Source organism: Uloborus diversus, chromosome 6, assembly GCF_026930045.1.
Source record: "Uloborus diversus isolate 005 chromosome 6, Udiv.v.3.1, whole genome shotgun sequence".
In the NCBI taxonomy this organism is placed as follows: domain Eukaryota; kingdom Metazoa; phylum Arthropoda; class Arachnida; order Araneae; family Uloboridae; genus Uloborus; species Uloborus diversus.
The window spans coordinates 138,441,825-138,497,539 of record NC_072736.1 but is presented as its reverse complement, the minus strand read 5'-3'; the positions used below and the strand labels follow the sequence as shown (position 1 = coordinate 138,497,539).

The 55,715-nt window shown below is 35.2% G+C and overlaps 1 protein-coding gene across 1 annotated transcript; it reads right to left on the bottom strand.

Moving 5' to 3' along the window:
- Nucleotides 1-18,480: 18,480 nt before the first annotated feature.
- On the bottom strand, nucleotides 18,481-38,042 carry LOC129224215 (KN motif and ankyrin repeat domain-containing protein 3-like). Its single transcript, XM_054858637.1, has 4 exons — nucleotides 37,938-38,042; nucleotides 35,298-35,498; nucleotides 22,562-22,660; nucleotides 18,481-18,570 (listed from the first exon to the last, which is right to left on the bottom strand). Exons 1-4 carry the CDS (start codon nucleotides 38,031-38,033, stop codon nucleotides 18,499-18,501), a joined length of 468 nt encoding a protein of 155 aa, XP_054714612.1. The 5' UTR covers nucleotides 38,034-38,042; the 3' UTR covers nucleotides 18,481-18,498.
- Nucleotides 38,043-55,715: the final 17,673 nt, after the last annotated feature.

Sequence of the window (55,715 nt, the reverse complement as noted above, 5' to 3'; positions counted from 1 at the left end):
GCAGAAATATCCAACCATTCTATTGACGTAATGGAACGAAAGTGTTAATATTCTTTGTAAAATGATTTCAACGTAAGAGTTCCTGAAGAAATTTTAGATCAGTAAAAACATGTATAAAAGTTTTCATGAGATTAAAAAAAAAATCTATGGGTATATATATATATATATATATATATATATGTGAATTATTGCCTTCATTTCTTTTTGTTTTAGGACCTCCCCATTTCTCACCTTTCTACAATTTATCTACATTCATTGCCTAATATAACTCAGTTTAGCTTGTTTAAATGATATTTGCATAATTTATTAAAGTGCAGTTATTTTCTGTACAAATAACTTACATTTTTTTTTTATTTAAAAGATTTGAAGAAAAATGTTTGGATCATGGTTCTTAAAATTTTAAATAGTTTCTTTTTCAATTTGTCATTCTCCAGAAAGATGCTCACAACTTAATTTATTCCTAGAAGATCCTTCGATTAAGTATTGATCATTCTTAACAAATACAAAGCGGCATATGTTGGGTATTTTAAGAATTTGATCATTTTCACGGGTTATATTTATAAAATTCTAGTCGAAAGGGTTTTTTTTCCTTCCTTTGTTGTGTTGAGATTTCTGTTAGAATTTTTCTGCTCTTTTTGAAGCTGAAAAAAAAGATTTACAATATGCATATATGAGTGGTGATGTTTCAAATCTCGCTATATCCATATTTAGCCAAGTTTAACTTAAGCAATGTTCTTTAAAGTTTTTAGCACGTTCTTTTAAAATGGCTCCCGTTCCTTTCAAAATTGGATATAAATTTTTGAAAATATAAATTGAAAACTGATTCCCGGTACAAAACTGTCCATAGAAATATAATATTCAGACGCTGAAATAAACTCGTCATACGCAAATTTGTTAAAATGGATATAGCTAGTTTTGAAACGTCATACCGAAATAATTGTTAACTTGATTTTTTGAACCAATATGAATTTCGCCATTTTTGGATTCTGAGGAGATGTCGATTCTAATATTGTCTATGACGTCCCAGGTGCTTTTTGTATAACCAAAACAATTTTGCATTATTTTATGCTTTCCCAAGTTTCCTTTTTTTAGAAGAAAGTATTTTTAAGCAATTGTATTATGAAAGTCAAATGTATTTTTTGTATTTGTAGTGAAGTAGTGCCATTTCTGTTTTCCTCATTTTTCTCTATTATTATTATTTTGAAGACTTTGCGCACAGTGTCAACGTAGTTCTTTGTTGAATTGTTATTTTTGATAATTTACCTCAATCGCAAGTAGTTTGCTAGTTAGATGCGCAGTTTGCTTTTACAGTTGGGTGTCTGCTATGAAATTGTAACGTTTCAATCCGTCATGCCGTGGGACATTTTCCAGTTTCCTGTTTTTTAAGAAATGTAACATGAAGAAAATGTTTTTAATCGACCTCAACATTTTTGTTTTGTCATCCTCATAAGGTTATTTTATGTTTATCATTTAATGAGTTTGTGTAGTGTTTACTTCCAATGTGTTATGTAGTTTGTACATTGTTATGTCTTTTTCATGTATTGTTGAAGTCCTGTTTTTTGAATCTTCACCTGGATGATTTTGTTAATAGAAATCGTTATAGTTGTCATAGCAGAACATTGTTTTAGCTAGCATATTAGATTGTATACGAAACTTGTTATATATATATATATAAGAAAACTAGCAGATTAGAGCATGGAGAACTGATTGTTCTCAGCTTGAAATCTATGCGCAGTTGCAAACCAATCTCAGGGCTTTGTGATCACGTTTTTGCAGTGTACCTTTAAGTGTTCAACTTGTAAGGGACCATCCTTCGAAGAAAAAAAAAAAAACATGAATGAAGATTGAAACCAAAACCGAGCCATGTGTACTAATATAAATGGCGAGACGATATGTGTAAACAAAAATCAAACTAGGTTTTTTGTAAGCAGCCTTCTAGAGCATAACGGGTATTATCCATGTTAAGACGTGTACAGATTTTTGTATTTCATATCAGGTACTGGATACTGCATGCCTCAGAAGTACATTATTTTCTGTGTTGAGTACTACTAATTATGAGTATTTCAGTTATATAGAATCTTGTATACTATACACTAATGTTTAATGAATCATCGTATTTCAAATAAAGTCCACTTCGATTTTTCGTATGCTTGTATTTCTTTTTGAAAGAAGTAGTCAATGCTATCTTTGTCCCAAAACAATTTCTTACTATCATTAATTGTACTATCCGCGATTTATTTATTTTTCAATTTAAGTTTAAAAAAAACATCCTGCTATTGAACATTTGCATTTAAATCGTGGGTTCAGTTGTCGCTAATCTTTCATTCCCCAACCGTAGAATAGAACGAGTATAGAATCCCACATTTATTGTGGCATGTAATTTCATCTTTCAGTGCAAGTAAGGACAACATTACCTAAAGATATCCATTATAATGAAGACAAGAGATCCCAAAAATTCTCATGGAAATAAGGTAAGAAGGAATTTAATTAGTAGACAGTGAAACAGGGCCGGATTAGCCATAGAGCAAAAGTAGCAAATGCTACGGGCCCCGCGCTTCTAGGGGCCCCGCGCCATGAGAAAAAAATTCCAGAAAAAAAAAAAAACTACTTTCCGTACTTTAACCCCTTTAAATTTCTATATTTCTCTTTTTATTTAGATCTAGCTTTTCTAGCTCAGGTAAATTAAAAATCTTATTTTTTCGATGGATTGCTTTCCAGAAATTTCACTCAATTGAAGTCTTAAAAACGTAATTTTAGTTGATCTTTCTTAGTGGAAGGAGAAAAAGCTCCGTGGGTCAGAAAAGTTTCAAAACTGACCTAAAAATTACAATTTTAGGCAATGTTTGGAGAATGGAGAATTGGGTTTTCTCTAGATTCTTTTCTTCTCGACTTTTTTAAATTAAGTCAATTTTAAGGTATCTTAGGAAATTTAAGGGAGTTAGGGCACTAAAACTCAGCTATTCAAGCCTGAAAAGAGAAAATTTAGGTTGTTTGATAACAATAGAGGAAAGGGGAAGGGGTTCTTTCCTGAAATTGTGTTGAAAACTGAAGTCAATTTCAGGCTATCTTTGGGAGGAAAGGATATGAGGAATCTATGGTATAGCTGAAAACAAAATTTCAAGCTATGTGGGAAGATTAGAGAAAGGGATGAGGGTCTGAACTCCCCCAGAAACAGTTCTGACTTCAAGTTTCAAATTGCGGTTTTAGATTATCACTGGAGACGTTATCGGGGCGGGGGGGGGGGATACGGGTTTGCTTCGCAAAATGATAGATACTGAAATCTTCAAAACTCCAAAACTCATGCTATCTTTAATTCTAACTTTAGGTAAAGAGTGGTGGTTTGGAGCCTCCCCCTCCCCCGAATGTTGAGAAGCTAGGGGAGTAGGTGGGTCCTTTGGAATGTTTTCGAAATCGAGATGGTTCAAGGACTTTCTTCGGAATTTAGGGTCTAAAAACTCAAATTTAAGCAATTTTTGTTGATAGCAGGAGACGGAGGATGCTAAAACTCCTAGAGCACAAATCCTAAAACCACATTTTAAAGTCTTCTTTAGCGATGTTAGACAAGAGAGGGGAAAGGGTTATTATCCAGAAATTGTTTGAAAGTGGCTTTCTTCTTAAAACTTTCGAAATTGGTGTCCTGAAAAGGTAATTATTAGTCATCCTAAACTTTCTTTGGTCAATTTGTCACCCTCAAAATTTTCCGCCCGCGACACGAGCCCGTAGATCCGCCACCGTAAACAACAATGAGCAAAATTAAGAGATCAGGATAGAAGAAAAGAAAAACTGAGACTTCACACTTATGCTGAGCGAAATAAATAAATTGTTAAGAGACTATTATTTTTTGATGAACTAAAATAATTATGTGTAGAAGAACGAATTTAAATATCGTTTTTATTTTATTTTTCTGAGTGGGAGGGAACTAAAAAGCTGCCGCCCATTCCCCGAACCTAACCCATTTCTTTTGCATCATCAAAGGTAGCCGAAAACTTTTTTATTCGAACTTGAAATTCAGGAAGAAAATTGTTTAACATAATCGAAAACCAGCTAAAACTGCTTTCTGGAACTTCAGTTTCGAAAAATTTCCATAGGTGTAATCCCGAGCCCCATCCCTTCCTATAACGTCGTCTAATAAGGTAGCCAACAAGTGCGTATTTTGAACTATAATTTCGAAAATTTTCTATGGGAGTGTACCCCTCCTCCTCCAACATTGTTAACGATGGTCTAAAATGTACTTTTAAGACTTCAACTTCGAAAATTTTCCGGGTTGCCTTGGAGAGTGCCTGAACCCCATCCCATATCGAAACGTAACCCGCGATGGCCTACAATCTATCACGTTTTCACAACTTCACTTTCGAGAAATTTCCAGGAGATGGCTTTCGTGAACTCCGCCAAAATCACCAAAGAACATAAAAAAATACCCTTTCAGAGTACAGTGAAACCTGTGTATAACGATATTTTCCTTGGTCCCAGAAAAATGTTAGCACGAATAATCAAACTATCTATAACGATAACTTATCTATAGCAATATTTTTTTAGGTCCCAACTGTATCGTTGTAGACAGGTTTTACTGTATATAATTTCGAGAATTTTTGCTTAAAAATTGTATTTTTAGATTAATATTAGATAATAAATTTGAAAATTTCCCAATGGGACCTCCTTGAACACCCCTCTTCGGCGGATTTACGACCGTCCAATGAGCATGCCGCTCGACTATTCCCATCACTGAAGGTGGAAATTGCTTGTTTCAGCTGAAGTTCCATTTCAAATCTTTGCGAATTTTCATATGAATAATTATTGTCACTCTTTCCCTCCCTTGCCGCTTAATAATAATTGTATTATTGATTGAAGTATTCTTTATAGACGTGGGCCTAACCTGCGATCTTCAAGAAAAGTGTGGTAGGCAACTATCTAATTTATTAGATCTAGCTTACTGTATTGTTTAACTCTTAAGTTTTCTAACTGAGACTGATCAAAAGAACCATTAAGCTCTACCATCAATGACGCCATCCGAATGAAGTCTCTCTACAATATCATTAAAGATAATCTACAGTTTTATTTAAGACTTCAATTTTAAAAAACTGCCTGGAGAGAGTCGCTATGAACCCAATTTTTTTCCTTTGATCTTACCTAAGATAGGATGAAATCGCGTTCTTTGACTTCAGTTTCTCCAAATAATGGCCTCTGAATCTTCTCTTCCTAATATCATCAGGGATCGTTAGAATTGAGTTTTTAGAATTGAAATATCGAAAATTTTCCGGGGGGAACCCCCGGACCCCCCCTCCCTTTATATCGTCCAAAAATTGCGTTTTTTGAAAATAAAAGTTAAAAACGTGTAGCAACGGGAAGACGAGGGGCAATATAAGGGGATCATAACCTTCGTAAAGCTCTAAAATTATATAAACATTTATGTATTCATGCGTGTTATAAGTGCAACTCCCTTCTCCATGAAGAAGTGCTCTATTGTTTACTATATCATGCAAAAATGAGGGCCCCATTGGAAACATTTGCTACGGGCCCCGCGCTGGCTTAATCCGGCCCTGCAGTGAAAGAAAATTCCTTTTAAGTTAACAGCCTTAAAACCTAAAAAGTGATGTAATAAATAAAAATTAAAAAAAAAAAAATCAAAAAGTAGTAAAATCGCCCCCTGTATTTTTTTTTTGGGGGGGGGGGGTTACATTTTCTTATGTTTTGTACTACTGGCGACCAACTGGTTTTTACCTGCAATTGTTAAAAAATTTCCATTATTTATTCCATCTGCTGTATAGAAACTATTAAAAACTGAAAAATATAACATGGATGCATTGAAAAATTGAGATTGAAATGAGATCTTGCTCAGTAGTGCCCAACCTCATATTAAGATAAATCTCGCGGGCCGAAAACAAACACAATAAAATTTGAACATACTAAAATTTTCCTAAATGGCATAGAAAAGGAGAGAAAAGTACTAAGAACTGTTGTTTTGTCAAGTACTGATGAGCATCACTACATTACAAATGCAGAAGTTTGCAAATACAGTAACCCTCGCGCTTTTCAGGGGGCAAAGAAAAAGCGCGATATATCCGAAAGCGCGATGTAACCGAGGTCATTAAAAATAGTTATCCATCCAACACATACAAGTAAATTAGCATCCAATCTTTTTGACATGATATTCAAATGGTTTCGATATAGTTCACGAATTTACTATCACACGTATTGAAACTTATACAAGATTTAAATTTACGTAAGTTTTCAGCGCCAATATGAAATGGCGAATAAAGATGATCATCATTAGCTACAGCGTGATAAGAGTGAGCATTCCAATAACCCTCTTATTCCCAGTATACTTTGTAATCCCTTTGATTTTCAGTAGAAAGGATGTGAAAGGTAAAAGTAACCAGATTGTATAGAGAAAACTCTTTCGCCCGTCCATAGCATTCTTCCTTTCTTTGATGCAAATCCTGATTTGTGCAACTACGCACAAATCTTTTCTGTGCCAACAGGTAGCCGAAGAGGGCATATATGTCCTCTTCTACTTGGACCAGTATGATACCTGCCTGCTGTCTCTCACTCATTGTAAAGGTCTTAGTATTAATACAAAAGAAACGTCAAGTAGTTTCCAAACTATATCTTAAAATTAAGTACTGCATGTATGCACATTTAGATGGCTGGAGTTGCCGCTGCTGTTCCAGCGAATTCAGAAGAATAGGAGCATCTTCATTTCGTTCATTGACAAAATAAAGAAGATAAAAACCTTTTCTGATTAATACCATGTGTTTTCATGAATGGTTTCAAGCTTAAAGCAAGTTTTTTTTTTTTTTTTTTTTAGGTTTTAATATTTTGGGAGACAGAAGAGAGGAGCGATATAACGAGGGGTTACTGTATTTCTCAGAAACCAATTTCTGAGTATTCGGCTCCTTGTATCATTTGAGACTTTTTGACCGCAAAAACTAAAGCAGAAGATAGGTAAGAAAAAGAAAGTTCAGCAGCAGTGAAGTGGAGAAAGGAGTTGATTGGCTGCGTACCGGTGTGTTATTAGGTTTCTTGTTTGTTTTGAATGGTTCCAGAACAGTGGTTACCAACGCGTTTTCCCTCGGTGGATTTTTTTTTTTCGCAAAAATTTTTGCTGGTGGGTGGTCACATCACTTTTCACGGCTCTAACCAGACTTTTGTTTCGGGGAGGGTTTTGCCGGAGCCGATGCGAAAATAGACGGCAGCCGGATTTAGTCTCGGCGGCAGGGGGGGAGTGACACCTGTTGGTCTGAGCCTGAAGTGGCCCAATATTTTTAAAATAAGGGATGAAATTTTGGGGTTAACAATGCATGGGGGTCCGTAGAAGTCATTTGAGCCAGTGAGAAGCAAAGGGGTGAAAGTGGACATTTTCAAGTTTGAAGTAAAACGCGGTCCTAGGTAGGCTTTCATTAAAATATTTTTCTAAATCATGCTGTATAGCAGCCCCTACCAGAGCTACTAGTACCATCTCTTGCCTCAAGATATAGGTGAGGTTCACCAACCATTTGTGTACTGGTTATCTCCAAATATTTAATTTTGCCTCATTTATGCCTCGGTTTTACAAAGTTCATCATTTCTCGGGAAATCAGTATGATCAATAAAATTTTATTTCATTCATATTCATTTTTGTTACACTAGGACTAGGTTATTAAAAAAAATTTAGAAATAGTTTTGAAACATTTCGGATGGGCTTAATCATTGTAATGACTTCGTTAATGATTTTTCACAAAGATTTAAGATGTTTGGGCGAGAATAATCTGTTGTTTCGAAAAGAACAAATGCTTCTGAAGATTCGAGCCTGTTTCACGGAATTGAGGATGGGTTTCATTTGGTAAAATAAAATACCTCTTTAGCTAACTTCTGTTTACAAGATAATAAAAGAAAGATTCGTGAAAATTTTTTGTTTTAATATTCGGCGGACTTTTAATCATTTTAAGGGAATTCGTAGTTCCGTTTTCTTCATAAGACAGGTGGAAATTTGTTACTTAAAATACATTGTTATAATTTTAAAAGCAAAACCAATGTGTATATTAAAATTTGAAAAATTTTAAGTAAAAAATGGTTTTAATTGTGGTCATTCATTAAAAGCTTATGTTCAAATGTTTTGTTATTTATGCTAGAACTTTTTTTTTCACAAATGGACAGTAAATATTAATGTCCAGAAGGGGGGGGGGGGCGTTCAAGAGCTGACTATGGGCACCCATGGGGCGTCTGCCAGGCACAAACTTTTTTAGTCGGAACATTTAACGTGAATCGCAACATCTTGGAATATAAGCTTTTCATCTTACAAGCTAAATGTCAGGGGTGTCTACTCCGCCCCCCCCCCCAGAGCAAGGGTGCACCTAACCCTTAAATATCGCAAAGGATTCCCCCCCCCCCTCCAAGTGAAAAATACTTTTCTAAACAACTCTCCTAAAAATTTCAATGACACAGTCTGCGAACTGACCCCTCCTAGGTGGGCACCATTGTAAATGTCATTCTAAATTCCACATAGAAACTTGATTTGAGAAATCAAACAAACTAAAAATATTGTAAATCCAACAAACACGGAAAAGTAGACCCATTCAATATGGGGTCATTCCATGTCAAGTGATCCAAAATTTGGGAAATTTTTTCCCTCACCCTTTTGTATTTCTTTGAAATTTGGCTCATCGATTGTACCCTTTGAGGTAATCAAAAGTCCAAATTTTAAGATTTTTATCTCTATTATTTTTTTATTTATGACACTTTGATTTTTCGAGAAACCCGCTTTTTTTCATGGATACTTGAACATAAAATGGACGATAACTCAGCACCAAATATAGATAGAAAGATTTGGTAAAAAGCATTTTAAAGTACATTAGTTGCTGTTTAATGGGATATGCAACATGACTAATTTCAAAAAAAAATTAATTTTTAAAAAATGAAATTTAAGTTTCTCAAAAAAGGTATGATGAATTCTTTTTTTTTAAATTTCCCCAAATTTTTTTGTGTATTTTATCTTTATTTGTGCAAAGTTTCAAGTTGGGATCTCAAATGGGATCATATTTTTATGAATTTTTAAATAAAATTTGACTTATGAAATAATGACATTTTTCAGATTCTAACTAGTTAAAAATGGGTTTCTCTCACTGGGGATGGTCTAGTAAGTAGTAATTGATCATAACTATGCTTGAAATGAGCTGACGTAAATTTGTAAATTGGCAAGCACCCCCCCCCCCCCCGCACCACCACTTTTATTATTATTTTTTTCAAAACTATTTTCAAAATGTAAAAAATAAATAAAAGAATAAAAAACCAAAATGAATAGTAAACTTATTAAAAATTGGTAAATGTTCTTCTTTAAAGTAAGAAAAAGACCCCCCCCGGGCCACCACTATTATTATTTTTTTCCAAAACTATTTTCAAAATTAAAAAAAAAAAAAAAAAACGAATAAAATAAAACAAAATGAATAGAAAACATATTAAAAGCTGGTAAATGATCTTTAAAGCAAGACAAAGTACATCCCCCCCCCCCCCCACTCACTTACACATACGATTAACACTAACTAGTATCACGCTTCACCTGATGCTTTTTTTTTTCAGACCAAGTGTTTCTTTTTCAATCCGAGCTTCACAAAGTGTACTTGATTATTTCACTATCTCATAAGGAAAGTTATGATTCATTTCGTCCCTTACCCCAGCACCAACTTTCAATTTTGGATGGAGGAAAGAAATAGTTTGCCCCAAGATCACAGCAAAATATGAGTGTTTCCCCCCGTGTTGTTTCATTCTTTTTACACGAAACTAAAAATAAATCCAAGTATCAGGTCATATGTCTGTCCGCATAAAACTGTCTTTCTACAACATTTGGAGTGCAGCTGTTTTTTCTTTTCTTTAATGCTAGTTTTCTTTTAATTTCACTTGTAAACGAGAGCAATGCAGCGAGATCTATTTATACATATATTAAAAGCAGTTATAGATCAAACAAATTTTGCTAATTTGAGCATAACCTTCCATGTTGTTATGTTTAATTCCAGATTGCCCCCCCCCCCTCCCCCTACCGTCCCACTTTCCGAAAGAAAAAAAAAGCTGCAAATGAGTGGTTCTCTTCAGTTTTCTGACTTTTAGTTTTTATGACACCCCCCCCCCCCCCCCCACTTATAAGCTTTAGTCACTACTGATGCTTAGCAGCGTGCGTCCCAGTTTATTATGGTTATAACTCTTACGTGCCGGCTTTTTTTTTTTTTTTAAATACAGTTTTGAAAATAAATAAATAAATAAATAAATAAAAAGTGGTTGTGTGGCGGAGGGGGGGGGGGGGGGGTACTAATCTACAAAGTCATGTCAGTTCATTTCAAGCATAGTCATGATCAATTACTACTTATTAGACCATCCCCAGTAAAAGAACCCCATATTTAACTAGTTAGAATCTGAAAAATGTCATTATTTCATAAGTCAAATTTTATTTAAAAATTCATAAAAATATGATCTTATTGAGATCCCAACTTGAAACTTTGCACAAATGAAGATAAAATACACATAAATTTTTGAGAATTTTTTAAGAAAAATTCATTATACCTTTTCTGAGAAATATAAATTTAAAATTTAAATTTTATTTTTTAAAAATTAAAATTTTTTTGAAATTAGTCATGTTGCATATCCCATTAAACAGCAACTAATGTACTTTAAAATGCTTTTTACCAAATCTTTCTATCTATATTTGGTGCTGAGTTATCGTCCATTTTATGTTCAAGCATCCATGAAAAAAAGCGAGTTTTTCGAAAAATCAAAGTGTCATAAATAAAAAAATAATAGAGATAAAAATCTAAAAATTTGGAATTTTGATTACCTTAAAGGGTACAATCGATGAGCCAAGTTTCAAAGAAATACAAAAAGGTGAGGGAAAAAACTTTGGATCACTTGACATGGAACGACCCTATGGTTCCTTTGGGAAGTCTTGTGAAGGCCACTCAAATGCGCTTGATTAGATCTGAATTTCTTTACTTCAGGGGCCGGCCTAGATGGGCTCTTCGTCAGTTTGGTCGCCGGGTCGCCATTCCCCTTAAAAATGTGAAAAATTGATACTATACTGCGATTTGGAGCCGGACCCCTAGTTTCCGATTAGTACTTGCCTCTCGTCGGCTCTGAAGCGTAAAAAGTGAAATACTGGTGAAAAGTAATTTTCAAGGAATACTAATAACATTTTGCATCATCAAAAGTAGTCATATCAATGCAGGGGAACACGGTAACTATCAAATCTTCAAAACATATTTATATATATATATATATATATATATATATATATATATATATATATATATATATATATATATATATATATATATATATATATATATATATGTTTTTTTTTTCCTCCAGGGTTCTCGATTTTCATTAAAATTCTAAGGAAGGAACCAGGAATTTTGGGGGCTTTTTACATCTCTACACTTAGGTGATCAGTCCCTGCTAGTAATTAGCGGTCTTAATTATTCTAATACTTAATTCATCTATATACATAAATGGCTACTTCTGTATGTAAGGATTTCCGGGGTAAGCTTCAAAACCACTGGACCGATTTTAACCGTTTTTTCACCATACGAGTAGATAGCTACATTATCAAGAAGCGACTCAGGCTATACTTTATTCCTAAAAAATTTAGTTTAAAAAAGTTATGATGGAAAACACTAAATTTCATGTAATTTCCCCATCTAATGATTAAATATAAAACCCCTTGTTACAAAAATTCGTTGCCTTACAACAGCAATATTGATAGTAATCATTAGAGACGTACCGAGTAGCACTTTGGCCGAGTACCGATTACTCGGCCTTTCACTACTCGACCGAGTACCGAGTTCCAATTACTGTGTTTTAAGAATCCCCGACACACACACAGACCCCGAAGAGTTCCTATTTTTCCTACTTTTTTGAGCTTTCTCCTTATTTTCCTACTTTTTCCCTTTTTTTCCTACTTTTTCTTTCTTTAGCACTTCTAATTGTGCAGTGATTTAACACATTGTGCACTTATTTTTACAATGCCGCACCGATAATTTTCTGCATGTTTCAATTTTGAAAAGCAAAAGAAGCAAGCAGATCCTGAGCTTTTCATTGACTGACTACATTAATTTCTGGAAGGAACGTCGCGGAGGCGGCGTTTGCGTGTTTAAAAGTTAAATTTTCGTAAGAGACTTTTTTCCCGTTGCGGCGTTTATGATCGACTTTTCTTTTTATCGTCCCGACTTCAGTCCTACTGTATTAACGAAACAATAAAGAAATATATACTGGCACATTCTGATGCAATTATACATTATTTACCCGTCAATTAGAAGCTTTAATTAAAGTAAACGGCCGACTGTTCAAAAAGTGCGGGAAAAGCCGAATTACCTATTCGCCAATTTTTTGTATGATTACAAGGGCCTCTATTTAAACAGAAAGGCAATGTAAAACCTTAAAATGAACATAAGGATGCAAAAAATGAAAAACTTGTACACTGTATATATTTTATTGATGTTAGTACAACATAAAAGCGACAGATAACAGAAATTCGCAAAAACGGACCACTTCAAAAATGATCGCGGAAACTAACTTTTTTTCGTACATAAATTTATTGTTCATTTCTAAATTGTAAACATGATTATAAAATTTATAAAATTAAATTTTCTTTTCTTGCAAAGAGTGTATTTGCAAAAAAAAAAAAGGCAAAACCTGGATGGGAAAAACGTTCCCGATTTTTGAAGAAAAATCGGAAATCAATTTAAATGCGAGATTTCGTTTTTATTTCTTCATATTTTTAGAAGTTGAGGGATAGAGACACAAACAAATATGTTTTTTTTTTTTCGTTTTAATGGGTATTTTCTACTCTGAGATATCATCAATATCGAGGAGTTGCTCATCATTTTATGTGCTGTGTTTATGGCAATGCGGCATTTCTGAACATTTAAAATTTTTTTACAGACTCTTACTCTTTTCGGGGTGCGGCAATCATACCGATGCGGCGTATCTACTGTAAGTTAATGTACTTAGTACGCCTGATCAAAGGGAAGGAGGGGGGAGAAAGAGATATATGCAGGCATTTATGCCAGGTGCTCCCCCCTCACTCTCAATTTCGTTAACGATTTCCGAAAGAATATTTTTACTGTATGGTGAGGATTGAGATAAACTACATGCCTTCCCTTTTCTGCACAGAGAAACATTAGTAACTGATCTTTGTCTTTGATAAAAATGTTATGTTTACCATGCATGGATGTTTCTTTTCTTTTCTTTTTTTTTTTTTTCATGACAAGAATTTTGGAACAAGGAGGTAAAAATCATCAAACCATTAAAACAATATTTGTTTTTATTGCTTGATTAAAATTAAAACTGGCCCGTCACTCTGATTCCCCCCCCCCTCCCCTTGGAGGTGCATAGCGAAGGATGTATACTGAATGCAAATTTTATCTGAAAACAATAAAAACCGCAAACTTATATAGTTAAGCATCATTTTTCTAAATCCAGGGAGGGGAGAAATTGACCCCACGCACTGACCCCCATAAATGACGTGCCTGAAACAAAAATGTATGTTGAATGTCAAAAGTACATAACATAGTACAAACCCTTTAGTTTACATATTTCGTTATTTATTTAGTTTTATTATTTTATTATACATTTTATGTCCCATATTTAAGAACACATTTATTTTAGTTCTGCATTTTCAGTCATTTTCCTTTTTTTTTCAAATTCAAACATCTGCCTCTGTTTATGCAAGAATGCATGTCAGCTGCTGATTATTTTTAACTAAAACTAATTAAATATTTGCTTTGCTTTTGTATCATAGTTTATAATAACAGGAGCTGAAAGTGTTAGTATTTTTAAATGATAAATGGATGCTCTCGAAGGAATATTTTCGTTTTTGACAAAACAAATCTTTAACAAAAATGGTTTTTATTGCATCAAAATAGGAGTTTTATTATTATTACTATCGCTGTATTGCATTTTATTCTTTCACATTTAAAAATTTTATTACTGTATTGTTGAAAGGTATTTCTTTGTTTGGATTTTGTTTTCATATTTTTGTAATTAATATCTTTGTTTCCACCAGTTTATTTTTCATACTAATGATTGTCAGTCGTCTTGACGTGTGCACTGTAACAAATTTCGGAAACGTTTCTGGATATATCGGAAACGTTTCCGAAATAGTAGGAATCCTTCATCCAATAGCGAATTCCTCAATATTCAGAAAGCTTTTTGTTATTTCAAGATATCTAGAAGCGGAAGTGATGACGCAACGCTTCGAAACCTATTTCATCCTTCCAACACAGGCGCCAATGAGTCGGAAATAACGAGAACTTCTTTTTTTCTTATCTATGGTTGCTGCAGAGCATTGGATTGCTTGTTATTTCATGTCTAGAGAGTAGTAAAATGTGTCGAAACTAATTTTACGCCTTTGCATTTTGGACTGCCCTTGATTTTTTAGACGATGTACGCAGCTATTAAGTTAGTTAATAACCATTTGCTTCTTTACAATTTCCAATGCGACCATAATTAGATACATATTGTGTGTTCAAGCGTGAATAGTTTCAACATCCGTGTTTATACTTAATGAAACGAAACCCTTTGGATTACTTATTCAGTTGTAATGGAGGTACTTAGATTTTCTTCCGCTCATGTTTACTTGTAAGTATTAATGAATATTTTAAAACATGTTGTTATATACATTTATATTTTTGTTGATTTGCATTTGATGAGGCTCCAATTGTAACTGTTTTTGGGTTTATCGAATTAATTTAAAGTTATCCTACATACCTATGTGCGCGGTGTACTATTTGTTGTAACCAACTGAAACTGATTAATTACGCAAAAGAAGTAAGATTTATATTTGAGAAGCAATCACAGAAAAGTTATTTCGAAATACTTGGATGTACATACATTTTGGTTCAAAAAGAAAAAAAAAATCAATTGTTTAATTCATTAGAAATATGGTAATGCAAATATTTTCTAGTATTGTAATATGCTTCACAAACAATGTGCCGGTATAATTTATCTTTTTTTATTATAATTTATTCATTCATTTAAAAATATTTATACCATTAGAAAATGACCATGTTATCTATTAGTAAGAACATAGTTATGAAATTAATTCATCTGCTTATTCATTTTGTTAAATGTGGTTAACAATAAAAAAATTCCTTGACATTAGTTCCGAAAATAACATTTCCTTCGTGGATATACTAGTTTAATGTAGGACAGTCAGGAGAAATGAGTCAGTGGCAAAAATGGAACAGCTGCATTTACATGCTGAAATAAAAAGTAATATTATTTCATGTCATCGTTTTAAAAGTGATCAGTTTTTAAATACTATGTTATTAATATGCAATGCACATATGGTGAGAAGACGAGGGGCGTTCACCACGCAGACTGTGCCATTGACATTTTCAAGGGGTTGCTTTTTTTAAGGTGGGGGGCGCTTTATATCATTTTATGGGTGCACCATCACTCTTATGGTGTGGGGGGGACTCTCGTATATATGAAATGGAATAATCATGTAATAGAGTTCAATGTTTTAATAAATAAAATATACAATGCATTTTGCGCACACTCTAAAAATAAAATCAGTAACCTATTTTGATTAAGTATCTATATTTGTGATAAACTGGAAAAGGGCAAGAACAGAAGAATAAACCCGAATGGTTCCAGCAGGGGGACTTTGGTGTCATATTTAAATTCATCAATTTCTCTGTTGGTACTTTTCGGTACACTTTGTTCGTCAAAGAAATTGACTTGACGTGAAATAATTTCGGAACGAAAAGTGTAGGTAAGTTCTGTCAAATTTTATCCGAAAATAAAAGCTATCAAGTTTGATACAAGATATGTTTTTAAGTTCTGCATTAAAAATACAATATGTTGATAATTTTGTCTTGAAAATATTGAGAGAAAAACTGAAGTTTAATATTGTTTAACAAACAATCCCACTTTTGAGAAAGTGCTCCCCTTCCCTCCCCCGACGATTTTGTGATTATGAATGAAACTACTATATTATTTCAGAAATTTTCAAAAATTTATAACTGTGCATATGTTATGCTGTTAACCATGCTATTTGTCATTAGAAATTCAGAAAAAAAAATCCACGAATGATTCTAAAATTGCTTGTTTCATTGCTCTTAGATATCAAAGAATTGAAACTGATATGGCATGCAATACTATTAAAAAAGAATTATTTTTTAGAAAAAATCACGGAAAAAGGATTCCGAAATTCTCAGAAACGTTTTTGAAAATTGTTTGGAGAATTCCGAAATACTCGGAAACGTTTTCGAAACTTTCATGAACCACAGCTGCACAGAATACTCAGAAACATTTCTGGAAATTACGGAAAGAGGATTCCAAAATACTCAGAAACATTTCTGGAAATTATAGAAAGAGGATTCCGAAATACTCAGACACGTTTCTGGACATTACAGAAAGAGGATTCCGAAATACTCAGACACGTTTCCGGACATTACAGAAAGAGAATTCCGAAATACTCAGAAACGTTTTTGAAAATTTCATGAACCGCAGCTGCACGATATACTCAGAAACGTTTCCGAATTTTTTTTACAGTGTGTGTAGTCCTATCTCTTCCTATTTTTTCCTACTTTTTTAAGTGATTTTTTTCCTACTTTTCCTACTTTTTTAATTTTTGATTCCTTATTTCCCACTTTTTCCCCTCAAAAAACCACTTCGGGGTCTGCACACATGACGAATTTTGAACTCATTAGAATAGTATAGACCTTCATGTCCAAATAATAGTTTTTAAAACGAAATTTCAGCTGAAATTTAACTATGCATTATTTAAAAGATTTTGTTTGTGTCAATAATTTTACAAATATAAGTTTTTTTTAAATTAAAAATAATTAAACAAATGCATAGGAGGTAGAATTATTTAAGTTGGAATTAAAACGAATTATATCAATCTATACTTCTAGTTCGCCAAACGTAAATAATTTTTAAAAGCAAATGAAACAATGTTAAAAGCACAAATGTGCAGGAACACTGCAGACACGTGTTTCTGCATTACAAGGAACATCTTTTTCAGTGCATAAAATGTGAGCCAATGAATGTAAAAAAAATCCTACTTTTGTCGGATGTCTTTAAATCCATAAGCTCACATTTTGTGCGTTGAAAAAAGCATTCCTTGTAATGCCAAAACACGTGTCTGCAGTGTTCCTGTACATTTGTGCTTTTAACATTGTTTTATTTTTTAAGAAAAAGTATTTTTATGCTCCTTACAAATAGTTTTGTTTGTGGCAAAAATCCATAAGTTTCATTAACTTTGGGGCATTAAAATAGAAGATTTACTCCATTGAAGCATAACACCTTTTACAGGGCCGGATTTAGGGGAGGGCAGGCAGGGCTTCTGCCCCGGGGCCTCCACAACAAATGTGCCCCCCACAATAAAATTTTTACAAAATATCCTAACTTTCACGGGTCGAAAATATCGGATATATACATATATATCAAAATATTCGGATATATATCAAAGTATCGGATATTTTTTGAAAATATGATGATATTTTCGAACCCTGATTAGGGGCCTCCACTCCTTCGTTGCCACGGGGCCTCCACACTTCCAAATCCGGCCCTGCTTTTTATTCTCAAAATTTGAATTTGAATTGCAAATGACTGCAGGATAGTATATGCTTGCACTTTTTTATTAATTGTAAAATCTGCTTTTAACAATATTCAATTTTTTACAACTACTCGGTATTGGCCGAGTATTTGATCAAAATTTGGCCGAGTACCGAGTACTCGGTACGCCTCTAGTAATCATAATGAAAATTTTGAATCAAGCAAACATGAATTTAAAGTCATTTAACTATTTGGAAACTTTACTTTTTGCACACTTCAGGCTTAGGGAAACAAAGTAGAGAGTTTTTTTTTTTTTTTTTTTGTATGTGTGTACTGTTTAATTAAATAAATAAAGCGCAAGGTATTTTTAGTGATCTTTGTTTATGTTAGTTCATATTTTGGAAATTCTTCAAATTTTTATACGCTTAAATGTCGTGCTTTCGTTTCTAACTGAAGACTATTTTGTTATTCATACTTATTGCTATTTTACTTTTATGGGTAAGGAAGAAGCTCGATTTTTAATCACGTCAAAGCGGTGTGTTTTGGGTTCTTTCAGTTATATTAAAAAAAAAAAGCAAATGAAAGTAGCGATTGTTTCTCACAATTATTACTGACCCAGGCAACGCCGGGTATTTTTGCTAGTTCATAAAAATCAACAGGTAGGTGGTAGGTTTTTTTTCTAAATTTGGAATAACAGCAAAGGGAGAAACACTTAGTGCAATCAAATTTCAGAATGCCAACCATTTAACACTTTGACAGCACTTGGCCAGTCAATCAAAACGCAACATTTGGTGACATGAATTAAAAGACATGTCGACCTTTCATAAGGAATGATTGATTCACACAAATTTACTTTTTCTTTTTAATTCTTTATTTTGGCCTTCTACTTTCTCACAGGGAACTCAACCAAAGTACTCTAGATGTCGTTATATGTAATTCGATCCCCCCCTTTTTTTTTAATTGTTTTTTTTTTTACAGTTGCGGAATGCGTTTCTTCGTTGGTGGCCGAGTCCATTTTTGATGACTTTTAGGCGAAAGTCTGATCTGGAAAAAAAGAAACAATTTAGTGAGTCGACAGTCATAATCGCTAAAATCGGTCAGTTAAAAGACAGCCACATTTTTCTTTTTAAGTCTTTGCTACTGTTTTGGTCAATGATGGATTTACGTGATGGATTTACGGGAGGGCATTTGGAGCAAGTACCCAGCTCCTAAACCCTCAACTTACAAGGATTCCCTAAATTACATTTGAAGAGAGTTTTTTTTTTTTTTTTAATTTTAACTTAGAATTTTTAATTTTAAAAGGGTCATTAATTAGCATATGGAAGAAAAAATGTTTGAGGCTTTAAATTTAAAAGACTCCCTCCAGTTTTTCGCGACATATTTCGGTGAAAAAATATTTTCTTTAATATACAGGCTATGACAGCCGAACTTCTTATATAATTAAAAACTGAGCGTATGTATGTATGTATGTCCAAGTTACTTCTCCCGAACGCCAATGAACTGACCATCGAGCCAGGTATCAATAGATTCCTAATTTTCCCGTCATTATGTTTGGCTATTTATAATTCTCCGATAATAATTAGCGGAGATATCAATTAAAAACTATTAATTATGAGACTTAGATTTCAACATAAAATCTCTATTTTTCAAATTATTATTCCGTGCTTCATCTCAACTTTCCGTAACAATGCTTTTATTAAAATTTGTAGCGTGAAGAAAATCATTGAGAAAAAATAGCTGTTGCCATTTTTTTCTCGAATATGAGCAAATAAAATTTTAACTTTTGTTTTGAGGCTTTTTCTGAAATCGGAGAATTTAAAATGTTTCCTTTTTGGTTATTTTTCCGCAATCTACCGCAAAATTTTACTGATTTTTTTTTTTTTTTTGTTCAAGCCTGATTGTTGAACACGCGTCACCTGACATTACTTTTATTTTCGAGGTAACCGTGCAAAGCCGGGCGACGTAGTTAGTTTGGTTGTACAATCTGCACTGAATGGTTTTCATAGTATTGTTGAGGAATACTGGAAGAGCTCGTGCACTCATGGCATTTACTAATGACAAATACTAATTTGTTTGTGGCATTTGTTAAATAAAAGAAGCAATAATATCAATTGAATAAAATGTGTATACTTTTTAGTAAGTATTTTAAAATCTAAAATACAAATGAGTGTAAGTTGTTTTCATTTCATAAAATTACATTGAAATAAAAAAAAAAGCTTAATAAATAGTGCTTTATGAAATAAATGATAAATCTTACAAATGATATTTTGCAGAGCTATTAGTGCTTTGTTAGGTTCTTAGTACGCATATTTTGTTTCCTTCATAACTTTCATCATTAATTTTTATTATTTTTTTTCCAATAGTTAAGGAGAATTGAATTAAATTTTGCATTTCTGTATTTTGAGCGTACTTCTAAAAAAAGAAAGATTATGGCATTTTTGTTTACCATTAGCAGTCGTCTAAAAATTTAAATAAATAAAATAAAAATAAAATTATATGGTGATTTAAAACTGGCAAATTACCCGAATCTTGCCAATGCTTAACTAGCATTCTTTCAACAAAGTAGTTAAGTGTACAAATACAATGAAAACTTTTTTTTTCTTCTCATATGCATTAGATGCTCTAAAGTTGCTTTGTGAAGTTGTGATACACATAAAAAATCTAATTTTTCTTTCATCATTCTAAAACTACACTTGAATGTAACTTCATTTGTAGCGGTAGAATGAAAAAAGTAGTTTTCAAGCATCTATCATAATGGAATTCTCGTATAATGTGAACTATTATCATTTTTTCATCATTAATTTTATTTTTTGTTTTCTTTTTTTTAGCCCAAACCTGTTCTTATTTATGCTCCAAACAAGTTCCACTCTCACCGCTTGATGACTTCGTAGTACATTATCTGAATCTTTGAAAAAAAAAAAAAAAAAAAAAACACTCCAAAAGAAAAAAACAACTCTATTCAATCAATATATTTTAAAAACGAACTTGTTCAAGTCTTTGTCCTAGATTTTTATCTTCGTATAATTTTAGAAAACCACTAAAATAAACAAGTTAACTAAAATGATCGTGGAACATTAGTGAGAATAACTTTTTTTTTTTGTTTCTAATTCCAGCCACGTCCGCTCAACGCCATTTTATTTTTTTCCCTTTGCATTTTTATCTCTTTGTCTTCACGTTTCGCTGCCTTCGTATTCTGCAGGTAAGCGGGTCGATAAAACATACCTTTTTTCAATGTCATATTTTTTTTCTCAACTCAGAGGTTGGATTGGGAAATTTTAAAAGCACTCTCATCTTTTGAATTTTCAATTAAACTAAAAATTGCTTGTAGAAAATTTTGCAAATATTCTTGCCCAACAGTGTTGCTTCGAAATCTATTTAATTAATGAGACATTTCTTTGAAAACTCTAATTAGGTGTAGTAATGGGAGTTTTCTATGGATTTTGTTTTTCGTCCACGCTTCACGGCCGCTAGACAATGATTTCTTTAGAAAATTCTCAGTAGTCGGGCAGCTTTGGGAATTGCAGCATGGGTCAATATCTTTTAATACACGCATTTTTCAGACCGTTTCTGGGTGCTTTGAAATCAAGCATCTTTCGAATGAAAGATGATATTCTTCTCAATTTAGAATGATTTACGGACTTCTAAATACGTTTTTGAAATCGGGTCAGCGATGATAATTTATAGGTCAACGACATCAACAAATAAATACATTTTCTTTCGATCCTTTTAACAACTGATAACAGTGGCTAAGTTCTGCTTGGTTTATGAAGCCATTTTGCGTAACACTCTGCTGAATTGATTAAATTTTCTTATGAGACATCACAAAAACTATTTTTGTAGTCTTTGTGTTTAAGGTATGGTTTATTTTTTTAAATTCTAATTCCAAAATTTGCTAAAGTGACTTTTTGAATCACTAGTACTAGATCCTAAATTTTGTTGCAAAGAATGTCACTTAGACCCAAGCCTCTTTTGCAGTTTCGGGTAGGAATTTAGGCAGAAGAAAGTGAAAAATGGAGGTTGCCAAATGGAGAGGACTTGATCTATATGCCATTTTTTTCTATTTTTATTTTAATTTAAACCCTGGACACTCTCTATACCTGTCATTTCTAGCTTTACTGGGTAAAGGTTATCAGTGGTTTTGTTAAAAACAGAAAACACACTTGCTGAGGAAGTAGCATCAACTTCACATTATAGGCATATTTCTGAAGAGGAGGAATGTCATCAGGATTCATGGTAGCTGCTAGCAATCGGCCACAGAACTTTCGGATCCGGTTGGTATTTAGCGGCTTCGGGCTCCAAACCTTTGAGCCTTCGATTCCGATACTTTGTCCACTTTTCTTCGCATCACCCCACCTCTTAGCGTTACGCCTTAGTTTTGATACTTTATCCACTAGGCCAGCGTTTCTTAATTTTTATAAAGAGTGAAACCCTTTTAAACACCCTCTTTTTTCGTGGAACCCCTGTTTTTTCGTAATTATTATAGCTTGAAGCAACATTCTTGAAACGTTATATTTGATTATTTGCGGTCAAAGTAAAAATTATTTCGAATAGAACTTTTTAATGCCAAAACGTAATTTCAAAAATTAACAAAAAATAAAATAACAACTTTGGAAAAAAAAAAGAAACATTTGCAGACACAAACAAAATTTTAAAATGCAAACTTGAGTTTTGAAAATTCATTATTTTAATGGATTTTTTTTCAAGTTTTGTAAAAAGCAAGGGGAAAAAAGGTTGAGGGTTTTGTGGAACCCTTGATTGATCTCCATGGAACCCCAGGGTTCCGCGGAACACAATTTAAGAAACGCTGCACTAGGCTAGACCCACGCGGTAGTTTATAGGAGGCACCGACTTCAAAAGGTGATTAAAAATTAATAAATCGTACATTCTTAGTTAGTTAATAAAATATTTTATTTTATAACTTAGGTGCTTAGTTGATTTTTGTACTGGAATTTTAAAATCAATTTTTGATTTAAAAATATTTTTTTAAATAACATGTTATAAATTTAAATTGCAGAATGTTTGTATGAATACCCACTTGGTTAGTTTTCATTTTCTTCTTTTCATGCAGATGGATAAGTAAGGCCAGGTCCTTATAACATGCAGTAAGAGCTATTTGACAAGCTGTTTTTCCATCCTTGAAATATGCGAAAACGAAAAAATATTTGGCAATAAGAAATAGATAATATGAAAATTGATAGCATTTTCCAGAATATAATGTAAAGTATGAATTCACGAATCGATTGAACTACAAAACTGAATATACGTCCTCTAAATTTATATGACGGCACATAAAAATAAATTGCTTCTTTTTTCTATTTGTTTATAACAGAGCCTTTTGTTACTTTCAATAAAATCAAACGATCGTTCCAGAAATTTTCGTGGACCGTAATAAAGTATTTTATGATCGTGTGGTTATTAAAGTATTAAGCTTAGTAACTGTTTCCTTGAGATTCTATCAGCATTATGTTATGGGCGCATAGTATACTGTAGAGAATTTTAATTCAAGTGGAAGCTTTGCTAATTACTTGTATAAATACTTTAAGGAGATTTTATGTGTTTGTAAAAAGAAACAGCGAAATAAATCCTATACAAACATTTAACGCGCAAACACACAACTTATCTTTATTATATAACCCAGGGCCAGATTTAGGGGAGGGCAGGCGGAGCTACTGCCCCAGGACCTCCACAACAAAGGGGCCCCCACAATAAAATTTTTACAAAATATCCTTACTTTCACGGGTCAAAAAAATATCGAAAATATCGGATATATACATATATATCAAAATATTCGGATATATATCAAAGTATCGGATATTTTCGAAAATATGATGATCTTTTTGAACCCTGATTAGGGGCCTCCACTCCTTCGTTGCCCTGGGGCCTTCACACTTCCAAATCCGGCCCTGATATAACCAGGGGTTATATAATAAAGATAAGTTGTGTGGGGAGTTGAGATAAGTTGTGTGGTTGCTCCCTTCCCCCACGGAGGGGGTGGGGGGCAATTTTAGAGGTTTTTGATAAACTTTTGTATTTTTGAAGGTGGTCTCGTTCTTGTGTATGTGCTCCGTAGCGTTTGAGGGGTGTGAATTGCTATTGGGGATGGGAGCCACCCCTGATATAAAATAAAAATATAAACTACAACAGAACCTTGTTTATCCGGCTCCCGTTTATCCGGAATACCGATTTATCTGGATCTATAAATGCGCCAAATGTTCGTTTTTTATTTTGATAAAATGTACAATTCCTGCATAGGTCATGCAATAAATTTTGGTCTTCAAAAAACAACATGTCGTATATGGAGTCAGTCCGACACCACTGCAGCTGAACTATACTGTAAATGATAAAGTGTTAGCGAGTAACAATCCTGTGTAATTTTGTTAACAAGCATTGTTTTTTTTTTTTTTTTTTTTTTTTGCTGTAATAAAAGATAAAAAGATTTATTTAAGAAAATGTTTTACTTATTACCCAGATTATTCGGGTTGTGCTTTTGGTCCCAGTCACAGTCAGTCCGGTTGAACGAGGTTGTACTATATACATATAAAATAGAATGGTAAATCAGGCCATGTTCGCCCAAGAGCGAGGTCACTGCGACCTCCCAATTTTTTTTAAATAGTTTTTCTCAACTCCTATATGAGCTAGAGTGTCGTACTATGTGTCATTTTAAAGCTCTTTTAATAGACTTTCACATGATGTGCCACTTGGCAAGGTCAGGCAAATCATTATTTGACCTTAAATATATTAAAAAGTAGATTTTTTAAAAATTTGAAATATATATATATATATATATATATATAATGTTTGCTTACTAATGTGGTCTACACGGATGAGTAAATTACGAAATTATCATAACGTGAACCATAACATGGGCACAAGCCAATTATCGAGAAACTTCACCATACATTATTTGTAAATATACAGGCGAACCAAAAGACCTTTTAATTTTTCTATTACGGGCAAAGCCGTGGGGGTACCACTAGTAATTAAATATACTTCTTAATGACTTCTAAAGTTAGCGATTCATAAGAAAATTGCTCGAGCTGTTTGTTTGTTTTTTCAAATGAATATAATGAAGTAATTTTTTTAATTAAAATAATCCTTTTAATTTCATTAGTTATGACAGTCCCTGCAATTTTTTTTTATACCTTAAGATAGCAAAAAAAAAAAAAAAAAGAAACTGCACCTAAAAATTTTATCACATTTTCAGATTGGCCGAGACTCGTTACGCTGAGCTGCGTAAAAAAAAAATAATAATCTTACAAGAAAAAATTAAAATTCTAGCTGATTCCGCTCAAATGAACACCGCATCAAACAAGTTGAGCTTAATTAAAATCGAACTCCAACATTTTATGCTTTAATTAGATTTGGAAAGCTCTTTATAAATGCGACGAAAATTAGTACAGACACGGCTGAACGAATTTTTCATTAAAAATTTCATTACTTTTGAGTTTTATTTAATTGCTCCCTGAATTCAAAGCGGGAAATTCCAAGAGAAACTTTTTGAATTAATTTCATTTTATCTTTTTTTTTCCGAATTAGATGCAAATGAACCGGGAAAACACTTCAAAAATGGGATTGTTAAGAAAAGTTTTAATGACGTCATGAATTTGCTCCAATGATGTGTATGGTGTAACGCGTTATTTTTTTTATTGTTAATAACGTTATTGATAATTGAACACGGCCAATATTAAAATTTGAAACATTGCAAGAAAATTATCGCGTTCTCAAATCGAAATGATTTTATGTAGAATGGAAAACAGTTGACTGCCGTTCTCCTAGTATTAATTTTAAAAGGCATCTTGGGACCACTCAAGAACTTTTGTTGTGTGACGATGATTTTTGTATCATTAGGTTATTTATGAGTCCGGAAGATGTCGTTTACAAGTACACTTGTGAAAATTCAAGATACAGTTTGACCACGGGATGTGCGCGTCGTCCGCTCATTTGATGGTGACTCTGGCTCAATTTACAGAGGCTAACATATAAGGTAAACACACCGGTAGTGGCCAGTGCAGGGGCGGATTCAGAAATTTTCGTAAGGGGATCAAGTTTCAATGGTCAGCGTTATACATTCCTACGTAAAAAGGTATCAGTTAAGCAGGGGTGCCCATTCCCTCATGGAACCCCTCATATACTACGAAGCACCCCCCCCCCCTGAATGAGATCAAAACCCTTTACAATTACACTCCTCCTCTAAATTTTTTATTGGCGGAATATGCGCCATGGATCATATCCCCTCAAATTTTCATCAAAAGTCACATTTCTTAAGGCAAACAGGCTGGTCTTGATACGACATGTGATTTAAGATGGGAGAGTGGTCAGAAAGAGCGTTACGCTCATTAGAGATGATTGCTCTTTTGAAAATTAACAAAACTCAAAATAGCACTAGTTCAATAAACGAATCCAGTCACTCCTTTTAATTATGACGTTGGAAGGAAATACCAGAAATAACTAAGCAAAACAAAAAGGTTAACATTGATTCCATTGTTATTTTTTATGTAAAATTTTGAAATTTAATAGAAATTATAATAAAATTTTTTGTCACAGGGGGGTCAGCTGACCCTTTGACCCTCCCCTGAATCCGCCCTTGGGCCAGTGCTTCAGTAGTGGCAACTTCAAAGTTTATATATAAAAAAATAGTATTCCTGGTCTCCCAATGAATTCAAAAGTGCATCAAATGTGCAATCAAACGTGCAGGAGGTAATATCATTGGGTAATACCTCCTACACGTTTGAATCCATTGGGAAAACTGCCTAGAATCCTATTTTTACTTCCTTTTACAAAAAAGGAAGCATTGTATTCGCGAAAAAATTTTCACTCAAAAATCAGCCTTAATTTCCATTTGGTCACCCCCGAATGAATTTTGAGTTTACTTTTCAACCCGACCACACGTGGATATATGCCTAGGAACGTACAGACACCCGAAATATCCATTTTGACGATCCCCGAGTAAATTACGACGAGTTTTCTCGTGACGTCTGTATGTACGTATGTATGTTTGTATGTATGTCGCATAACTCAAGAACGGAATGTCCTAGAAAGTTGAAATTTGGTACTTAGACTCCTAGTGGGGTCTAGTTATGCACCTCCCTTTTTGGTTGCATTCGGAAGCTCCAAAATGGGTCTTTTGTCCCTTTTTGGGGGGAAATCATTGTTAATTTCCATGTAAACGCAAGTGGTGTTATAATTTAGCGGACACTTGGCAATATATGGCCAGTCTTTTGGTCGCCAGCTTGGCGACAAATTTGGCGATTTTTTTTAAATTTTTTTTTTTTAAATCTGATTTCAATTAGGCCACTGTTGGTGATAGTTAGAGAGTAAACTATTGATTCACATTAAAACTGCCAGTAATGATAAAATGACATTAAATTGGAGTAAAAGGAAGTCATGTGATGCACACATCAACTCGTTTCAAATATAAACCTTGAAGTGGCGACTACTGAAGCACTCTGAAGCACTGATGGTCACTACCGGTGTGTTTACCTTATCTGCAAAAGCTGGCATCCCTGAAAACTAATAAAGCTTGACCACGAGAAGAAGGCGCATGACCTTGAAGCGAAACATCATTTGTATCATTCGTAATAGGTAGAATCTGCCAGAAAGCACCGAATAGTAAAAGGCATGGTCTCGCTAATCCTATCTATTCCAAAATAATAACAAACAACCTATTACAAAATGTTACAAATGATGTTTTTGCTTCAAGGTCATCCGCCTTCTTTTCGTCGTCAAGCTATAGGTGTGTCCATTTTCGCCTGTAAACCGAAAGTTTGCCTTTCCGTCTAATCGGTGGTCAAACTGTAGCTTGATTACTCGACATTTAATTTGCTGTCTCAGTTATTTCAGAAAAGTTATTAAAATTTTTAGAGCTGGCCGAGCGGGGCCGTTGCATATATTTATGGAGTCGTGTGCAGGGTTGACAGACGTCCTGGATTTCAAGGGACAGTCCCGTATTTTGAAAAACTGTCCCGCGTCCCGGGGAACTTCCATACGGAGCGGCTAAAATCCCGTATTCTAGCTGATAACATTATTTTACAGAACGAGACATTATTTAAAAAGAGAGAAGTAAAGTAAAACAAAAAATGTCAAATAATAAACAATAAGAAAATCATGTAGCAGCAAACGCAAAAATTATTTTCCTTTTGATTTGGTTTATTTGTTTTTGTTGTGGCGGCAGACCATGAGGAACCGAATGGTTGCTTTCTTCTTTGCTCATTGACTAATGTTGGAAATATATCTCGGCGCATACGTCGTCAATCGCAATGAAAACGATTTTTATACTTTGATAAGCGACATTTTGTGAGGTTTAATACTTTGTTGCGATTGAATTTTTCAGATTTATCATGAATAGAAGTCTCAAAACTCCCCCCCCCCTTGCACTCCTAGAAGCCTGTCCCGTATTTAATGCTCTTAATTCTGGTAACCGTGGTCGTGTGTGAGGACGATTCAGATGAAACACATAACACAGTTTTATTTTACGTTTGCTATTTATATTAATGATGATGAAAGTAGAGATATTATCAAAACCTGGCCCTGACAAGAGCCAAGAGAACCCTTCTCGCTCAGAACCGTATACAAGGGTGGGGGGGAGGGGGATCTTAGGGTTCAACCCCCCCCCCCCTGAAAAATTTGGTTTGACATTTGAATGTTCGTTTATATTAAAAAATTTCCAAAAAATATTGTTTCAAACTCAAGTGCCTTCCATATGTATATTCTCTACGAAAAAAAAGTTGAAAGTCTCTCGGTCTGGATCTCTGTCCAAATCTCTGTCTGGATCACTGTGACGCGCATAGTGCTTAGACCGTTCGGCCAATTTTCATGAAATTTGGCACGAAATTAGTTTGCAGCGTCGGGGTGGGCACCTTGAAGCGATTTTTCGAAAATTCGACTTTGTGCTTTTTCTATTCCAATTTTAAGAACATTTTACCGAGCAAATTATTATAACGTGGGCGAGTAAATTACCAAATTATCATAACGTGGAACCGTAACATGGGCGAGCAAATTAACATAGCAATTTGGCGAGAAATTCATCGTCCATTATTTGTAAATATACAGGCAAACTTTCTACTACGGGCAAAGCCGTGCGGGTACCGCTAGTAATTGCATAAAACGCTTTCATAATAGATAACCCGACGACTTGAACACTAGCACAAATAGCGCTAAGCTCCGCATGAAAGTTTTTAAACCCTCCCTGAAATTATTTTCTGGTTACGGCATTTTCCACCGGAAAGAAAAAAACCACCTCCTAAACACGAGAGAGAAAAACCCTCTCTCGTGCACTTCCCAACTTTTGGAGGAGCGCACTGCCGATCGTGACAAAAATAATGATAATAATAGTTCTAAAAAATAGCAGTCGCCGGACTTTTCTATTCCAGGGTCCCCCGTACCTACCACTATTTGTGGTTTAACCAGTTAGATGGGACTTTTACTGAATAACATAGGCATAAAATGTTAAATGTATATTGAAACAACAAACCGAACTAAGTTTTAGTAAATGCAGTGAAATGTGTGAAAATTATTTATTATGTTCTACACAATCATACAACATACCTTTAATTAATCCTTAGCAAAAGTATAGCTTCGGTCGGCCACTCCCGGCTTTTTTTTTTTTTTTTTTGAGCAATCACGATTGCTTATTGCTTTCATTTGACTGTTTTGATGTGCTATCATTTTATTTTCCCGCCAGCACCCTCTGCAGCATCACCGTCGACCGGCTCCTCACGATGCTGCTCCTATAGCGAAAGCCATCTCCAGGTTGCATCCATACCCTACACACACGCGCATACATACACAACTACACACACACACGCACACATACACACACACAAACACATTCACACACATACACCTACACACATACACAAACACAACTACCCACACATTCATACCTGCACACAGATACAAACACAAATGCCGACATACATATACCCCCCCCGCACACACATTCATATACACAACTACCCACACACTTATGCCTGCACACAGACACACACACATACACATACCCCCTACACACAAACACACATACCCATACACACAAAAGACACACGCCTACATACACACACTCGTGATTGCGAAAAACATAATTTGAATTCAAGATGACAAAATTCAAATTAATTTTTCTTTCTTTTTTTGATCAATCATGAACTGCTTAGTAACCTCATTTGATCAAAGTGATGTTTCTTTGATTTTCAGATTAACATGACGGCAAGAATAAGTCTAGCTCTTTGTTTTTATTTTATTTTATTTTTTTTACGTCAATCATGGTTACATATCGTCAGCGGTTTGTCCATTTCTTTCATGTCCCCCCCTCAGGCTTAACTCAAGCAGATTTTACATTTAAAAAAAAATGTTTTACATGTAAAATCACATTTTTTAAAGGAAAAAACCTACATAGAAGAACTTAAATAGCAAAACTTCATGGAAATGCAAAAATTTCAGATTACTAATTCCCATATTGATTACTAATTCCCATCCCAAGATTGATAAGAAATAAAAATACCATATCGGTACACGCTGTAAATGCAATTTTTATGTACGACTGCAAATTGACCACAATGTCTTGATTACCGCATCGGATATGCCTCGTAATACCTTTATCTAGAAAGTCACCAGTCATAATATGACGGGTGCAAATTTCTTCTTAATTCCATTCCACTCCATTTGTAGAAACAAGAAACTCAACGAGAAGGGTCCTATCGCAATTCGTGATTGCGAAAAAAAAAAAAAAAATAATAATAATAATTATAATTTGAATTGAAAACGTCAAAACTAAAACGAAAAAAAAAAACATCACTTAACTGGATGGGCTTGAGCCAATAATCTTTCGGTTAACAGCCGAACGCTACAATCGATTGCACAACGGAGGCTTCGCTTTAGTTGAATTGTTAAGCGACGTTTTATAAACAAGGCTCTGCGCATGCGCGTTGAAGGTAGCGGGTAGAACGCTTTGATTGTCGGTTTTTCCCCTCTTAATGAAATTTGAGCATAGATTTATTGTTGTTGTCGTGTGCTCAATGGCGTGCACGGGGGGGGGGGGGGGGAGAAGGGACACCTGTTGGCCCGGGCCCGAGTCTGAAGGGGGTCCAAAAATTTTTAAATGATGGGTGAAATATATGTCGGTACGTAAGGGGGTTGACAATATAGAGAGGTTCCGTAAAAGTACGGGACAAGCTTCTAGGAGTGAAAGCGGGGGGGGGGGGGGGGGAATGTTTTTTAAGGTTGAGGGCAATTACTGAATATTGTGTATTTTTAAGGGGTGCTTTCCGACGTAGAACGTTTCTTCATGAAAAATCTGAGGAATTCAATCGTATCAAAGCATTTAACTTTACAAAATGTCACCGATCAAAGTATAAAAATCGTTTTCATTGCGATTGCCGGCGCATGCGCTGGGGTTTATTTCCAACATTAGTCCTATTCCTATTCCTATTCAGAGTCACAACTGACTACAACTGTATTTATGTCGAGGACTGCATACTAAGTGCCTTGCCTCCATTCTTTTATATACCGATAGATGGCAGCACCATCACCGGATCGAACAGTTAATGAGAATTTAGAACTAGTCCAGGAGCTAATAGCTACCTGGTGCTAGCACCCCCAGAGGTATCGTTTCACTTGGAGGACATTGAGACCACGAGCATATTTAACGTCGCCCAGTCCCCTTTAATGACGACGGTGGATCTTCGACCATCGAGGTTCGAACTCAGGACTCTCCGGCCCCGAATCCGACACTCTACCGATCGGGCTACCAACATTAGTCAATGAGCAAAGAGGAAGTAATCATTGGTATGCCGCTCATGCCAAAACAAAAACTAAATTGAAACGAAAATAGTTTTTTCGTTTGCTGCCACATGATTTTTTTTTTTGCTCTTTTTTTTCACATATTTTGCTTTACTTACTTTTTTTCCTCCTCAAAAAAATGCTTCGTTTTGTAAAATATTTTAGTAAGCTAGAATACGGGACTTTAGCCGTCCCGTATGGAAGTTCCCCAGGACGCAGGATAATTTTTCAAAATACGGGACTGTCCCTTGAAATCCGGGACGTCTGGCTCTCAACATTTCTGTGCACGCCCCTGCGTGTGCCAGCTAGGCTGGCAATTTAGTGCGCTGTGCTTCACTTTTCCAACTGTACCGTAATTTAGCGGGAATTCCAAATTCTACAGTACACATATGCCATAAGGACTCGTTTATAGGGTAGGCAACCATTCACAGCATAACAACACATTCACACAAAGGAAGGACAATGACGGGAGAGAGAAAGTACATCCATGAGCGAGCCGGGATTCGAACCCGGGGTCTCCCCATCCCAGGCAGGGAAAATAGCATCTGTAAGTCAATCTGCAGACGATATTTAAGAAAGAGTAAAAATAATTTTAAAATTGTTATACATTTCTAGTTTATCGTCAAACATCCGTTGCATGAAACATTAAATTATAGCTGATCCTCTAATGGGGTGGTTTCCTTCAGTCAAAAGTACTACTTTTAGTCATTGAAATAGATAGAATGAGCAAAAAAGAAAAATTAAATGGACCCAGAAAATACTTTCAGTTTCCCAACAGTTTTTTTTAAATTAATTTTTTAAAATGTCCGATTTTTCAAACAAGGCGTGGTCTTTATGACGTCACAAATTATGCAATTTGGCGCATCTTTCTACTACGTTTCCACGTTACGATAATCAAGCAGCGAATTAAAATTGCGCTCTACGCTTGCTATCAACCATATCGTTGCCAATACACGTGAGTAAAGATGCGAATTAAATATTTTGTTCTGTGAATGGCATTTCATCATTTGTGATGTCACACGACAGAAGTGTAAACAATGAAAGCGCAACGATTTAAGTAATTTTTTAAAAAATATTAAACTCAAATAAATTATTTAAGAAATGGTCCGTTCCTACGTTTTTAAGCATGCTCTTCAGAAAAAAATACTTTTTAAATTTTGGAAACGACCACAATGTCCCAGCATGAAACGTGGCAGTTTTCCACGAGAAGGCACTTGACTCCTCCCTCGTCACGTGGTATCCGATGATTCTATTTCGTTGTTTTCAGCAGAAGGTATATTAGAATCATAGCATTTTGTTGTAAAAGCAGTACTTTTCAAAATAACTAAAACGACACCAGACAAGTGAAGCAAGTGATGTAAATGACACTAAGGCTTCTTTTGCACAATAAAATGCACGCCCAAGTTAAGGATGTCTGGTTTCTGTTTCTTTTAGCTTACGTTCGACGAGCACGAGCGGTAGCAACCGGTTGATTAATCACGTGACAGCAACGACGTCAGCGGTTACTAACAGGTTGTTCACGAACAATGCTTCCAGGGAGTAAAAGGAAGGAGACGAATCTCCATGTTAGCAGTTTGGCAACAAAATTCCACTTCCGCCAGAGGCCGCTAGAGTATCATCTCTCGCACTACTTATATCTTTTCGCTCGTAGCGAAGCATTGTAAACAAGTGTGTTTTAAAAACTATCACCTGTATATTTGGAAGTATTAAACTACTTTCGCCATGAAAGCTGTTCAAAGAAGCATAGAATACTTTACTCCACCCTAGGTTTTTGGCATATTTTGCATTCGATGTGTTTAATTTGTATTTCTGCTACGACTTTAGCGAGCATTCATTCTTGTTATGTGTTGTGCAATTTTGTGTTCTATTTTGTATATTGTTTTTGATATGGCTGTTCTGCTCATTTGCCATGAAACTAAAAATGATTTTAGCTGGCTTTTGAAAACATTTTCTCCCAATAAAACCCGTAAATTACGATCCGGTTTGCATAATTTTTCTGAGTACTATGCATTTAATTTTAAGAGTAAGCGAGAAGACTTGATTTTAAAGTTATTCATTTAAAAAAATAGAAAGAGAGTAGCAATGAACAACTAAAGTTTTGGAATTTAAATCACTAATTTTGTTTCCTTTTAGTTATATTTCCATGTCCTTTTTCTTCTTATTTATTAAATTTCACATATGCTTAACTTGAATAATAGAAACTCCACTGTAGTAGAAAAACTCAATAACGCACTCATATAGAGAATTCAATTGAAATTAAGATTGAACTGTTTAACTTATAATTTTCATCAAAATATTTATGTTTTGCTTTTTTTTTCTTCAAATTTCACTTAAATCCAGAGCAGAGCAACAATTTCAAACTAAACGTAATACATAAAGTTTTATGTAAGCTTATATCACACGAAATTTATGTATGGGAGGAGGAGAAAGAAAGTAACTATGGTAAGTGAAAACGAAACACAATGTGATAAATATAAGCTATAAACTAGATCAACGCTTGTAATAAATAGCACTTTCTTGTAACATTATTTGTAATTGTTCACTAATAACTAACGATAAACAATTTTTTTTTCTCAATATACAGAGTGTTAATATTTTTTCTAATCGTTTTTAAAGATAAATCCAACGAAATAAAAAGAAAAAAAAGGTTATTTCAGCAAAAGTAATTAATTAAACAAAAACGAAACTAAATATTGGTGCACATAATACAGTGAACTATATTAAGTTATATGAGCTAATATCGCACGAAATTTGTGTGTGTGGGGGGTGGTGCAGGATAAAGAAACTCGGTGTAACAGAACCAAATATTGGAATAAAAGAACCAAGTAATTATGGTAAGTGAAAACGAAACTTAGCTTGATAAATATAAGCAATAAACTAGATTAACGCTTGAATTAAATAGCACTTTCTTGTAAGATTCTTTTTTAATTGTTCACAATTAACTAACGAAAAAGCAGTTTTTTTTCAATGTTCAAAGTATTAATTATTTTTTTTCTTATCGTTTTTAAAGATTAATCCACCAGAAAAAAAAGGGGGGAAAAACGGCTTTTTCAGCAGAAGTAAACAAAAAAAGAAACTAAATATTATTGCACATATTACTGTGAAATATTTAATTTTAAATGAGCTTATATCATGCAAAATTTATGGGGGAGGGGGGGGAGAGGGTTGATCGAAGTTACTGCATAAATTAATTGGAGTAAAAGAACTAAGGAGAAAGAAGATCGAGGACACACAGAATTAATGTCTAAATTCTAGAACAAATATAAGAAAGAAAGTAATTTTAGGTCCATCGTGCTGACCGCGCGATATTATTGAGTTCCAACAAATTTTTCGTATCAATGGCCCCAAACTAGCTAACTGCCGGCATCCACCCAGTCGAATACTCGGGGTCGGTTAAATCAGGCGAGCGAACTGCGAGAGATGGACCACTAGCGCCACCATTGGCGATGGAATAAACCGGTCACTTTTTCGCCCCGCTGCCAAAGGAGATGAGGCTCCTTCTTTTAGCCTCCCTGAATGCTTCATCGAACGCTTTCGGTTGATCACGGGTTACTTGCGCAGACATGGTGCAGACGAATAACACGCAGGTGAAAATTACTTATAATTGGTTGAAAATGTCACGTGGTTCCCTCAACCAATCAACCAGCTTAAGTTGCGGTTGACCGGTAGATCAACCGGTGAGGCTCATAGAACGACATCGGAAGCAACCAGTTAACCGGTAGCTCTCAAGAACGCTGCGGTTAGCAACCGGTCACTCACCGGTCGACCGGTGAGGTTCGTCGAACGCAGGCCTAGAAGCGCGTGGATTTCTTACCGATCACCCCCGCGTAAAATGGAACTCTGCGTTCGAGGAGGCGTGGCGAAGTGCCTTCTTGTAAAAAACGGACAATACATAAATTCCCGAGCCGGGATTCGAACCCGGGACCTTCCCAACGCAGACATCTCTGACCACTAGACAGGGCGGTGGGCCTTGATTTATTCCCATAAAAATTACTTACTTTGTCTCTGAGAGTGGAATCACATTTGTGGTGCTCGAGGAGAGCCTTCGCGCACCCTTCTCTCCCGTATTCAGCTGCGTACATCAGGGCAGTGGAACCACTGAAGTCTTGAGTGTTTGGGTCAGCCCCTTCTTCGAGCAGCAACCGGACCATCCGCTCTAAGCCCCGTGCTACGGCATTCATCAAGGGCGTATGTCCAGTCTTCAAAATAAATAAATAATAAGAAACTAAAATTAAAAAATAAATAAATAATAATAATAATTTGAATTTTTGGCATCTTGAATTCAAATTATGTTTTTCGCAATCACGACCGTGTGTATTTATGCGCGTGTGTGTTTGTGTAGGCGCATGTGTGTGGGTGCGTGCGTGTGTGTATGTAAGCATGTGTGTGCATGTCGTGTACACAGTGCTGTGTGTGTACGGGGGTGTGTGTGTAGGCGTTCGTGTGTGTGTGTGTATGTATGCATGTGTGTGCATGTTGTGTAGGCAGTGCTGTGTGTGTACGCGCGCGTGTTTGTGTCTGTGTGCAGGCATGAGTGTGTAGGTGTGTGTGTGTGTGTGTGTGTGTGTGTGTGTAGGATATGGACGCAACCTGGAGACGGTTTTCGCAAGAGGAGCAGCATCGTGAGGAGCCGGTCGACGGTGGTGCTGGCAGAGGGTGATGGTGGGAAAATAAAATGATAGCACGCCAAAACAGTCAAATGAGAATAAGCAATCGTGATTGCTCAAAAAAAAAAAAAAAAAAAAGCGACTGGGTGGCAAATGTAGACTCAAGAGGGAAAATTTGAAATCGTTTTAAAAGCCTTATACTATTAGAAATCAATTACAAGTACTTCATTTACTAACAAATAGAAACTAGCAACAGATAAAAGTTTTAAATCATTGCTTTTAATTTCCTTTTCGGCCAACAATGAATTCGGTTCATTATCGCTGAATAAAAACTTATAGCCGTTTATTAGCCGTATTTAAAATCTGCTTTGAAAAGCGTTATAATTCGCAATCTATATAACATGGAAGTTCCAAACACATTCTATCAGATGCAGAAAAAACTCTTTATTTTGGTACTAAATTAAAAATATTTTAAGTATATTTTCATTGCAAAAATAGCGAAAAACCTTTTAGAGTTTTTTAATTACTATCTTCGTTAATTAATGTCATCCAAAGACGCAACCTAACTAAGAACACTCTCAATCAACTCTCCTTTTGAATATATATTTTTTTTCGAAATCGGCCCATCCGTTTAGGCACTAGAGTGCCACAGACAGATACGTCAAACTTATAACTCCCTTCCTTTGTTGTGTGTCGGGGGTTAAAAATTAAATTAAGTTTGATTCCGATATTTTGTTTTCTTTCGAAACCAATGCCGAAAAATCTGGAGCAGATACTACGTGCTTTCTTAACTACCTATAGTGTATTCAGAGGGGAGTGATAGTGAAAAAAAAAAAAAAAAAAAAACGTGATGCTTGGCTATACCGATGTCTATTTGGCGTTTGAATGTTGAAAACATCAGCGCCAATCAGAAATGAATAAAAAACCAAACCTAGTGGCACGACATCTCGTGAGAGCCAAGGCCTACTGTGCCCATCTCAGCCTTCCTGAACAAGGGCTTTGGGACGCTAAGCAGATGTTCCGGGTTGGTGGTCAGCCGAACGCGGAACTCCCAGGGTTTAATTCCCAAGCGCGCTTGGAACTCATTTTATTGACTTATTGAAGGGATGAACGACTGATCTAACGAGCAATCCATAAAGGTGGCTAACGCTGACGCTAGACAGAAACCCTCTATGTTTACTTCTATCATTTCTCCCTCAATGCATTATGGCAGTTATTCCCAACCTATGGCCCGCGAACCAAATGTGGCCCGCGAAGATTATCCATTAGACTGGTCGTTGTGTTCAAATTATTATTATTATTATTCAGGTAGACTGAATTTCTATTTAAAATAAAATCAGTTGCTTTTGTTTCTTGTTGTGATGAAAATTTGCTAATTGTTCACTCTTTTCAAAATCATATTATTTTGCTAAAATTGTATCAAATAAATATGAAGAGCAACCATGGTAAACAACGTATATCAAGCACAAATTTAGCAAACTGATTGCAGACACGTGTTTCGGGATTACGAGGAATTTCAATGCAATGAAGCTTGAGTATTAGGATAAAAAGTCATCCCAGAAAAGGGGGAGACCCCGAGCTTTCTTGGATGACTTTTCATCCTAAAGCTCACAATTCATTGCAATAAAAAGGGGATTCCTTGAAACCCCGAAACAGGTGTTCGCAATCAGTTTGCTACTTTGTGTTTTTGATCTACGTTGTTTGCTGTTGTTACTTTGCAGTCAAGGGCGCTCATATAGGGGGGCAAGGGGGGCTCGAGCACCCCCTTAGAAATTTAAACTTCCTTGTTTTTAGTATTTTTTTCTTTGCAAAAATGTAAAAATATTTCTTCTCCAGCCATTAATGAATAAGTAATTAAAAATGTCCAATTTTAATGACTCAAATCTATTCTGAAATTGGTTTTCATGGGGAAAATATCATGCTAAACCATGGTTAAAATATCTGAGCCCCACCTCACAATTTTGCATATGGGTGCCCATGTTTGCAGTGCAAAAAACGTATTTAATTATTTCAAATGCGAAGAGTGCTTACTTTATGAGACTTGACGTTAACGTTTCCGATTTTTAGTGTCTTGGCAACTAAAATCCAATCTCGTTCGCTTTCAGGCTCTGAAGTTGCACAAAGCATTATAGGTGTATTGCCTAGCTGCAAAAAAAAAAAAAAAAAAAAAAAAGTACTTAAAAAGAAAGAAATACCGTACTCAACTTATACAGTACGAATTATTTAGACATTTAATCTTAATAAATCTGATTGCTTTTGGATCGTTCAAAACCTTTGAAAAATAATTACTTTTTCATACGAAGTTATAGTTGTTTTTTCGAAAAACTAATCTGTTGCCATTTTTATGTGTTTCTAAATTCGCTGTCGCTGAACTCTGAAAACGTTCTAAACAGTATTGCCACAACCAAAAGAAATATTAGGAGCAGTCAATGAATTACGAGTTTGTGTGCTGTACCAAAAGAATTCAAGACCTTCCATACTAATGCCGGCAAGCAGGGGCGTCTCGAACTTGAAGTTTTGGGAAGGCGGAAATCCTCAATTTGCAAAATGGAACCCCTAATTTTACCGAATGATGAAATTTTTACCTAATTGTCATACCAAATTTTTACGGAATAAGGAATTTTTGAGAGGTCACAATGACCTCCCATCGGGTCCCCCCTGACCCTGCCGCAAGGTACTGCTTTCGGTCTGCTTCTATCGTAAGGGAACGCTCCTCAGCATGAAGCTACGACCAACGCTCAGCGGCGTTATGAAACCTTATTGATGCTTAGGAATACAATCAGATCTAAAAGTCACGATAAACTTTCTCGTGGTGTCATTCTGTTGCACGACAACGCTACACCACACACAACCAATTCAACAAATATCTGCCTGCAGAAGTTCAAGTGTGAAGTCCTCGCCCCCCCCCTCTTCTTCACTTTACAGCCCAGATCTGTCCCCATGGGACTTCTACATCTTCGGTGAACATAAAGAACAGGGGGATTTCGACGAGCACAGTGGACTAGTTTCCCAATTCGCAACTCCAGTAGAGATACTAAATACGGAGAGATTGGACAACTTCGGAACGGCGGCCATTTTATGTCCAAAGATGCTCACTCCCCGTAGACCGTAATGCATCTTCTACCCTAGATATCACTGTACATTGTATCGAAAAAAATGGAAGTTAGTTGCGATATTATGAAATGCAATGTGCAGATCACAAATATCTGTTAGTTTTCTATCTTTATGAACAAGTTTTTGAGAAAAAAAAATTCTTTGTAAGCGCTATGATGATACGAAACGATTGGCACCGAATTGCCAGACTTGGCGCTCACTCCGTTTGATGAAAATACAAGGAGAAGAAAAATCATTCTATTCTCTAAAGATTTCATGTCCTGTATTCCGTGGGAAAGCTAAAAATTCACACAGCACAGCATTTCGAGCTGACAACACATGAACTAAACATGGCGGAGATCGGCGCGCCGTTGTCCAATCTCTCCGTATACAGGCTCTCTAAACTCCAGAGCTCTAATACGCTACCTTGCGGTGATTAACAATACTAAAGAAAAAGGTTAAACATTCCATTCCACGTGTTTTCTTTGGGGTGAATTACAGGCTTCAGACAGTTTATGATGTAATGTAATTTCAGAAGAATAGAAAAGAGAGCTTCCCACAAACACGATGAAAACTTACTGTCATTCACTAAGCGTCAAAGCAAGTTATAAGTTACGGCGTGCGTTTGATTTACCTTTTTCATCCGCCATTAGACAGTGGCTGCAGCGGCGCCCCCTATAGTTTATTGGAGTTGCGAATAGGATAAATGCCTAAACGCCTACGAACAATACTTTTGTGTTGAAATAAATAATTACTACGTAATTGCCTCTGACTCGTTATTTAATGACCCAGCTAAAATAAAAGTGTAATTGACAACAATACGAACATTATTCGGCTTGTTCAACAATTCCGTTGCATTTCCATGGGTCAATAAGACCTCTGCCACGTCAAAATTATTATAAGCATAGGCAAAGTGCAAAATGGTATTCCCCTAAAAAGAAATAGAGAGGAAATCAGATACAATTTTTATTTTCAGTGGTATACATTAAAAACACTGATTTTGTCAATTATCCTGCCACATGAGCAGTCAAGAGCTGATTATTCAATACAGTATACCACGTTTGATATAGCAATAGCACAGCAGCAGCACAAAGCTTACGATGAGGTTTTTTTTTTTTTTTTACAGATTTAGATGTTGTCTTTAAAAACTTTGTCATGGACCTGAAAGAATTGAACTGTCTAGATATAATTCGAAATTCCAAAATATCCGTATAAAGCTTAAAATGTAATAGAAATGTCTGTCCAAATTATTTTAAAAATTAGAAACTGGTAATAGTAAACATAGAAAGATGAAATATAAAGAAATTTAAGCATTAGTTAATTAGATTGACTTTAGGTAGATTTAGGTTTAGGAAGGAAGTTCAATAATATTTTCTAACTTAGATGAAAATAGAGAAATTGAAATCTTCTTTGATGTAAAGAGGCAAAATATTTTCCATACTGGAACATTTTTATATAATAAGGATTTTTTTTCTATAAATCTGGCATTGATTATTTTTATGTAATTAGGATTCGTGCAAATCAAATAGAAATTAAAAACAGTGCCATTCCTTAAATTAAAGCAGTACTAGTCTATAAAAGTAAACAAATTCATTACTTCAACAAGAAATTTAACCAAATTATTTCAAACTTATTTACGTATTGTGATATTAATATAATAGCTTACTCGTATTTTAAGTAAATAAATAAGTAAAAACTTACATCAATATCTGAGGAATGAATGAGTGTTTGCAGCAAATTGTTAGAAAATTCCGTGAAGTACTGTATGTAGTTTCTCACGTCTTGAGCTGTGGCATGAACATTACTCGCAATTTGATGCCACAAATAGTATAAAATGGCAGCTGCTTTTTTCTAAAATTGAGAAATGGTATTTAATTAATTCACCATATAAGTAATATTATATTCTTAAGTTACATTACGGAATTCAGTTTTTTATTTTTTATTTCTAATAAATAAATAAATAAATAAATAAATAATAAAACGCGGTGACCGGTGGACATGAAAGTTCGCAGAATTCACTTTTATGCTTAAGTTAAGCGTTGAATGAACGTAAACGATTTGTAACCATGACGGCGAAAGTTTGTCCTCTTAAAAGATATCCCACCAAAAACATTCTGTAAAAAACTAGCCAAGTCTCGATGGAGCTGCTTGTTTATCTCTAAAAAGTAATGAAATCATGACAAGTCTAAGGTTCCTTACTGCGATTTCTTTATTATTATAGTTAATGTTGTGTGACTTGGCCGTTAAACATTCTTTATACGTTAGTGGGTACAAGTCAATTTTGTTTATACGTTTTCCAAGTGGCAATTTTCCATCGTCAATGGGTAGCGGTTCTGGCGACAGATTGGTGCAATGGTGTCATGGAGCACCTGGTTTTGTACCCTTGTGTACCCTTTAACGGCCAAGTCACACAACAATAACTACACCGTAACAAATTTCCGAAACGTTTCTGGATATATCGGAAACGTTTCCGAAATAGTAGGAATCCTTCATCCAATAGCGAACTCCTCAATATTCAGAAAGCTTTTTGTTATTTCAAGATATCTAGAAGCGGAAGTGATGACGCAACGCTTCGAAACCTATTTCATCCTTCCAACACAGGCGCCAATGAGTCGGAAATAACGAGAACTTCTTTTTTTCTTATCTATGGTTGCTGCAGTCAGCAACTGTTTAGCATTTGATTGCTTGTTATTTCATGTCTATAGAGAGTAGTAAAATGTGTCGAAACTAATCTTACGCCTTTGCATTTTGGACTGCCCTTGATTTTTTAGACGATGTACGCAGCTATTAAGTTAGTTAATAACCATTTACTTCTTTACAATTTCCAATGCGACCATAATTAGATATATATTGTGTGTTCAAGCGTGAATAGTTTCAACACCCGTGTTTATACTTAATGAAACGAAACCCTTTGGATTACTTATTCAGTTGTAATGGAGGTACTTAGATTTTCTTCCGCTCATGTTCACTTGTAAGTATTAATGAATATTTTAAAACATGTTGTTATATACATTTATATTTTTGTTGATTTGCATTTGAGGCTCCAATTGTAACTGTTTTTGGGTTTATCGAATTAATTTAAAGTTATCCTACATACCTATGTGCGCGGTGTACTATTTGTTGTAACCAACTGAAACTGATTAATTACGCAAAAGAAGTAAGATTTATATTTGAGAAGCAATCACAGAAAAGTTATTTCGAAATACTTGGATGTACATACATTTTGGTTCAAAAAGAAAAAAAAATCAATTGTTTAATTCATTAGAAATATGGTAATGCAAATATTTTCTAGTATTGTAATATGCTTCACAAAAAATGTGTCGGTATAATTTATCTTTTTTTATTATAATTTATTCATTCATTTAAAAATATTTATACCATTAGAAAATGACCATGTTATCTATTAGTAAGAACATAGTTATGAAATTAATTCATCTGCTTATTCATTTTGTTAAATGTGGTTAACAATAAAAAAATTCCTTGACATTAGTTCCGAAAATAACATTTCCTTCGTGGATATACTAGTTTAATGTAGGACAGTCAGGAGGAATGAGTCAGTGGCAAAAATGGAACAGCTGCATTTACATGCTGAAATAAAAAGTAATATTATTTCATGTCATCGTTTTAAAAGTGATCAGTTTTTAAATACTATGTTATTAATATGCAATGCACATATGGTGAGAGACTGTGCCATTGACATTTTCAAGGGGTTGCTTTTTTTAAGGTGGGGGGCGCTTTATATCATTTTATGGGTGCACCATCACTCTTGTGGTGTGGGGGGGGGGGGGACTCTCGTATATATGAAATGGAATAATCATGTAATAGAGTTCAATGTTTTAATAAATACAATATATAATGCATTTTGCGCACACTCTAAAAATAAAATCAGTAACCTATTTTGATTAAGTATCTATATTTGTGATAAACTGGAAAAGGGCAAGAACAGAAGAATATACCCGAATGGTTCCAGCAGGGGGACTTTGGTGTCATATTTAAATTCATCAATTTCTCTGTTGGTACTTTTCGGTACACTTTGTTCGTCAAAGAAATTGACTTGACGTGAACGAATTTCGGAACGCAAAGTGTAGGTAAGTTCTGTCAAATTTTATCCGAAAATAAAAGCTATCAAGTTTGATACAAGATATGTTTTTAAGTTCTGCATTAAAAATACAATATGTTGATAATTTTGTCTTGAAAGTATTGAGAGAAAAACTGAAGTTTAATATTGTTTAACAAACAATCCCACTTTTGAGAAAGTACTCCCCTTCCCTCCCCCGACGATTTTGTGATTATGAATGAAACTACTATATTATTTCATAAATTTTCAAAAATTTATAACTGTGCATATGTTATGCTGTTAACCATGCTATTTGTCATTAGAAATTCAGAAAAAAAAAAATCCACGAATGATTCTAAAATTGCTTGTTTCATTGCTCTTAGATATGAAAGAATTGAAACTGATATGGCATGCAATACTATAGTAAAGAATTATTTTTTAGAAAAAATCACGGAAAAAGGATTCCGAAATTCTCAGAAACGTTTTTGAAAATTGTTTGGAGAATTCCGAAATACTCGGAAACGTTTTCGAAACTTTCATGAACCACAGCTGCACAGAATACTCAGAAACATTTCTAGAAATTACGGAAAGAGGATTCCGAAATACTCAGAAACATTTCTGGAAATTATAGAAAGAGGATTCCGAAATACTCAGACACGTTTCTGGACATTACAGAAAGAGAATTCCGAAATACTCAGAAACGTTTTTGAAAATTTCATGAACCGCAGCTGCACGATATACTCAGAAACGTTTCCGAATTTTTTTTACAGTGTACAATAATAAAGAAATCGCAGTAAGGAACCTTAGACTTGTCATGACTTTGTCTAGATTTCATTACTTTTTAGAGATAAACAAGCAGCTCCATCGAGACTTGGCTAGTTTTTTACAGAATGTTTTTGGTGGGATTTCACTTATTTTTGTAGAAACATTTAATTTTTGTAATGTTCGAGTAGACTAAAGCTTTGCTAGATTAAATTGGAAGATGGGTCCCACTACGCTAGACTTTTGAAATGACAGTCGATTTTTTTTATGTACCAATAGTAGAAGGGGGCATTACCATATCTCTAATACAGGTGAGGCTGAGACCAGCTGAGGGTGCTTCATTGGATACTTCAGACTTTTGATTTTTGACATCAAATGAAGCGGCCCACCAAGTTGAATATTTTTTGTGAAGGCGGTATGTCGATCTCTAATAGTTTGGTTGGGCTCTTGTGTTTTCTATTCAGGGTCACTCCAGATCTTCGATTAGCCTAGTTTTTATAATTTTCCCTTTATGTGGCCATTAAACCCTAACTCTGTACCAAATTTCACCTCTCTGAGTTTATGGGAAGTACTAGTTCTATTTTGATGATCATGAGTGAGTGAGTGTTATAAATGCGAAACTTTGCTTTCGCTTAACTTCGGAACTAAATGACCTACAGACTTGAAATTTCGGATTTTAAGTATGTGATTATAGCTTACTGGATGACGAAAATTTCTGAGTCCTGGTCTTATCAGAAGGTTCTCTGATAAGACCAGGACGCAGAAATTTTCGTTTTATCAGAAGGTTCTCAAATAGGAGCCTGAAAATGCGGCGAAATGGTTCCAGTAAAGGATGGTACGGCAGTGTTTGACGAAAATTTCTGCGTCCTGGTCTTATCAGAGAACCTTCTGATAAGACCAGGACGCAGAAATTTTCGTCTTATCAGAAGGTTCTCAAATAGGAGCCTGAAAATGCGGCGAAATGGTTCCAGTAAAGGATGGCACGGCAGTGTTTGACGAAAATTTCTGCGTCCTGGTCTTATCAGAGAACCTTCTGATAAGACCAGGACGCAGAAATTTTCGTCTTATCAGAAGGTTCTCAAATAGGAGCCTGAAAATGCGGCGAAATGGTTCCAGTAAAAGATGGTACGGCAGTGTTTGACGAAAATTTCTGCGTCCTGGTCTTATCAGAGAGCCTTCTGATAAGACCAGGACGCAGAAATTTTCGTCCTATCAGAAGGTTCTCAAATAGGAGCCTGAAAATGCGGCGAAATGGTTCCAGTAAAGGATGGTACGGCAGTGTTTGACGAAAATTTCTGCATCCTGGTCTTATCAGAGAACCTTCTGATAAGACCAGGACGCAGAAATTTTCGTCTTATCAGAAGGTTCTCAAATAGGAGCCTGAAAATGCAGCGAAATGGTTCCAGTAAAGGATGGTACGGCAGTGTTTGCTTCGCACTCGATTTGGCGGGGGCACTGCCGTGCCCCCAGATTAAAACAACGAACTAAACTAATTCCTGTCATCATGGAATCCTGAAAAAGCAGAGCAGCATCAACTTTGGTTAAGTGAAGATAATAAACAATTGGTGATTGCTCAGTAAAATAAAAATAAAATAAAATGAAATAAAAATTATTGAAGCAAATTTGATCTATTTTAACTATAAGCCGCGTGTTGCGCAATATTTTTCTAAATTTAGCTCCTTTTCCTTAAATTTCGGCGGAATTTAAGACCTTACTAGCCATCGGGGTGTCTAGATTAGCAGCCTTGGAATTTTAAAATCTTCTCCCTGACATAATCTCATTTTCATCTCTTGATATTTTCCAAGACAATTATAAAACGTCCAGGAAATTAAAGATTAATTTTTAAATAATATTTATGATAATTAATTTATTTTGAGTTGTCTTTCATGTCGCCAGATCTTTAGCGCGACCAAATAATCAATGTCAATAATAAATTACTCGATATGGCACGGCGGTTTGCAATGCTTATTGCCGCCAAGCTGATGCAACATATAAATAGTCGCTCTATATCGAGTCGTATGCCTTTTGACGTGATGCGCAGTAGTCGACTTTGCTTTTCCTATTGCGCACGTTGCTTGGAAATTATCATAAAAAGAAATTTTTACCTTATGACAGGACCCTTCTCCCCCCTCTACAAATAAACGTTTAAGGCATATTTCTAAAAAATAAAAATACAGTAGGCTCTCTGTTTAACGACGCTCTATTTAACGACTTTCTCTATTTAACGACGGCTTTTCACGGTCCCAGATGGTCCACTGTAGTATTAAAAACATTCTATTTAAGGACGTTTTCTACTTAAGAACGATTTTTTGTGGTCTCTTGAAAGTCGTTAAACAGAGAGCCAACTGTAATATTGAAAAATCAAAATTTTCCCTTTTTGTCTTAAGACCCATCTAGACGGGAAGCTAAAAGAATTGGCTCTTTTGTACTTTCTAAAATTCTTCATTAAGAACTATTGTAAACATTGTAAAATTTTAATTGTAAATACTTACAACTTCAGTCTCGGGAACTGGACGATTTAAAATGTGGTCATTCATAACCTTGCACATCATATCAAGATACGAGTTTTTTAGTCTGAAATAAAATGAAAAACTTTAAAAATTGCTACTATTTGAAACGACGTTTGCTGAATTTTGCATAAGTGTATGATTTCAAAAATACTACTGGGTTAACTACTTAATGCTCAATAGTAATAGAATAAATTATGTTTGCAAGCCATTATTACCTCTCCACAAAGCAACTTTCTTTTTACGTTGAAAACAAAAATACACCAAAGCAGAATTTTAGTAACATTTTGAGCAATCAAGATCGCTAACTGCTTTTACTTCAGCTAAACCTGAAGGTTTATCTCAAATCGTTCAAATGCATTTTCATTATGAATGGTAGATACCAGTCACCAGGGGTCCCCCCCCCCACCCCAAAAGCAAGGGCGCACTACCTAAATACCGCGAAGACCCCTCCCCCCAAAGCAAGAGCCCTTCTAAAATTGAAAAAAATACCCCTCAAAACAACCCCCCTAAAAATTTCAATGGCCGCAGTCTGCGCCATGACCCCCACTAGGTGGAAACCCCTGCGAGTCACAAAATTCAAAAATACGCAATAGTTCAGCAAATATTTTCAACCTTTCGATCTATCATTAACATTGATATGTAATAGTAGCTCGAATGTCTCAGTTTTAAAAAAAATGTCAGTTTTTTTTAGCTATTAAAATATTTTGAATTTTTCACAAATTTGCCATCTTTTCCTTTACTACGGAAAAACTTTAAACTGTTCAATAAATAGAAATGGCCTAGAATGGAACTAAAAGTTTCAATTTAGGTGATAATATGGCGCCAAAAATTGGATTCCAAATCCTGCTTAAGCTGGACTATATTTGCTATATTTAGCGAAAATTCCGTTGAAACCCATAGAAACCTTTAAGAGGCATTTCCTATTGACAATCTCCGTAAACTCTTTCCTGTCTACATTCTAGGTTCCACAGCAATCGCATTTTAGAGGTTTTCAAAATATTTCAAATACAATAGTATTGGGTCATTCAATTTATAACTTTCTGATAAAGTTATGGATAATTTGTGATTTTTAAAATGAACTAGAAAATTGCCCGTCAAGGTATGACGGGTGAAAATTGCTTCTACATTTGAACGAAGCAACTGCCTGTTTGGTGATATTTTGATAGACGAAATTTTAACACTAAAACTCCAGTGGAATAACCCTAGTAAATAGCGTTCCTTGTTGACCACTTTTACGTTTCTTCATTCTCCTAAAATGACTGTCCTACCAGTAAAACAGTTCAGATACCGGATCCAGTTCAGCCTCGTCAAAATAAAGCCTTTCCGCATGTCAGACATTACCAAAACATATTCTCAAATTATCATGCCGTGGAGCGAGTTTCATTGTTGATGACGTCAGGAGCGTTACTCGATCATTCGCTATTATATGCAGTGGCTCCCAAAAGTGTTCGTACACCTTGAAATTTTGTAGTAAAACCAAAATAACTCAAAACTGAATTCGAATATGAAGTCCAATTTTTTTTTTCACACCATTGTGAATAAAACCCAGCATTGGCATTGTGAATAAAACCCAGTAGTTTTTTTTCCAAATATTGCCACATTTTATTTTTAAAATTTGTCAAAAAGCGGAGAGACAGAGAAAAGATAGGCCTCAAAAGTCATCGTACACTGAAATATTTTCGAATTAATTCATAATTAACATTATCATATGTGGTTTTTCTTATTATTTTTGCATTGTAATGATACTATAAAGTCATTTGCCATTAACTTTTTGTATATTTATTCCGTAATATTCTGCTTATTATTTTAAAATGGCAGGTATGCGTAGAAAACAACAAACACGATTCGAAATTTGATTTTTTCCCCCTAACAGTAGCCGTAAATTTGTTTGAAATGTCTTTAAATTAGTTAATTTATACCATTCTATAGTCGTAAAATCAATGATAAATAAGCTCAAAACGTTTTGGAACAACGTCTTACTTATAGATGAAAATAATTTCAACATTTTGGGTTAAATTGTTGTATAATTGTAAATGGAAGAAAAGAGTGAGGAATTTAATCTTAAGAACTTAGTTGGATCAGTTAATCGGGACGGTGAAGGTGTTCTTGTGTGAGGGTGCATATCAGCATCAGGACTTGGAAATTTGGAATTTTTTGGTGAAATAATGAATGATGCTGTTCATTTAAACATTTTAAAAACCAATTTTTAACTATTAGCCCAAAATTTGGTAATCGGAAACAACTTTGTTTTTTATCAAGATAACGATAAGAAGCACACATTCGCGTTTGGTGCCTCAAAATTTGTCCTTAAGCTTAGAAATGTCTCCTTAATCGCCAGATCTCAACTTAATGGAACATATTTGGAGATATCTGGTGGCTAGATTACGAAAATACACCATTGAAACGAAAAGCGAACTAGAAACATTAAAACTCGTAGTGCGGCTGAACACTTGTGCACAGAAATTGCACAAAAAAAGAAAGAAAAAACAATGAAATCTATTCCCAGACGTTTAAAAGCTGTTGTTGTTACTGCATGATATTCTACTAAATAATAACTTAGTAAATAGTTAAATTATTTACTAATTTTTTGACATTTTTTCAAAGTGCACGAAGACTTTTGTGAGATAAAATTTCCAGCACTTTTTGGTTTTTGATTTAAAAAAAAATAAGTTTTAATGCTTTATTAAGAATTTTCGTGTAGTTTTGTTAAAAATAGATCATTGATCTTATAATGAAATACCTATTTCGAAATATTAATTCTAACCAATGGATAAGGGTCTATTTCATTGAAAGTCGTAGGTGTACGAACACTTTTGGGAGCCACTGTATAAGAGGATGCCTTTAGTTTTGGTCAAAAAAAAACCTTGGTCTCTTGAATGTTGTTTGGCATAATACGGAGTAGAATACCCGAGTGAAGCAATAACAAATAGAATGCAAAAAACACTTACGTATCTACGAAAGTTTTCTCGTTTTTTCTTGTATTTTCACTTTTAGTCAAATTTTTAATTTCATCAATAATACGACTTGCTTCGCGACGTGTGGCGTTCTCACGGTCTTTTGAAGCATCCAGATTCGTCATTCCATTTCTGACCAAGTAAAATATTGCTTTAGAAACTTTTTTTTTTTTTTTTGAGAATTTAGTGTATACAATTATAAAGCTTTAGCTTTGCCGTTAGTAACAGTTAAAATAGTTTCGAAACGTAAATTCTGTACTTCAGACTTAGAGCCAGAGCAACGTAATTTAAAGAAGAGGAAAAAAGATTGTCTGGGGCATGTTCAAGATGGGACGCGCGCTCTTAACACTGGAAAATAATTACATAGGATTTTTTTTAGAATAGGGTTGTTTCCGGAATTTTAAAAGTTTTTTTTTTCTGAAAGAGAATGCTTAAAAACATAGGATTTGACCATTTAAAAAAAATTTGACTGAGTTTAATATAAAAAAAAAATTTTTAATCGGTGCGCTCTTATTGTTTACGCTTCAGCCGATGACATCACAAATGATGAAATGCCATTCACTGATACCATTCACAGAATGCAATATGTAATTCGCTTCTTTACTCTTATGTTTTGGCAACGATATGGTTGATAACATGCGTAGAGCGCAATATTTTTAATTCGCTTCTTGATTATCATAACGTGGAAACGCGGTAGACAGATGCGCCAAGTACATCATGTGTGACGTCATAAAGACCACGCCTTATTTTCAAAATCGGACATTTAAAGAAATTAATTAAAAACTAAGCGTTGGGAAAGCAAAAGTTTTTTCTCACTCCATGTTATATTTTTCGCTTATTCTATCAATTTCAGTGACTAAAAGACTTGACAGAAGAAAACAACCCCATTACGTTCACATGGCTCGATGCGGAATAGCATTATATGTATAACTAATAAACAAAAAATCGCACTTTTTGGATTTACTTCAGTCTGGTTCTAAGGTAAAGAATTTAGGATTTACGCTGAGAAAAATATCACAAACGTGAAAATATAGTCACTGCTGAAAGTACAGAAACTGCCGTCATCCGCTGGTAAAAATAGTATAAGTTTAAGAAGGTGAAACTTTTGCATTTATTCGGAAACAATCAGTATAGAAACATTAAGTACAGTATAAATTCCATTTAACGATACCCGATTTAACGGTTTCCTCAATTTAATGATGCATTTCACTGGTCCGGATTTAACGGCATTTGAATGTATATGCTTATCGATTTAACGATAGCCTTGATTTAACGGCAACTTTTTCCTGTCCCTTGACAATCATTAAATCGGGGTTATACTGTACATTCAACTTTAGGGGGGGGGATCCTAGAATGCTGAACCCACCTGGCAAGGTTAGGAAAATGTAAGTTTATAGCTTTTTATTTTATCTAAAAAAAGTTGGCAGGATTGTACTATGCTCACTGCATCATTCAATTGTAACTGAAGTTGCTGGTTAGAAGCTATTTTTTTGAAGTTCTTGGAATCTCTCTTCGCACATCATAATAGTGGGGGTAATTAGGGTGGGCTTAAAAGAAATGATATTTCTAACAGCAAAAACAGAAAAAGGAACGGTTCGGTTCCTTGAAAATAATATTTAAAATTAAATAATAATTTTAAAGAACGCAACTACTATAAACACGCTAAACATTCGCTTTTTATTGATGAACAACTCCTGCATAGAACACACAATAAATTATAGTGAAACCTGTGTTAACAATACTATCTACACTCTTGTTTGTGAAAATAGCAACACCACGAAGGACTTACGCGAATGAGCTGAAAATTGCAGGAAATGTAAAGTAGAGCATGATATGCAAATGATTAGAATTGCAGACCGGTAGCGCATGCGTACGCTGAGCAGCGCCCTCCGAACGGCGGATCGAACCGAATATGAATAGACGGCTGTAGCGAGGCGTGTATGATTATCGGTGGTTATATACTAGAGTAAACGTTAACTGAATCTTTACTATGCCTCTTCGACGAAAGAAAGCGAAATTTGAGCAAATTTCGGAGTTTGAACGGGGCAGAATTGTCGGCCTTCCTGAAGCTGGATTGTCTTATCGTGCAGTAGCCGCTCATGTGCAGCGTGACAGCAGTAAAATCATGCGTGTTTGGAAACAGTGGGCGGACGAGGGTCGAACAGCTCGGAAATCCAGGAGTGGAGCCCGAAATGTGACGTCAGCTCGCGATGACAGACAACTGGTGCGTTTGGCGCTGACGGACTGCACAGCTTCATCTAAATTTACAGCACAGTGGTCAACAGCTACAGGTGTTTCATTGTGTGCTTCATCAACTCGGAGACGTCTGCTGCAGCGTGGGCTGCGTGCAAGGATTCCTTTATACAGGATTCCTCTCACGCAAAACCATCGCCGGCTATAATTGGCCAATGTGCATAGGAGCTGACGTGCTGATTGGCAGCAGGTCGTCTTTTCTGACGAATCCCGCTTCAATTTGTGGTACCATGAGGGCCAAATTCGTGTCAGGCGCTATGCCGGTGAACGGTACATTTCGGAGTGCATTGTCGAACGCCACAGTGGACGAACACTCGGAGTTATGGTCTGGGGTGCCATAGTATATTATGGATGATCACAATTGCTACGAATTGTGAGCAATTTGAACAGTACCAGATACATAAACGAAGTTTTACAGCCCCAAACTATTCTTTTCCCGCAAGGATTGCCAGGGACTGTATTCAAGAAGGATAATGCCCGTCTACATGTCGCCAGGACTGTCAAATCCTACTTTGATTCGCACAGGTACAGCTTCTTCCTTGGCCTGCATATTCCCCGGATATGTCACCGATTGAACATGTGTGGGATTTCGTTGGGCGGCGTCTCGCTCGTGATCCTCGTCCTGTTGCTTCGACAGACAAACATTGGTTTCGCATACAAACAATATGGAATAGCGGCTGATATTCAAACTTTCTTTCACTCCATGCCGAGTCGTGTAGCAGCTCTTATTGCGGCGCGTGGTGGTCACACAAAATACTAATTTCTATCTCTTTTTATTGTTTGTTTGGTTTGAAAATGTAATCATTTATTCGTACCATTACAACTCAACTGTGTATTAAATTTCATTCAGCTATGGTGCTTCCTTCATGGTGTTGCCATTTTCACAAACAGGAGTGTATAACAATAAACCTGTCTATAGCGATATTTTCCTTGGTCCCAGCAAAATGTCGGCATAAATAATCAAACTGTCTATAACGATAAAATGTCTATAACAATATTTTTTTTGGTCCCAAACATCATCGTTGCAGACAAGTTTTACTGTATAACTAAAATCATGGTGTACTTGGAGCGTCAGTCCGACATCATGGAATGATTCTATTTTGTTATCAAGTATTTTTTTTTTTTTTTGCTGTAATAAGAGGCAAGTCTGCAAGTTCAAGGATTTGTTTTGCTTGTTACCCAGATTATGCAGATTTTCGTTTATCCAGATTGCTTTTGGTCCCAGATAGTCCGGATAAACGAGGTTCTACTGTAATTGTAAACATTGCAAATATGCAAATAATGTCGCTGCATGGGTAGATGGGAAAGGCAAGATGAAACACAAAATGCATCCTCCTCCTTGTAGTGAGTTCTGGGTTGAACTCACTACGGGTTTGACGAGTTCTGGGTTTGTTAAAGTAATGATTTTTATTAGATTTCCAAGAAAGAGCGGAATAGATCCGATTTATTGCGAAAAAAAAAATTTAGACGTTTTCGTAAACTAAGTGTACATGAAAGTCATGTGGTGTCAACAGCAGTTTTTTCCAACTGTTAAGCACTGTTTAGTTGGAAGCCTCATCTAATCGTCGCTGTTTTAAAGCTCCTGCAATATTAAAGAAGTATTTTTAAGGAAAAATCTTACTCGGGAGCTGTTCCAGAGCCAGTAGCAGAATGAGGTTTCTCTTCAGGAAATAATTCCTTAACTTCCTGCTGATCCGAAGATGAAGCCACAAACAGCAATTCCCTTTTCTCCTGACTTATTGCGTTCGCCTTCAGTAACATTTGGGAGGTATTAAAAGGGCGTTTCTTCTTTTCTAAGCTTTGCATCTTTCCGTAGCAACCATCGCAAAAAGAAGGGGTTGTACTTGTAGGGTATGTCTTATCATATGTCTGACCTTCCATTTCTTTACTCTTCTGTCTTATCTATAACAATGAACAATGTAAATTAACTTAACTATGACATTCTATAGTGCAGCTCTGGTTAGTTGAGCTCCGACATTGAATATGTTTACTTCTTTTTCGGGTAATTAGGAAGGGTAAAGTTTGACCACGGAGAGATGGCGGGTGAACTGGAAGTGGAAACGGGCTACTTCATTTTGCAATAGGTAGGATCAGTGAGATCGAGCGAGCGAGTAAAAACTTTATTGCTTGCGCGTTCTTGTAGATCCTACCTATTATAAAATGAAGTGGTCCGCCTCCGCTGCCAGTTCTCTCCGTGGTCAAGCTGTAATTGAATCAGTAGTTTGAAGAAAGGAACAAGCACCAAAACATGATAATTTGAATTTTAGCGGTACAAAATTATTTGAAGGTTCAAACAATTTTTTACCGCTAAAATTCAAAATTTCATATTTTGGCGCTTGTTCCCTTCTGTTACCTACCTATTAAATTGGAAATGAGTTGAGTTAGGTTACTTTCATAGTAGGTTTGCTCAAATGCACTCCAAAAAACACGTTTCTTTCTTTAGTAAACTCCCAAAACAGAGGCAGGGCTGACAAGAGGCCACGTCAGCCTAGTCGGAAACTAGGGACTCGCCCTTGAGGGGGTCCGGCTCGGAATCGGAGTGATATAAATTTGGCAAGTTTTATGGGGGGAAGAGGGGACCCAGCGACCAAACTGACAAGCGACCAGCCTCGGCTATCGTCGGCCCTGATATAGAGGTAAACATTATCAAGATCATAGCTCAACTAACCAGAGCCGCACTATACACTATACTCCAGGGTCCACCCTCTTATCACTACACGTTGTTTAAAAGATGGGATGGGGTCCTAAGGGCAGCTCTGATTTCTTTGACTTGGACTGAGAACTTGGAAAACACAAAAAATTTAACGTGTACCAGTAACAATTAGCGTGCATGGAGGATCGGATCTTTGACCGGCATACATCGCGACACTTGACTCTTCAATTACTAATCCAACACCTAACCGATTTGACCACACCTATGTAAGGGAAATATACTAGTTAAAAATACCACCAACTAGTCCCCAACTATCCCTACACTGTTAAAAATTCAGGAAGATTTTCTGGTAATTGTTACTGTAAAATTGCATCGCCGACGCATCGCTGATTTTTACGGTAATTTATACCGGAGAAATAAGCGATCCCAGCGCCAACTGGTTGCTGTGGCCTACCGAGGAAACCGTAAAATTTTACAGTAACATTTGATTTTTACGGTAATAGTTACTGGCAACATGGATGCCAGTAACAATTACCGTAAAATTTCCGGAAAATTTTTAATAGTGTAGTGTGATCACTTTTCACTAGAACCAAGGGGGATCACGCCCCGCCAAGTAAAGCGCCCCATTAACTGTATTTCACGATTTCAGTAACAGAATGCGCTTGTGTCTACTTTTTCAAGAGTATGTGTGTATAAAGGAGCTTTACGCATACACTATAGCCATTTTCAGCGAATTTTTAGAGGTAATTGCAGCTTTATAGAAAAGTGAAAAGTAAGAGCGACAATGAGGTTGTTTCCTTCAGTCAAAAGTAGTACTTTTTGCCACTGAAATTGATAGAATAAGCAAAAAAAAAAAAAAAACATGGACCCAGAAAATACTTTCATTTTCCCAACAGTTATTTTTTAATTAATTTTTTAAAATGTCCGATTTTTCAAACAAGGCGTGGTCTTGATAACGTCATAAATGATGCTCTTTGGCGCATCTTTCAATCGCGTTTTCACTTTATGATAATCAAGAAGCGAATTAAAATTGCCCTCTATGCTCGCTATCAACAATATCGTTGCCAATACACGTGAGTAATGATGAGAATTATATATTTTGCATTGTGAAGGGCAACACTGAATGGCATTTTTCATCATTTGTGATGTCATCGGCAGAAGCTTAAACAATAAAAGCGCACCGATTTAAGTATTTTTTTAAAAATATTAAACTTAAACAAATTCTTTTAAAAATGGTCAGATCCTGTGTTTTTAAGCATGCTCTTTGAGAAAAAAATACTTTTAAAATTTTGGAAACGACCCCATTTTTAACGCAGTTAAATGTTTTTTACATTCGCATTTTCCTCCTTTTTCATTTTGCTAGAATAAAATTGATTTTTCAATTTTCATTTTTTTGCTCATATTATGATTTTTATTGGTTTGCATTAACTTAGGCAGTTTTAAATACTTTTTGCGTATTATAACAACTTTGATGATGTTACTCAAATGTGATCATCAAGTGAAGCATTTTACCTGATGGAGTGGGTT

Excerpts from the sequence above, each read along its gene's own strand:
- LOC129224215 (XM_054858637.1), bottom strand. The coding sequence starts at position 38,033 with ATGCTTTGTGCAACTTCAGAGCCTGAAAGCGAACGAGATTGGATTTTA. Across the intron at positions 22,661-35,297 it reads ATTCCACTCTCAGAGACAAA|GATGGAAAAACAGCTTGTCA; the intron begins GTAAGTAATTTT and ends GCATATTTCAAG. Across the intron at positions 18,571-22,561 it reads AGAAAATGAAAACTAACCAA|ATCAGACTTTCGCCTAAAAG; the intron begins GTGGGTATTCAT and ends CTTTTTTTCCAG.